The 72089-nt window shown below is 42.7% G+C and overlaps 2 protein-coding genes across 3 annotated transcripts in view; both read left to right on the top strand.

Annotated features, from left to right (window-relative positions):
• Positions 1 to 8058: 8058 nt before the first annotated feature.
• LOC111160909 (cell growth regulator with ring finger domain 1) lies at positions 8059 to 36337 on the top strand. The gene is made up of 6 exons (XM_022524298.1): positions 8059 to 8194; positions 19518 to 19657; positions 26532 to 26709; positions 26862 to 27009; positions 34487 to 34594; positions 34992 to 36337. The coding sequence occupies exons 1-6, from the start codon at positions 8091 to 8093 to the stop codon at positions 35310 to 35312; spliced, it is 999 nt and encodes a 332-aa protein (XP_022380006.1). The 5' UTR covers positions 8059 to 8090; the 3' UTR covers positions 35313 to 36337.
• A 24022-nt stretch (positions 36338 to 60359) lies between these two features.
• The window catches only part of LOC111160275 (sterile alpha motif domain containing 4A), a 203288-nt gene continuing 191558 nt past the window's right edge, over positions 60360 to 72089 (top strand). For both annotated transcript variants that reach the window (XM_022523215.1, XM_022523223.1), the window contains exon 1: positions 60360 to 60787. In XM_022523215.1, coding sequence (XP_022378923.1) covers positions 60592 to 60787 — 196 coding nt within the window. In that variant the 5' untranslated portion in view covers positions 60360 to 60591. The remainder of the gene's footprint in view (positions 60788 to 72089) is intronic.

Consider the following 72089-nt stretch of genomic DNA (forward strand, 5'->3'; position numbering starts at 1 on the left):
TTTAAGAAGATCCTTTTCTGCTGTTTTATTAGACTGTAGGGACAGAGGGACTTCCAGAGCCAGCAAGATGGAGTAACCAAGCTACAATCCCTTTTTTTCACTGATTATAACTAAAATCTCTGGACAGAGTAAAAACACAACTACCTGAGGACTCTGAAGAGTAAATAATAACAAACTAGCCAGTGAATTGAAGAAGGAAATGTTTTGATGGTCTCCTCTTCTTGCTGTTTGTGAAGGAGCGTTCCTGCCCCGGGGTTATAGAGATAGCCCAACACATAACCCTCAACACTAGGCAGATGAGACTGACAGCAGTTTCCTCGTCAAATATACTCAGTCTGGGGGAGGGAGACACCAAATGCCATGCAGGGCCAGGGAGTTGCCCATGGGAACACAGTGAACAAAAAACTAGACTGTGTGAGACAGGCTTAAAGAGGGTGTGGTGCCCAGGCGGGTTGCGGGAAGCCTGTCGCTGAAGAATAAGCCGGCACTGTGCATGGTCCCCATGATGAGGGTTGTCTGGGTAGAGGACCTTAACTACGCGAGCAGAGTAGGGAGTAGAGCTTGAACTTAGGTCATACCCAATGTTACCAAATGTCGTGATGGCACATAACAGAAGACCTTAATTTAGGTCTTCCACCACAAGAAGGTAGAACCTGAAGCATAACCAGTAGGGTGTCAGTGAATTTTCTTGTTCTTTTTTCTGTAATGGCCTATTTAGCCAGAGCAGCTCCATCCTGACCCTGCCCCCCACCCCTTCAGTGAACTTACTTAAAAACAAGTCCTGGAAACCAGTCCCAGGTAACAAAGCCCAAATATAAGGGTGGGTCAGGCCAGGTGGAGGTATCCGATCGGTGGGGGGCGCATACTGTTTCCCAGCTACCAAGGTGTATGGGCCCGCGCTTTGGGTGCCAATTCTGACCAAGGTGATAGGCTAGTTCAAATATCTATTATAGGGTAAATTGTAATTCAATTGCTCACTTATGTGTGACCTAGCAGGACTGTGCAGCTCTCTCTGTGTTACAATCTCATTGGTCACCTGTGCATGGCCAGGCCCAACCACATGGCCTTTGCCCTTAAAAGCTAGTCTGTAAAGAAGAGAGAGGTCGCCTCTTTGCAAGAGACGGCCCTGGCCTGTCAGTTTGATTCTCGATGCTTGGCGTGAAATAAAGCTTTGCTTGACCTTCGCTTTGTATCAGTCTCACTCCTTTGACCATGGACCCAACATTTTCCTCCTCCACTGCCTGACAGGAGAGCAGGCTGGATCAGGGAAGACTGTGGAACAGGAGAAATGTGGAAGGAATTCTTCCCCCTTCCCCTTTTTCCCTCTCGTTGCCCTGCCCTGAGAACAACACCAACTGCCAAAATCATTAGCTTTGTCTCAGCAGGGCAGGAACACTGGCACCTAAAACCTGAGAGAAAATCCATCTTTCTGTGAGGAATTTGGAAAGGGGTCCTGTTGTGCGTAGTGAAGAAGGTGTGCCGGTTATTTTTTTTTCTTCTTTTTCTCTTGCCATTTCATCTGCAGGACAAGCTCAGTCACATAGAACTGTGCAACAGTGTAAAATGGAGAGCCCCATCTTTCAGACCAGAAAAGGATAAGGGAGCCCAAGTATGTAAGGGAAGTCCTGAAGAGCAGGGTTTGAAACAGACAACAGGCACACACCCCCAGGTCCATGTGTGCAGAACACACCTACAGAAGCACAGCGAAGACTAGACAACTTACCTACAATATAAGCCATTGCCAAGACTCAGATTAACCCCAGAGTGGCTCCTGGGAGAGACAGACCCAAAGAGCATAATAAAGACCTGGAAAATTGAGCTGCCATTCTGTACCTTGATGGTGCTAATGTTGACCTAATGGTGCTAATAATGACCTCTAGGCATTTGTTAGAACTCACAGAACTGTACATGAGATGTAATGAATTTTACTGTATGTACATGACCAATTAAATTTTAAAAAAGTAAAACAAATCTAAAAAGAATAGACTATGGGAGATAGAGAAGCAAGAAAATCATTTAGGAGGCGACTGTGGTAATCCAGGAAAGACATAGCCTGAACCAATATGGAAACAGTGATTTATTTGGTGAGAAGTGCCCAGAACAAAAAGAATTTTCTGTCTCAGAGTTTCTCAACTTAGCAATACTGACATGTGGAGGTAAATAATTCTTTGTTGTGGGGTGCAATGTGGTGTGCATTGTAGGGTGTTTAGCAGAATATCAAATACCATGCAGGGCTTGGGGGAGTGGGGGTTGCACTGGAGGCCAGGAGCACCTCCCCCCACTGGGAACCAAAATGTGTCCAGACGTTGCCAAATGTTGCCAGGGCAGAGAGGTGGAAAAGCAACCCCAGTCAAGAACCACTGTCCTAGATGAATGTCCTAAGCTTTGGTCCACAGACCACGTACCACATAAATCATCAGTGTCAGCTCAGTTGGAATGAGTTTCAGGTAGCCTCCCGTCACATAGTATATACATAGATGATGAAGCCCAACCACTAAGACCATGAGAAGTTTTTACTAGAGGGACTTGGAAGTTCAATGGACTACTAGGAGTCAGGTTATGCTGAGGTACTACATACAAGATTTTTCACAATTCCTGTCTATGGATTATACCCAACTGCACATTCTTTCAATTCTTTTGGGCAATAGTCTCAAAGTTTGAAACTCAGAGTTATGATGATTATTATGTGCCTACTGGTGTCTTCACATAGACATAAATTTCCCCTTCCAAGAAATAATGTAGGCTATAGAGAGACCATAGAAAATGAAAGGATTAGCAGCTCCAAGAAAATTATATAATGCCGATAATAATTTTAAAAAACATGTTAATCTCTACTTGCATTTCTCTTATGAGACTTCCTCCTTGGTCAGTCAGAAGCATGCATAAGCCTCAAAGGATAAACAGAACTGTGATGCTGGGAATGCAGAAGAAAGCAAACAGCTTTTGGCTACCAAAACGGGATTTTTGAATCCCCAGAAACACAGTAATCTAGAAAAAGCCAGAAACTACTGAGAAATTTTAAAGCTCCACTAACAATTCAAAATCCAGACCATGGCAAAATTCAAAGTGGCATTCAGTCTGTGCCATGTGGTAGAGGAAACTGAGGCCAGGACAGAAGGCCTGTATTTGCAGAGTGTTAAGGAGGGGAAGGCTTTCCCTTCCAATGTGCTGGAGCATGGCAAGAAAGTGGGGCTTGACTAAGTACAGCAGGCCATACTGTACTGATGTAGGCTTCCCCTCCAGGCTGCAGTCTCAGAATGGGAAGGGGGTGGTACTGGAGGGGGTTGGAGTAAAGCCATCCAAATAGGTATGGTACTGGAGAAGCTGAAGAGACTGAAATTGGCAGTCCACTTTCTCTTTAAGAAAGAAGGAAAGGAGGGGCGCCTGGGGGCCCAGTCAGTTAAGCATCCAATTCTTGATTTAGGCTACGGTCATGATCTAAGGGTTGTGAGATGGAGCCCCTCATCATTGTTCAGCTCCTCGATGGGGCATGGAGCCTGCTTAAGATTCTCCCTCTCCCTCTGCCCCTCCTAGGATTTGCATTTGGCTCTGTACCACCTTGAACAGAAGCAATAGCGTTCAACAGTAGAGGGGGCTGCCCTGAACGGAGACTGTATTTTCCAACCTTCCTTCCAGTTAAAGGTGGGCATGAGGCTGAGCTGTGGCCAATGGAATAAGTGGTGCCTCCTTAGAGTTTCCTTAAACAGAAGTACTCTCCTTCTCCCTCTCTTACCTCTTTGCTGGTAGCAAGAGTATGGAAATGATGGCTGGAGCTACAACATGCATCTTGAACCATAAGGTGAGCTTGGGAATGGGGGCTTCGCACAGTGGAGGAAAACAGAAGCCTGGGTCTCTTGTACTGTGCACCATATCAGTCCTGCCTTGACCCACCTCCAGACTTTCACCTGAAAGAGAAATACATCTCTATCTCAAGTGAATTACTGTTTTGTTTCAAGTTTTGTCACTTACAAATGCAATAATTTCTAAATAATAATCCACTTCACTGCAAGTCCCCGTCCCTATCCTAGTTAGAGTTAACAATACTTTTGCCTGGACTTTTTATTTTATTTTATTTTATTTATTTATTTTAAAGATTTTATTTATTTATTAGACACAGAGAGAGATCACAAGGAGGCAGAAAGGCAGGCAGAGAGAGGGAGCAGGAAGCAGGTTCCCCACTGAGCAGAGAGCCCGATGTGGGGCTTGATCCCAGGATCCTGAGATCATGACCTGAGCCAAAATTGCCTGGACTTTTTAAAGAATCTGTTAATTGATATCCCCATATTCAATTATATCCATCCTAACCTCCTTCCAATAAGTTTTCTACACAATATCCAAAATGACTGAAAATGCAAACAGAATGTCACTCCCTGTATTAGTCTGCCTGGCTACCATAACTGGACACCACAGACCGAGTGGCTAAAACAAAAGAATTTCATTTTCTCACAGTCCTTGAGGTGAGAAGTCAAAGATCAAGGTGCCAGCAGGTTTTCTGGAGAGAACACTCTCTTTGGTTTGCAAACAGCTGCCTTCTCACTGTGTCCCACATGGACTTTTCTCTGTATACACTTGCACACAGAGAGCAATCTCTGGTTTCTCTCTCTCTCTCTCTCTCTCTTTTTTTTTTTTTTTAATAAGGGTACTAGTCCTATTGAATTAGCATCCTACCCTTATGATCCCACTTAACTTTAATTACTTCCTTAAAGGCTCCATCTACAAATACAGTTACACTGGGGTCTAGAACTTCAGAATATGAATTTTAGGGGGATATAATTCAGTCCGTAACATGCCCCTTCTTCAATCATGTCAGTAGATTTTCATTGCTCTAAGGGTACAGTTGAGTAGTTAAAATAGGAAGACTCACATATGGTCTGGGCCCTACTTATCTCTCCTTTTCATACCCCACATGCTCCTCCTCACTCCATGCTTTAGTCACATCGGCTTTTCATTTTCTCAGGTGTGCTATGATTTCTCCCACCTTAGGACCTTTGCACATGCTAGAGCTCTGTCCTAAATTCTTTCTCCCCTCCTGTTCCTTTCCTCCCCTCTTGTTCCTCTCTCCATCAGCTCTCAGCTCAATCATCTGTTTTTCAGGGAAGGTTTTCCAAATTTTCCTTATGTTTCACTATTCTCCCATTATATGCCTTCATAGCTCATGTATCTCTTTTTAATAGCACTTATTATAATTGTGCCTTTATATTTTGTTCAAGGTTCTTTGATTTTTTAAAAATTATTATTTATTTATTTGACAGACAGAGATCACAAGTAGGCAGAGAGGCAGACAGAGAGAGAGAGGAGGAGGAAGCAGGCTCCCCGCTGAGCAGAGAGCCCAATGTGGGGCTCAATCCCAGGACCCCAGGGATCACAACCTGAGCCGAAGGCAGAGGCTTTAACCCACTGAGCCTCCGAGTCGCCCCCAAGGTTCTATGATTAATGTTTGTCTTTTCCATTAGATGATAAACTCCATTAGAATAGAGATATGTCATTTTGGCTTATTATTGTATCCTAATACCTTCTACAGTGTCTGGCACATACCTGACACTCAATAAACATTTTGTGAGTGAGTAAGTAAGAGGTAAGTGGGTGGTATGTCAAACAAGGAACTCAATACTTCATCTTCAAGGATATATAGCATGGAAATCAAGGATTTGAGATGGTGGAATAAAATAATGTTTTAAAATGAAGATACATGTTAAAAAAATTTTTTGCCAGCACTGTGTATTGTGTATTATATGTTAGAAAGAATCAATGTTGGAAGTAAAGTGACAAGTTTGAATAGTTGTAGCAGATATCCAAATGGATATCCAAATAGATACCCAGATATCCAAAGCAGATATCCAAATTTGTGTTAGTTCCTGTTCCTTTTGAGAATTCTTCAGTGTAAATCAAGTTGAGTCGGTTTTAAGTTGAGTCTGGTTAGTGAATAATCCTTGTTCAGCTGTTTTCTATCTTCCAGTATGTGCTGCTGTTATTTTATTTCCTGTTCTTGTTTTTGTTGATTTATTTTTTACATCCCTTTACTGTAGTTTTAGTAGAGTTTGGGGAGAGAGCAAAATTATAGGCATATGTTTAATATGCCACTTTAACTTGGAATTCCCTGTTTTCATTATGAAAACTCTTTATCGATAGTTTATTGCAATAAAATTGCCTTTCCCACTGGCCAAGTTTTTAAAGTGACAATATCAAATGATCGCAAAACTGAGGATGAAAGTGTGGAAGCATACATCAGCACAATATTTCTGGGGAGTATTGCTTCCCTAAAGGTTTAAAATGTACAAACTTTTTGAACTAAAAGTTCCACCTCTAGGAATTCACCTAAGGAAATGATTTAGCTTTAAGAATGTTCATTGCAGGGGTGCCTGGGTGGCTCAGTGGGTTGGGCATCTTCCTTCCACTCAGGTCATGATCTCTGAGTCCTGAGATCAGCCCCCTGTCTGGCTCCCTGCTCAGCGGGGAGCCTGCTTCTCCCTCTCCCTTTGCCTCTTCCCCTGCTTGTGCTCTCTCTCTCTCTAATAAATAAGTAAAATCTTTTTAAAAAAATGTTCATTGCAGTGTTGTTTATGATAAAAAAATTGTCCAGTGATAAACTATATACTATCATATATGTAGTTGTTAAAAATTATGTTGTTGGGGGCGCCTGGGTGGCTCAGTGGGTTAAAGCCTCTGCCTTTGGCTCGGGTCATGATCCCAGGGTCCTGGAATCAAGCCCCATATGGGGCTCTCTGCTCGGTGGGGAGCCTGCTTCCTCCTCTCTCTGCCTGCCTCTCTGTCTACTTGTGATCTCTGTCTGTCAAATAAATAAAATCTTAAAAAAAAAGTATGTTGTTGAACCAAGTTGTTACACAGCGTCACTCCCTATATATACTACTACTACATACATATACAACAACATATACACTACTCCATACAATACAGGATCATTTGCCAAAAGACCTGTGAAGCCATACAACAAATTTATCTCATCTTTCTCCAACATTGATTTTACTAGTGATTTGGGAGTGTGGAGGGGGTACTACTTATCTACCCCATGGTCCTCTGTCCCTTTCTTCCTTGATAACAAAACCCTAATTTGTAGCAAGGGGTGTTGCTGCTCAGAATAAAAGACTACGTTCCCCTGTCTCTGTGGTAACTGGGTGTGGCCAAGAGCTAAACGCAAACCGCTGAGCTCTCAGGGGAGGTGTGAGAGACTTCCCGGGAGGCTACCTTGATGGAGCTGGCTGAACCGAGAGGAGGAGAAGGAATAAGCATTTCGCTCCTTTATTTAAAGGCTTCTTCTAGCTAAAAAATACATACATACATACATACATACATACATACATATTTTAAATTATTGTTAAAGTAAAAATGAATAGAAAAAATTCAAATATCTAATTCTAATTTGAGGGTGGGGGGGGGGAGGAGAAAAGGAAGGGGAGTGGGCGGACAGTTGGTGTACTTCTATGAGAATCCCGATACGCAACGCTAGTTTTCGTCTATCACTAAATCCAACTTGAGAAGGCCGACAAGGCTCGTATAAACTGTTTGTGAGACTCCTTCTGGTCTTTCCTAGTCTCTAATAGTAACTTTTCTAGATCAAACAAGAGCAGGTGCGGGACTACTTCGCTTTGTAGAACCCAAGATGCCGGCTCTTCTCCTCTCAAATTTGCCGCGGATCCAATATGCGGGATTTAGACTCTGTGACGTGGATTTCGGACCGTGCCTCCTCTCTGTGTCATCAGAAAAACCTTACCTGAGCCTTGGACAGCTTTGGCCGCGATGCGTGTTTAGAATTTGCCGCAGAAAAGCCTTCACCGCTAGGACAGACGGAAGCTCTCCGAGTACCAATCCCGTGAATCAGTCCGGGCACCGCCCCTCTGCGAAGCCAATAGCTCGGGACGGGAGCTGGAGGGGCGGGGCGAGCCCTGCAGGCGGCGTCGTGATTGGCACTCCGGTTCCCGCAGCCGGCGAGGTTGCCCCGACTTCTAGCCCTAGAACCCCGGGCGAGTGCGTATCCACAAAGTTTGTCAGCTCCGAGGCGCCGTAGTGGTTTTTACCCCGGCCGGGTGGGCCGGGCTGGGCGGCTGAAGCTCGGCTCAGTGTAGGACATCCTGATGGCTGCGGTCTTTCTGGTAACGCTTTATGAGTATTCGCCGCTTTTCTACATCGCAGTGGTCTTTACTTGCTTCATCGTGACCACCGGCCTGGTATTGGGATGGTAAGTGCCCCATGATTAGAAACAAGGGACGTAGGGGCGGACAGCTGGGGTAGTGGTGGTCGCGGAGGGCAGCGGAGGAGGGGTGCATCGGCGCCGGGGGATCCAGCGGGGCTGGGGCGCCCGGCGCTGTGGGGAAGCTGGTGTCGCGAACTCCGACTGGCTCCGGGAGCACAACGAGGTGCGGTGTGCACCTGCATCACTGCTCTGCATCGCTGTGTCGTCCCCGTCGCTGCGGGTATCTGGGGGTGGTGCGGGGTCGAGGTATTTTACCCAGCTTTGTTTCTAAGAGATAAAGCGGTCTGTCAGGGCCTGGTCTCGGTGTTGGGATAGAGTGCTTGACCAGCAGGCTTCTGTCCCGGATTGGGGCCTACGGTGTGCCCGGAGTGAATCGGTCACCTGCGGTACAGTGCACAGACGTGGACAGTAAGCACAGCTGATTGTTGTTCTCACCAGAATTGAGGACTTGGCCTCAGATCTTTGAGCCTAACTTATAACTGAACTCCGTTACCGTTTGAGAATTTAATGGTTTCTAGATACATTCCACGCCTTTTGAAGTAATATTTAGTCGGTGGAACTGTGAAGTCATAATTTTAGAGCTGGAAAAGACCTTTGAGATAAGTTACATTAACGGGTAGGGGCAGTTTACGCATTGGAGACAGGGAGAATAGACTGTTAGATAATCCTTGAGCAATTGTTCTAGCTCAGAGATTCTAAAATTTCTCTTTTGAGGAGATGCCATTGTATCATGTTTAGAGAAGCCTTATAAATACAGCTAGTTGAAACCATTTTACTAATTCATCCATTGCGGAGGGAAACATGAGCTCAATTTTGAAGAATCAGTGTTCTGAGAAATAAATGAAGTTAAGTCTGTATGGTAGAGAATAGAAGACATCTCAGGGGTACAGCATGATCAGAGAGACAGAGGAAGCGTGTTAGTGAATAGATCTGCCTGTGTAAAACGAATCTTAAAATACCTTTTGATCACATATATAGGATTACTTTACAGAAAGGAAACAAGCCCTTGTTAATTTCTGAAACTATATGCCTTCTTGAGAAACTAAGCCCAGTCTTAATATTTCCATACTGCCTCTCACCCTGCCAGCTGTTGAACACAAAATTCCTTGTTTGTGGGTGGGAGAAGACTAAAACCAGTCTTACACAATTTGTTATTCTTGACTCACCAAATTTCACTGCTATTTAATGTTCATTTCAATAAAGTTTGTAATTGGAATTTGCAACTTGGTTGCCTAAGTCAGTAAAGCAGTCTTAACACAGGATTTCTTAATGACTATAATGTCAGTGTTTTTCTCTTAAAGAAATGTGATATTCCTCCATTAAGAAAAATTGGTAACTAGTTGACCATTGCATTTTATCCTTAAATTTTAATTTTCTGGGGATGCCTGGGTGGCTCGGTGGGTTAAGCGGCTGCCTTCAGCTCAGGTCATGATCCCAGGGTCCTGGGATCGAGCCCCGCATCGGGCTCCATGCTTGGCGGGGAACCTACTTCTCTCTCTTCCTCTGCCTGCCCCTCTGCCAGCTTGTGCTGTCAAATAAATAAATAAAATCTTAAAAAAAAATAATTTTCTGTAGGCCAGATAATTAGATATCTTAGGTATAGTACTGGGAAGAGGAAAATGAGTGAGGGCCACATGGCTAATGATGTATCTGTGGGTAAGGGTAGTCAGGAACCTCATGACCTCATGTTTGTACTGGTTAAGAGACAGACTTTGGAGTCAGACAGACCTAGATGCAAATTCTGGCTCTGCCAAGTTTAGGACTTGTTTTGAAAACGTAATGACTGCCTAACCACTCCATTTGGGTATAACTTTGAAGGGTGGCAGGCCAGATAACTAGAATTTTTGGAAGTCTGGGCTAAGTATTGCTGAAACGGTGTAAGTCCCAATCACTTTCTATCTAGTTATCTTGAACCTAACTCAACCATTCCCTTTAGCTGGGTTACCTTTGTCTATATAGGTAAACTTTTTACTAGTGTTTATTTGCTAACATAAGCCAAGGCAACGGGTACATCGAATAGCAACAAAGAAAACCATGTAGATCTCATAAAAGCAACTTTCTGATAGTACCCCAGCCAGAAGGTAAACCCATGAATCCACTATGCTTTTCACCTGTGTCATGTTTTTTTAACCTCCCAAAATATAATCCCTATTGGTTTTGTGTCTTCGCCATTATCTCAGTACTGCTCTGATTTTCTTTTCCACTGCTTCTTTCTCCTGTTCTTGTCTGCTTGCACTGTGTGGGAGTGGAGAAAGAACAGGAACATCTGAATCCCAATAGCAAAGAATCGTGCCACTGAAGTATGGTATTTCTCTTTAACTCTTGGTGGTTTTGTGAGCTCTAATAGTTCACATTTATTAAGTTCTTGCTATTTGCCAGGTGCTGTGCAGAAAGGAGACCAAAAAGGCCATATATCCTTTAACAGTTTCATATAATCGGGGACCCTAACTCTGCAGCTGCCCCCTGCTTCCTCTTGACTACAGGTTATTAAGCTATTGTCCCTCAGCTTCGTAGCACCCCTTTAGATTCTGTTTTGTGAATCTGGGGAGCACCTCTAAACCACATTTCTTCTTTGCTAGCTGGCTGCCTAGCAGGCTTTGCCAGCAGGGGAGGGTGAGTGGAAGGGTAGAGGACAAAAGGGCTTGCTGCTTCCTGTGTGATTCTTTTCTTGTCTGTCTCACCACAGTGATAGTGCCTCACTCTGGCATTAACAGTTGGCCCCAGTTTTTCCAATTTGTAGTTTTCCACTCTCTTAGAACCAGCCCATCACACCTCTTCAAAGATATCAATACCCTTTCCTCAGATCTGAGTCCCAGCTCCATGGCAGTTCTTGCTCCAAATTTCTCAGCTGTAGTAATTCTCTTTATTCCTGTTTTGGAGTGATAGCTGCTTCCTACTGGTACTACTTCTATGATGCTCACTGTCCCCTTTTAGCGTTTTCAGTTCTTCAGCATATGGTTAACAATTAACCATATTAAATTCCCTCTGTTAAAATAGCTTTTGTGGTTTTGGTCTCCTGGTTGGACTTACAAAAGGTATTAATAAAGAAATTGTTACTACAATTGGAAACCCCCCGGGGGGGGGGGGGGAGAAGCTTTCAAAGATGGGCTTCAGCAATTGCTTTGGTTACATCTTTGGCTCCTTGCCAACATGATATAAGGTCCTAGTAATCCATGGCAATTATTTGCATAGTGATTCATCAGATTACTACCTTTGATTGATTGTGATAAAATGATTTCTGAAGTGTTTAATGTGGCTAAAGCACTTTTTGACTATAAGGACTGAGGGATGGATGGGATGGTTGCTTCTCAGATCACTGGAGCCCTTACAGAAAGAAAATGAGAAGCTAACGTCTTAAAACACTCAGGGCAACCCTTAGAGAATCAGAGAGGTTCTGGGTTCTAAAGCACTTTATTTCATGTAGCCACAGAACTAAACATTGAACACAGTTTTAATTGTGCTGCTAATAGAATTATACAGCTTTGTCGATGTCTCATTGAGGACACTGAGTGGAAAGAACCAGACCCCTGAGACTTGGAATGGGAACATCTGAATTGGCTTGGATAAAACTGAAAGTCTTGAAACCCTGGTCATTCTGACTCTCCTTTATAACCTTTCCTAGAGTAATTGCTTTGCAAAGGATGTCTATACTCAAGACCTATCTTTATAACCTTTTGCTGTGAGGCCCAGATCTCTTCATGTTCCAAAGGACAGGAACAAAATCCAACTTGGTTGGAAAGAGCTTAGCCTCTAAAAGATGTGCAAAATTTTGCTAATTTGTGCCATTGCGAACAATTGATTGTAAATAGATTAGGCCAGGAAGGATAGAATGTAACAGTAAATCAGATAAAGTGAATTTATTTATTTTCTTTTCTTTCTTTATTTTTCAGTAGGCTCCACTTCAGTGTGGGGCCCAAGGCAGGACTTGAACTTAGGACCCTGAGATCAAGACCTGAGCTGGGACCAAGAGTTAGATGCTTAACCAACTGAGCAAGCTGGGTGCTGGAGATAAAATTTATTGATCTGGGTGTCTTCTCAAGAAATTCTGAATCTAGCCCCGCATCGGGCTCTCTGCTCAGCGAGGAGCCTGCTTCCTCCTCTCTCTCTGCCTACTTGTAATCTCTGTCTGTCAAATAAATAAATAAATTAAAAAAAAAAAAAGAAATTCTGAATCTAAGGTATTAACTCAGATGTGGTTGACTGAAACTTGGACTCAGTGGTGGCCTATATGTAATAAGGTTAAGGTGTTAGAACTTTCCTAGCATAACGAGGAAAGAATCTAACGATTTAGAAAGATAAGAATATTGGACTGGATTTATTATGTGCAACCTGCACACCCATCCCCCTACTGCATCCTTTAAGACTTCACAGAAGACACATTTTTCATGAGGGCACTGAGAAATAAATTGCCGAGAGGAGACTTGTATCCTTGAAAATCTCTGTTCTCTCTAGGCTGTTTGTGATGGTGGGAGCTCCTGACCTGAGGTCCAGTGGCACCTCACCGGAGTCGAGGTGGACATATGTTCCATAATGGGCAGTGGAGGACAAAGCAGAGAATGTTTTGGCTCACAAGGATTTTTGGCGGTGGCTAATGGATTAGAGTGTCTCTAGGAATAAAATAGATGGGCAGCCTACTAAATGCTACATGAACTACATAGAAGGAGAAACTCCATGTCTGGAGCCAGAAACCTGACTTGAGTGGTCACAACGGCGAGTTACCACCTTTCACCCAGTTTATAGATATAAGCCAATCCATAGACCTGGAATGTCTGATTAAGGGGAGGTTGGGTCCCCTAGAGAAAGGACCCTGTACCCTTCTGTGCTGCCACAGGACATACTCTAAATCGTCCTCCAGATCTTTCTCAAAAGCTGTTGTCTCTCAGAAGCAAACATGCTCTTCTGTACTCTGCGTGGTAATACTGGGACGGGGACTTTGTATGTTCCTCTTATCGTTTGCTCCCTATTAGAATCTGCCAGTAGACGATGCTAGAAAGAAACAGGAAGGCTGGAGGAGGAAGAAGGGACTTCCTCTTAACAGTTTGCTTCCTTTTCCTAGTCTGCATTCCTGTGGCACTGCCCTTTGCCCTGGCACTGGCAGTTGACCTGAGTAGCAGCAGTTTATTTTAGTTGACAGTTTTTCCTAGAACTAGCCTCATCACACTCCTTCAGCGGTATCAGTGCCAGCTGGCAGCACTCCTACCACAAAAGTCTGCATGCCAGCTCTGGGAGATCCCTTATCTAAGCTTCTAAATTGTAATAATCCCCACTCTGTGGGGCACCTGGGTGGCTCAGATGTTAAGTGTCTGCCTCCGGCTCTGGTCATGATCCCAGGGTCCCGGGATCGAGCCCCACATCGGGCTCCCTGCTTGGCAGGGAGCCTTCTTCTCCCTCTTCCACTCCCCCTGCTTGTGTTCCCTCTCTCACTGTGTCTCTCTCTGTCAAATAAAGAAATAAAATCTTAAATAGTCATCATCATCATCATCATCATCCCCACTCTTCCCTTTGTTTTTCCCTACCCTAGGAGTGATAACTGCTTCGTGCTAGGATACCTCAGTGTCTCCTTCTTGCATTTTCAGTCTTTAGTACTTGATTAACAATTCTTTGTATATTAGATTCTTTACATTAAAATAATAGATGTGGCTTCTGTCTCCTGCCAACCCTACCTGATAGACTGACCTTGACTATTTCTCATCTTACTTGTTGAATGCAGTAGGATGTCTGTGTATGATGAGGTTGGTGATGAGGTACAGATTCTTCCTTAGGAAAAGAACATGACTGGTTTGTATTTGTTTAGAGTGCACAATATTCCACCCTTGCATTGGCAAGATTTTTTTTAGAGGAATCTAGAAGAAAACACGAAGCTGTTAGAAACAACATTTCAAGCCTTCGGAGGGCCTTAAGGTCACTTATTTTAAATCCTCATTTTACAAGTAAAGGCACGGAGTATTCAAGACTGGGTCATTGTCCCAAAGTCCTATCATTAGCACAGCAGTTCCCTCAGAGACAATCCTCTGAGTTTACCCACAAATGGCTTTTATATCCTGATCCAGTGTCAGTATCGAGCTACTGCATGAGACCATCTTTGGGAGATCACCGTGGAGAGAAGGCCCCCCAAATTAACAATTGCATGTCTGTTTTCTGATTGGCTTGAGGACTCAGAGCTGAAGGGGTAATAAAAATTGTTTACTGCTGAACCTAAAATTTTATCTTCAAAGTAACCTTTATTCATGAGGAGCTCTATGAGATTCCAGACACAAGGAAAGGAGGTCTGGTCTACCAATTCAGCCTCTGATTAAAAGCTTTGGAAGTGTATGCTATATAAGACATTATATAAGCAATAAGAAAAAATGTGGTCAGAATTGGAGGTCCGGGGCTCCTGGGTGGCTCAGTGGGTTAAAGCCTCTGCCTTCGCCTCGGGTCATGATCCCACACTCCTGGGATGGAGCCCCACATGGGGCTCTCTGCTCAGCGGGGAGCCTGCTTCCTCCTCTCTCTCTCTCTCTCTCTGCCTACCTCTCTGCCTACTTGTGATCTCTGTCTGTCAAATAAATAAAAAAAAAAAAATCTTAAAAAAAAAAGAGTAGAACGAGGAGGCAAGTTATAGCATATTGATTGTACAGTAGAATATTACATAGCTACAAAGATGTGCTAGGTATAGCTACATGGATAAATCTGCAAGCATAACATTATAAAATAGGAAGTAGAAGTGTACACAGCATCCTTCCACTTACATAACAATTCAGAAACAGGTACACTAAATTACAGCAATTGAAGTCAAGATAGTGGAGAGGGAAGGGATAGTGCCTGGGAGGGGACACCAGAGACTTTCTGAGAATATTGTTCGGGTTCTTCACCCGAATACCAATTACTTTCTAATTCATTGAACTATGTTTTGTGTACTTTTCTGTATGTTATCCTTCACAGTAAAAAGGTTATGTGTGATACAAAGGCCAAGGGTTTAGCATGATTCATAACACCAATTTTAAAAGATATATCCGACTCAAATCGAGGACCTTAGGCCGTTAAAAAATGCAGACCCAAGACAAAGCATGAGGCGGAGAAATAAAAAATCAAGGGAGATGAATTTCTTCTAATAATAGGTGTGGTTTGGGGGCGCCTGGGTGGCTCAGTGGGTTAAGCCTCTGCCTTCGGCTCAGGTCATGATCCCAGGGTCCTGAGATGGAGCCCACATCAAGCTCCCTGCTCAGCGGGGGGACTGCTTCCCTCTCCCCCTCTGCCTTCCTCTCTGCCTATTTGTGATCTCTCTCTCTCTCTCTGTCAAATAATAAAATCTTTAAAAAAAAAGAAAAGAAAAGAAAATGTTAGGTACAATTTGATAAAATATCTGAAATATAATGGTTGAACCTACAGTAGAACTGAACAAAATGAGCTCTGAATTCCAGTATTTACTGCTGGTAGTGTGGGTGTAAGGAGCCAGGCAGTGGGGGTAAAGAAAAAAAAAGGGGGGGGCAGGTGGACGGTAGGAAGAATTAAAATGATGAAGGGGCCAGGAAATAGAATGAGTATATATACCATAGAATGGTGTTTTCTCCCCTTGTTTTTTTCACTCCAAGGGATGAAGGAAAGAAGAGGGAGGTGTTATCTTATGGCTCTCTTGGGAAGATTATATCTTGTGTCCTACCATTTCACATTCCTGACTTAACCGCTAAAAGGCACTAGGGCAGTGTTGGGCAGTGGACAGAGTGGCTGCGGGGTAACTGATTCTGAGGTTCAAAAAGGAGAAATTACTGGATTTGTTCTTTCCCTCTAGCTCTTCTGCCAACCCCTGTGTCTACTCCATCATCGGCATTATCATCACTAGCACTTACTTAGTGCCACACTCTGTTACAAGGGTTTCCAGATGGGAAACCAATTACACAAAGGTTGAGCGATTGCCTAAGGACACATAGCTATTAAGTGTCTTGTTCCTGATTTTAGGAGGAAAGCAGTTTTTCATTAAGTACGATGTTAGCTCTACATATTTATTGCTGCCCTTTACCAGGTTAAGTTCCTTTACATTCCTGGTTTGCTGACAGTTTTTATCAGGATGAGACATTGGATTTGAACAAGTGCTTTTTCTGCATGTATTGAGATGATCATATAGTTTTTCTTTTTCAGTCTGTTAATATGGTGAATTATGTTAAATTTTTAATGTTATGTTAAGCCATCATTAGGTCACGACATATTAGCCTTTAACGTATTGTTGGATTCCATTTGTTAACATTTTGTTAAGTTTTGCGTCAAGGCGCCTGGGTGGCTCAGTGGGTTAAAGCCTCTGCCTTCAGCTCAGGTCATGATCCCGGGGTCCTGGGATCAAGCTCCACACTGGGGCTCTCTGCTCGGCAGGGAGCCTGCTTCCTTCTCTCTCTGCCTACTTGTGATCTGTCTGTCAAACAAATTTAAAAAAAAATCTTGAGAAAAAAAAAAGTTTTGCATCTATTTTCCTGAGTGATACACGTCTGTAGTTTTCTTGTGCATCTCTGCCCTTTCTCTGCAAACTGCATGAAGTTGTCCTTCAGCTCGTGATGTTTTGGGTGATTTGGGGTTGTTTTTTTTTTTTTTGTCTAGCCTTTTTTTTCCTCTCTCTGTTTCATATTGGATCCTTTCTGTTGATAAGTCTTCAAATATACTAATCTTTTGTTCTATAATGGTAAGTCAGCTATTAATTTCATCCAGTGTATTTTTCATCTCAAATATTGTATTTTTTCATCTTCAGAAATGGATTTGGGTCTTTTTAAATATTTTCCACATCTCCATGTAGTGTGCTCAATCTTTACTTACTTTTTTGAAAATATGGAGTATAGTTATAACAATTATTTCAATGTTCTTGTCTACTAGTTCTAGTATATCTGTCATTTATAGGGTCTATTTCTTTTTGATTATTTTCTCTCCTCATTATGAGTTGAGTCATACTTTCTGTTTGCATGGCTGTTATTTTTTTTTTTTAAGATTTTATTTATTTATTTGACAGACAGAGATCACAAGTAGGTAGAGAGGCAGGCAGAGAGAGGGGGAAGCAGAATCCCTGCTAAGCAGAGAGCGCAGATGCGGGGCTCGATCCCAGGCCGCTGGGATCATGACCCGGGCCGAAGGCAGAGGCTTAACCCACTGAGCCACCCAGGCGCCCCTAGAGTGTAACTTTATAGTGTGTGTTACTTTTATTGGTCTTCTCTTGGCATTAGATTTATTGAAGTGGTTTGAAATTTTGTTTTGCAAACTTAATTTTTATAGTTTTCTTCCCTACCCTTTGTTATCACCCTTGCTGCTTAACCATTTTACGATTGTCTCCAACCCAATTCCTAGATGCCTCCTAGTTAAGGACAGGTATTATAATGACATTTCTTCGTCTTCTTCTTCTTTTTTTTTTTTTTAAGATTTTATTTATTTATTTGACAGAGAGAAAGAGATCACAAATAGACAGAGGCAGGCAGAGGCGGAGGGGGAAAGCAAGCCCTGCTGAGCAGAGAGCCTGATGCAGAGCTTGATCCCAGGATCCTGAGATCATGACCTGAGCCGAAGGCAGAGGCTTAACCCACTGAGCCACCCAGACACCTCTTATAATGACATCCATATTGATATTGTCCTAACCCAGCGCCTGGATTCAAATTATGAACCTCGGTCTGGCTCTTGTTTTGAATGGACAACCTATAAAGTCCTCTTACTATGGGAAGGCTTACTTGCCACTGCCTGCTGCCAGACTTGGGACCTATCAAACCCTGGCATCAGCCTTACTCATTCCTTTATATTTATTTCCCTTTTTTAGAACCGTAAAGATTGTCTTTGAACCCGCTTTGTCTCTTTTTCTCCTACCATTTTATTATTAAAATTTTTAAACATACAGAAAACTTGAAAAAATTATACCATGAATATATATATATGCCCATCACTTAGGTTCTACAATCAGTATTTTAGTATAGAGTCTTTATTTCATATTTGTCCATCTTATTTCTTGATCACTTCAGAGTAAATTGTTACTCTTCCCATAAACACTAAAGCATTGCATATTATTAGCTGGAGCTCAACGTCTGGGTGTTTTGTTTTGTTTTGTTTTGTTTGGGGGGAGGGAGTAGGAAAGGGAGAGAGGGGCAGAGGGAAAGGGAAAGAGAGCCCGATGTGGAGCTCGATCTCACGACCCTGAGATCATGACCTGAGCCAAAACCAAGAGTCAGATGCTTAACCGACTGAACCACCTAGGTGTCCCTCAACATTTTTGTTTATAGTTCCTTTTTTTTCTTTCGAAGTAATATTTATACACAATGAAATATACAAGTCTTCAGTGTTATTAAATGCATCATCTATACTCAAACCTCTTCGCAAGGTATGCAACATGACCATCACCAGAGAAAGTTTCCTCATGCCATTTCCTGGTCAGTCCATACCCCTTCCCCCCGCCTCAGATGCAACCATTGCTCTGTTTTTTATTTCTACTATGAATTAGTTTTGCCTGCTCTCAAATTCTATATTACAGAATCATAGAGCGTGTACTCCTTTGTGTAAGACTTCTTTTGCTCAGGATGTTGTTTTTGAGATTTGTCCATGTGGCTCTAGCAATAATTTATTCCTTTTCATTGCTGAGTACTACTGTTCCTTTGTTTCAACACACCATGGTTTGTTTGCTCATTTCAGTGGGGTCTTTTTGATTTCTATGTTTATTTTTTATCCACCACTGCTAAGTGTCTGGAGAGAAGAGAGTGCATCAGAGTATGAATGCCATCCTATTAATTTTAAATTACTTTTTTCTTAATTGAGTGAACTAAGCTGCTTTCTGACTTGATAACGAATTGAGTTGGGTCCGTTTCATTTTCCTTTTCATCTGTTCAGTGTGCATTTTCATAGCTTTACCTGAAATTTAAAAGTAGAAAACATGTTATGTAAATGAAGTGCTATATTTGGTGTTCAAATAAAAATTCTCCTGGCCCATAAATAATATCAGATAGTCTACATGTTAAATATGAATTTGCTTTTATATCATGTAAAAAGTTCACTAACTCTTATCATGTTTTTGCTGTCATATTAAGTATAATTAATCTCTAATGACTGTACTACTTTGTTATCACCAACAATATTAAAATAGAACTCTTTGTTTCAGGAGTATGTCAGTTCAGCCAGCTGAACAATATATTGTATGGGGCCTCTCATCTGTCACTTCTAGATTAATTCTGTAATATAATGTAAACTGAATAAGTTAATCTCTTTTTGTGGTACTTGTGTTAAAAGGAATAATTAATGAAGCCCAACATACTTCACATATAACAAAGTTTCAACATTTGCTAGAATTATGTATTATTTTATTTTTATTTTTCTTCAGGTTTGGTTGGGATGTTCCAGTAATTTTGAGAAATTCAGAAGAGACCCAGTTCAACACAAGAGTTTTCAAAAAGCAAATGAGACAAGTCAAGAATCCTTTTGGCTTAGAGATCACCAATCCATCTACAGCTTCAATTACAAGTTGGTGGCTATTTTCCAAAGATCTTTTTCTTTCTATGCCCCTTTCTTAGCATTTTTCTTTCTACATTGCTTTTTCTTCATTAGACTCAACAAGTATTTATTGAGCACCTATTTTATTCTGGGCACTGTACAACATAGTACTTTGTACTATAGTTACAAAGATTAATAATTCACCGAACTTGCTCCTCGGGAACTTAATCAACTAGCAAACAGAGGCATTCGTGTGAGAAGAATCAAGTATCTTAACTGTTAATGAGAATAGTTTGTTAGGACACTGCCATTTTCATGGTCTTGAGTGCAGTGAAAAAGGTATGGATTATATAGCATAAACAGTTACTGTAAGGGTGCTAACCTCCAGAACAAGTGTTTTTAATCTGAAATTGTGGTATTTTGGGTCTAAGTTATTTTAGTATAAGATGTTATTCTGGGAGATGGTAATAATAGATGACAATTGTTTGTTTCTGTGCTTACTTGGGAAAATAAATTGTCTGCAAGACTATCTAGGAACCATTGGAGTGAGGGAAAGAAAGGGAGGGAAGAGGGAAGGAAGGAAGGGAGGGAGGGAAGGAAGAAATGATTAAGTTCGGACATATTCAGGAAAAGCCTCATTAAAGAATGTGCTGATTCTGTCTTATTTATTTATTTATTTATTTATTTTTGAGTAGAGTCTTGAAAGATAAGTAAGTGTTTATCACATGGGGTTGGAAGAAATTCTAGCTAAAGAGAGAAGCATGAACAAAGCACCAGTACAGAAATAGAATAAGACAGTAGAGAAATAATAAGTAGTTTGTTATGGATGAAACACAAGGTGGAGCAGGTAAGAGAGAAGAGTAGGGGAAGACAGGTTCTTCACAGGGGCCCTCCATAGACAGATCCTATTACCAGGATAAAAAATACAGGAGGAGCAGCAGGTTTTGGAAGAAAGGTAATGACTGCAGTTTTGAACTTCTGGACTTAGAAATGCTCTTGTAGCAGGTAAGTAGAGACACAGAGTAGGAAGTTCTAGGTACAGTTCTGTGGCTCTACAAAGATTCTTGGGCTGAGACCGTATCACCCTTTATACTTGGTCAGATTTCTGGAATCTTAAAAACACCCCAAACTTTCTCAGCGTTTTATCATATTGTACCTACTGCCTTCTTCCTCTTCCCTTCACAGTCAAGCTTCTCTAAAGCAGGTTGCATTTGCCTTCTTCCCTTAGCCTGCTTTACTTTCACTCCTCACATCAGTGCAGTCTGGTTTTTGCCTATGAATCTCTGCTGAACTGGCTTTCCCTGAGATCACCGATCCCCACTTCTGTCCCCCTACCCTGACCCTCAGGCATTGTAGGCCCGAGTTAACACTATTTCTGCAGAGTTTAATAGAGTTGACCAACCCTTCCTTCTTGACAGCCTGCTCCCCTGGCTTCTGTGACTCTTCTTGTTTAGTCATCTTTCTGTCTCTAACTTCCAGAATCACATCAAAAATCAGTGTATTGGGTGACTCAGTTGGTTAAGCATCTGACTCTTGATTTTGGCTCAGGTCATGATCTCAGGGTTGTGAGGTCGATCCCTGAGTCACTCCATGCTCAGCTGGGAGTCTGCTAGAGAGTCTTTCCTTCTCTCTTTCCCTCTGCCCTCCCCCGCTCACGTGCGCTCTATAAATACATACATACACACATGCATACATAAAGTCTTTAAAAACATCAGTGTGCTTACTCAATAGGACTTATCAATCTTAATACTGATTCATAATGAAGTAGTACAAAATTTCTTATTCTTCTTTAGCTATAAATACTATATTATTACCCTATGAATTGAAGAGAACTAAGGACCTCTTTTTTTCCCCTCTAATGATAGATAAGGGGTTTGTTCTGACATTTTTCACTCGGGAAGACCAAATTTCAAGATCTGACGAGAAAATTATCCTATTTAGAAAACATGCCTAATTAAAATGTAGAGAACAGTGGTAGTTTGGTGACCTCTGACCTCTGTGGTCAGGCTCTTGCACCTGCTGCCATGTCACACTGGGCTCTTGAATAGGACTGCCCATACAAAAAGTTGCCAATACAAAGCTGTCCTTTCTGCTACATAGTTCCACAAGCTGGGAAATGCTGAAAAAGTAAGAACTGATAAATTATAAGCCAACAAACACAGGATACTTGTGAGGTAGAAATTGGGAGGAAATCTGCCAATCTTCTTTTCAGGCAGAAATAGTATCAAAAAGAACCTCCCCTGCCCCTCTATAAATGGTAGAAACAAATGAAAAGATATCTAGTCAGTAGAAGACCTCTCTCAGCTGTACACAAAATTTTTTTTTATTTATCTTTATTTTTTTTTTAAAGATTTTATTTATTCATTTGACAGAGAGAGATCACAAGTAGGCAGAGAGAGAGAGAGAGATGGAAGCAGGCTCCCCGCTGAGCAGAGAGCCTGATGCGGGACTCAATCCCGGGACCCTGAGATCATGACCTGAGCCGAAGGCAGCGGCTTAACCCACTGAGCCACCCAGGCGCCCACAAAAATTTTTTTTAAATGTGTGGATTTATAGCATGCTTATTGAAGTATTTTAATTTTTAAAATACTGGTGCTGGGGTGCCTTGGGTGGCTCAGTCAGTTAGGCATCTGCTTTCAGTTCAGGTCATGATCTCGAGGTCACGGGATCAAGCCCCGTTTTGGGCTCCCTGCTCAGCGGCGAGTCTACTCCCTCTCCCACTGCCCTCCCCCCCAACCTTGTGTTCTCTCTCTCTCTCTCTCAAATAAATAAAATCTTTTAAAAAATAAAATGACCAGTGCCTATCATTAATTATATGTCTTCTTTGGGTAAATAAGGAGAAGGAATTTGTTGGGAATTATGTTTCGCAGGATAAAATTCATTTGTTTAAACTGTGGAACAGAGGATATCATTAAAGATGTCTAACCAGGCCATTAAAATAATGTTCTGAGCAATAGTTGTGACATTTTAAAAGGTTATTTCATTTGGTGTGCAGATAGTTTAAAAATCCAGGTCTTTTTTCACCACTGTTCCCAAGGTGCTTGGTATGTAGGGAGGGAAGGGGAATATCTGGAGATCTGATTTACTTGAAAATGAACAAGAGAATCAGTTTTAATCTTAGTCCTCTGGTTCTTTTTAGCATGGGTGCTTGTTGGGATTTCTTTTGTTGTTATGTGATGATACTGGATTTGGATTTATGGTATTTCCATGTCCCCAGTGTAAGAAGCTCTAATGAAATTGAAAGGAGGTATTCAGGGTTTGCTAGCTGAGTTTAATTCTTTTGGGTCAGAAATTCTCTTGTCCCTTTGTGACAGCTTCCTCATATTTTGGCTCATTCACCCTGGTGAGACCTAACAAAGGTGAAAGGGTTAGACAAAATGACACACATAACATTTTCAGAGGAGTTTGTGAACCTCTATTCTCTACGACGTAAAACTTTCATCTCCCAATACTCCAGATTTATTATCCTCATGCATGATCACCTGTACTCTAGTTCTTTCTCAGGGATTCTCCTCCAGAAAGTCTGTGGCTTTTCTGCTCTGTTGTTTCTTCTTTTTTTAATGCCTCAACTCATTGACTCTCGTCCTTGTTTTTTGCAGTTTTTTGCAAGGTTGTCTCATATGCAGGGCTCCATTTGCCCGTTCCAACTAGGCATGTAAGGGCAGGTTGAGGGAAATCATCCCCGTGCTGCTTCAGTTAGCTTCGATTCTGACTTTTCTGGTTTAAGGCTGTGTTCCAAGTCTGCTGTTGCTGTCGATCTGAGACGGCATTGTGTTTGCACTGAATCTTAGAAGACTGAGAAAATGTAGGAATGAGAACTGTCCGCAGAAGAAGTGGGAAAAACAAAAGGGAGAACAGTTTTGCCTGGGGGATTTGAACTGTCATCAGTTAGTGTTAATCAGTACATTCTCTTTTCAGTCTATGTCATGGACAAGTGTAGGAGAGATTGTGGAGAGCAGAATTTACAGATTGTATTCTCCCTTCTCATTAACTTCTTAATTTCAGAGGCATACATGTTGAAGTCTGATTAGTATCCAGTTGTCAGTAGTCTCTGGCGCTCTCCCCACTTTAGTCACACATATGCAGTCTGTAAATAAGCCTTTTATGCAGCTCTGAATCTCTAGAACTCTGATGCTTATTACAGAGCAAATAAACTGGGTAGTTTTACATGTTTTAGGCCTTATCCTTCCATGGTTGTTTTTTAGTGTAAACAATCACATAGATATGGATATCCCCTCCTATGAGATAAACAGAAATATGCTATGTACTTGCCTCCATCTTGCTTTTTTCATTTGTGTTTATTCTGAAGATCATCCCACTGTAGTATATGCAGGTATTTTACCATGCCTCAGTTCTTTTTTAAGAGCTCCATAATGCTTCATTATAGAATGTTCTACATTTTATTCATTTAATCCCCTATCATTGGACACTTGGGTGCATCCTGGCATTTTGATATAACTAGAGCTCCATGCATAACATCTTCTCACATTTACACATTTCTGCCAAAAATATTAAGAAATCATTTTCTGGGTTCCTTTCTTTCTTTTTCCACTTCTTTACTTTTCTTTTTTTTTAAGACTTTATTTATTTATTTGACAGAGACAGGGAGATCACAAGTAGGCAGAGAGGCAGATAGAGAGGGGGAAGCAGGTTCCCCGCTGAGCAGAGAGCCCGATGTGGGGCTTGATCCCAGGACCCCGTGATCATGACCCGAGCTGAAGGCAGAGGCTCAACCCACTGAGCCACCTGGGCACCCCTCCACTTTCTTTTCTATGCTTTTTCTATTTCTCCCTTTCATATCTACTTCAGCTTTTTTTCCTTCCCTCATGTTGCATGGTTCTGTGGTGACATAGAGAAAAGGTATGATTTTTATATGTATATATATGTATGATTTTTAATATGTATACTAATTTTAAATATATGAGCACAGTTATGTAGCATAATATAAATAGTATATATGAACATGACATTAATGTGTTTTGATATTTAATGAATAAATTAATGTAATTATATATTAAATATATATAAATATATTTAAATTTGTGTTGATGGGGTGTTTTTCTTTGGCTATTTAATAGCTAATTAACAAATAATAGCTAATTACATTTCCCATTCTTGAATAATACCTGATGATTAGAGTCATATAAAACTTTGAAATCAAATTCTGTTCCAATTACCTGTGCAGTGTTCCTGCCAGTTAAAAGTTTTGCTTAACTATGATTGGAAATTATCCTATGTCGCTGCTGCTACACATACTCCAGATGTGAAAGTCTACGTGTGTACTAGCAACTACGGGGAAGAAAAATAAAAACTGAATTTTTGGTGTCCTGTAGAGCATCTGCTTGTATTTGTGTGTATCCTTCTAAAACATACTCTTGATCACCTTTTTATTTTATTTTCTTAAGGGATGATTTATATATATATTTTAAAAGATTTATTTATTTATTTTACAGAGAGAGAGTGAGCGCAGGGGGTAGTGGCAGAGGGAGGAAGAGAGAGAGAATCACAAGGTGACTCCCCACTGAGTGCAGAGCCCAATTCAGGGCTCCATCCCACAACCCTGAGATCATGACCTGAGCCGAAATCAATAGTCAGACACCCAACTGATTGAACTACCCAGCCACCCCACTGATCACCTTTTTAAAAGTACACAGTGGATCCATCAGAATTCCTATTAGTAAGTAAAAAAAATGACTCCAGTCAAAGGATACTGGGTAGCTTACAGAATTGCTGTTAGGTTTGGAGACCCAGGATCAGAGACTAAGGCTGTTCAGCAAGGAACAATCCCCAGACCACATACTTTTGGTCTTGCAAGTCCGCTGCTGCCACTGAGCACCAGATGCTACAGTTTCCACTGCCAACGGTATAGGATCCTAGATATTGCTGCCCTTGAACTTGATATTGCTGCAACTGCCATGAGCAAGGGGAAAAAAATCATATGGGTGGTAATAGTAAGTCCTATGTGAGTGTTTAATAAATAGGTAAAATAGTCTAATTTGTATGCCCACTTATAATTTATTTTTCCACTTAATCAAGTTTATTCAAATTATAATATGTTTTATTATGCTGAAAGCAAATAAATGAACGAGGACATTGCTACTAAGCCCTACATGTTTTGGAATCCCTACTCTTTCCTTAGGATGTTTGCATATCATGTGGGACATTAACTATGTGACAAGAGTATAAATGTTGTTGGGGCACCTGGGTGGCTCCGTTGGGCGACTTCCTTCGGCTCAGGTCATGATCCTGGGGTCCTGGGATCGAGTCCCGCATCGGGCTCCCTCTCATGCTCTCTCTCACTCTCTCTCTCAAGTAAATAAAATTTTAAAAAGAAAAAGTATAAATGTTGTCAGTGTGCATATTAATATTAGTAAGGCTTGATTTCTTTTTCATATTTTTTCTACTCCAGTGATCATCTGAGGACCCCATGAGTTATGTGTATCCACTTTGAGAGACAGTCCTGCTCTGTTTCTTACAGTTACAAGGTTGTATATTTCCACGTTTGGAGACAGTGCTCCTATTTCTTGTAATTAGGATTATATATGCTGTTAGAATGGTAGGTTATCAATGGTGAACTATATTTCAGTTTTTAAACACTATGTGGGAGAAGGCTCTGAGTCCCAGCCAAAAAATTAACTTCATGATTTCCACGTGTAAATGTACAAATAAGAGTTTACTGATCGTGCTTCAGAATTGTGTATAGATGTTGAGGTTTTTTTGTTACTTGTTTAGGGACCACTTCCTTCATTTACAGGCACGTGCCCTTTAATGAGTTCCTTGAACTGCCATCAGCCGGGCCAGCCATCAAAAGGAAGCTTTTGTCATTTGCTGTGTATAACTGTATGAAAAACTATATTCGGTAATTTTCTTCTCTTTGTCTTCTTTTCTTCTTTGTTTTTGACAGCCGGCATAACTTTGACAACAGACTGCCTTGAAGATAGCCTCTTGACATGCTACTGGGGGTGCAGTGTCCAAAAACTCTATGAAGCTCTGCAGAAGCACTTTTATTGCTTCCGAATAAGCACCCCCCGAGCCCTGGAAGATGCTCTGTATAGTGAATATCTCTATCAAGAGCAGTATTTGTATCCTTTTATCTGATACATCCATTAACCAGTGAAAATCTCAGACATAAGACTTTTTAATGGAGAAAGTATTTGCTGTTATTATTGATCACTTTTTGTGTATTATTGTATTTTGGGTTACAGTGGCAATTTACCTTTACATTTTCAAAAAGTATTAAGAAGGACAGCAAAGAAGAAATATATTGCCAGTTACCAAGAGATACTAAAATTGAAGACTTTGGTACAGTGCCCAGATCTCGCTATCCGTTGGTAGCACTGTTGACCCTAGCTGATGAGGAAGACCGAGAAATTTATGACATTGTAAGTAACTTTAAAATTCTGGAAGCATTCCTTTAAGTGATTTGGATGATGGGTCATAATTATTTGGTGAATAGAAAAAGTTTTATTTTAATTTCTGAGGCTATATGTTTGGCCCAGACACATTTTTCTTGAAGAAGGAATACCTGGGAAGTACAGGTATATGATTTTTATACATGTAACAGCTCCTTCAGAGTATGACTTTGTTAGACATATTATTTATATATATATATATGTTGCAAGAATAGGATATTACTTAGAAAATAAAAGGCACATTATAGTTGAATTAAGTTAATTTTATCATTCTGTATTCTATCATGTTTGCTAGATAGAAAAAAGTCTCTTGGGAAGCATGTTTATTCTTAGCATTTTTAGCACCGAATGAGTAAGCCTTGTAATCATCTGAAGTGCTCAGTTTTAAGACCATCTTCCCTCATTTCTCTACATGGTTGCAAGTCACCTTGTTTCCGTCATCGCCCCTGCTGCACCTACATCTTCTATGTACTCGATCCTTTGTATTTTCAGTAATTATAGTGATCTCCTTTTCTCATTATGTGCTCGTTACTTCTTTAGTCTAGTAGTTTGTCCCTATTAGTAAGATAAAGGCATCTTAGGGATCTAAGAGGACCTGAGCCCTGACATTCCTCTGAGTATGGTAGAAGCTTGTACATGAAATAAACTTTTGGTAAAACCATTTCATGGTAGGAATGCCATCATACCCAATTTACTACTTTTCTGAAATGCATGGTATTGATATGCTCATTAATAAAGATACGGTAACATTTTATGATACTTTTAACATATACAGTACACTGGCTAGCATTAGCTTATTTATTTCTTCCAACAACCTTGTGTGTTAGGGCAAATCCTCTTCTTATAAAGACTGAAATGGGAGTCCGAAGAGAACTCTCAGTCATTCAGGAAGAGATAGGACCAGTAAGCCTCTGCAACCCTGTACCAGTACTTTCAGGAAAAAAAAAAAAAAAAAAAAAAAAAATTTAAAGGAATATCTCCTCAAAACAAATGTACATTTTCTTGCATTTGGAAAGTGCAGACCCTTACTGAGAAATCCGGACCCTGCTTATACACAGTTTGGGGTTTTAATCTTACCAAATTGAAGTTCCAGTGAACTGAAGTCAATTTGGTTTTTCTAAGTAAGTCATACCAAAAGCAGTATATTTCCAGAACCTAACACAGTGCCTGGAACACAGAAGGTGGTCAATAAATGTGATAAGTGAAAACAACAACAACGACAAAAAACAACCCAAAGTCATACCAAGCAATGTTAGTGAGCCTCATAGAGCTTGACAGCAAGTCAGTTACTTGTGCGTGAGGAGCCCATATGAGAGATCTGGTTTCCTTCCCCTCCTCCCCTCTTCCCCTTCACCCTGTTCAGTTGAAGATAGATAAGAACTGTTAGGTTGGTGTTTCATATTTCCAGCTTCTGTTCATTACCCAGCCTACCCCAGCAAGGTAACCCTTCTGTCACCACCATGTCACCCGTGTCTTCTAAGCTCCTTTCTTCCTCTCATTCAAAACAGAAAGGGTCAGATCTGTCACCTTCCTCCCAGCTTCTCCTCTTAGCTTCTTTCCCCCTCATTGAGGGTGATCGCTATCTCTTTGAGGTACTCAGAGTCTTCTTCGTTTTCTAACTTTCTTCCTCAGTCTAAACAGCAGAGTGTGTGTTAAAATATATATAACATAAAATTTACCATTTTAACCACTTTCCAGTGTATAAGTCAATGGCATTACAAACAGGGAAAGATTTGCTTTCAGCCCCCCATCCAACTGGAAAGAAGACGGTGTGGCCTGGCTGAACCTGTGGGAGGCGTAATCCCACAGGGGAGCTGAGGCGGTGGGCCCTCGAGGTTAATAGGCATTTTCTCTTTTCCTTTTGGAGTCTCCTTCTCTGGGTCTTTTCTTCTCATTGGCACATGCCCTCCCTTTTTTCCTGTTAATCTTGCTTTTCCATCTCTTATCACTCAGATTGGGCCTAATATTGGAACTATAACATATTTGTTGGCATAGTTTGTATTAATGTTCTCCTTCTTAATTTTAAAAGCAAACTGAGCATTTGGTTTTTCACTATTTTATCTGGGGATCAGAGTCTAAATCTAAAGAAAAAAAAATTAAGCTCTACCATTCCCGTTGTAGCAGTAAAAATTATGTTTTGATAGTGTAGTCAGTTTTTTATTTTAGGTAGAAGCAGAGGTTATTATTGCAATATTTTGATTTTGACTTTTTTTTTCATTTTTACTCAATTATATTTTCTCTATTACTCAAATAATAATATGTTTGTGGCAGGAAATAGAATTAGAAAATCTGGATAAGCCAAAAGGAAAAAAGCATAATCACCTCTATTCTTTCATCCAAAGTTAACCACTGTCAATATTTGCATCTTTACAGACCTTTATAATATGTAAGTTTTTAAACAAAAACAGGGTAAAGTATATGTACTATTTTGTGACCTGTTTTCATTTAGTGTATTTTGAGCATCTTTTCCATATCAAATATGAATACCTGGGAAGTACAGGTGTATGATTTTTATACATGTAACAGCTCCTTCAGGGTACGACTTTGTTAGACATACTATTTATATATATATAAATATACACATATTTATATATATATGTTGAGATATATACAGCTACATATATATTTATAACTAGCATGATAGTAGCTTCTGAAGCTTTTAATAGTAAATCGAATGGCAGGATTGTTTGTGTGAGGTGATGATATTACTGTCTTCTACCAGTCCTGTCATTTTGGTTCAACATTTACAACTTCTGAAGCCATTGCCAAATTATTAAATCTTTATAAAGCTGTAAAGAATATTATATGTTTACAACCATAGTAGGATTCTTTCTTTAAACTTTTCATTTGGACATAATTTTAGGAACTTGCAAAAATAGAAAACTGGAAGAACACCCCTATACCTTTTACCCCAATCTCCTGTTGTTCATTGTTGACATTTTCCAGATTGGCACTATTATTTGCCCATATGTGTGTGTGTATTTTTTTAAATGAATCAAGAATAAGTTGTATGCCTGATTCTTGATCCCTAAATACCTTAGTTTGTATTTCCTAATAATAGGAAATGTTCTCTTATATAAACACAATATAGTTATCAACTTTATAAATCTAACATTGATAAAATATTTTATCCAATCTATGACCTGTATTCCAATATGTCAGTGAATGTATCAGTGTTCTTTACAGCATGTTTCCTCCTCCAGTACAGGTTCTAGTCTAGAGTCAGATAGTCTATTTGTCATGTATCTTTAGCCTCCTTTAATCTAGAACATTTTCACAGCCTGTTTGTCTTTTACGATATTAGCATTTTTTAAGAATACAAGTCATGTACACCCTTTTTATAAAATAGGACAGTTCCCATTTTGTTTGTCTGATATTTCATCATGATCGGATCAGAGTTGTGTGTTTTTAGCCAGTCTACTTAGCATGGGTGATGATGCGGGCTTTTCAGGGCACCACCTTTGGAGGCATGTGCAGTTCTTTCCTCTCATTGGTGATGTTAATTTTTATCTCTCTGCAAGGGGTTGTCTCATTTCTCCTCTGCTGTATTTTTCCCCCTCCCTTGCAGATGATAAGCAGTTCGGAGAGGACACGTTTAAGACCACACAAAATCCCAGTCTTTATGAAAATTTCCCCCCTGGATTTAATATCCTTTGATAATTCTTTTTTTTTAAAGATCTTATGTATTTATTTGACAGAGAGAGCAAGTAGGCAGAGAGGCAGGCAGAGGGGGAGAGAGAAGCAGGCTCCCCAGTAAGCAGAGAGCCCGATGCTGCTCTTGAGCCCAGGACCCCAAGATCCGGACCTGAGCCAAAGGCAGAGACTTAACCCACTGAGCCACCCAGGTGCCCCTATCCATTGATAATTCTTAACAGATTTTATCTTTACCATGATGGTTGCAAAATGATCATTTTCCAATTCCAGCTCTCCATTTAGCCCTCAGTATTGTACTATAAGCAAGTACAAGTATTGTACTATAAGCAGTATTGTACTATACTATAGTACAGTATCATAGTATAACCATTTATTTATTTATTGTCCATATGTCCTCATGAATTTCTTTTTTCCCCCAGTGATTTATAACTCGTAACTGAATTTAATTATTTTGATGCTCAACTGCCCTCTCCTTTATTTTCTGCCCAAGGATTTATAATCAAATTCTGTGTCCATAAATTACTTAGATTAGTTCTCCTGTAAGTGAAAAAACCATATAAAGAGGAAATGTACTCAGATGTTGCTCTCATCCCTTCCCACAATGCCTTCTTTTTTTTTTTTTTTTTAAACACTTTTACCTTTAAATAATCTCCACACCAACAAGGGGGTCAAGCTCACAACCCTGAGATCAAGAGTTGCATCTCTACCCAGGCCAGGTGCTCCCCATTCTTATATATCCCAATTCTTGTAGATAACCAAGTTCATTGTTTTCTGGTTTATTCTTCCTGTTTCTTATTGTAATGATGAGAAAATACAGATATGTATATTTTTTATTTTCTTTCTTACTCAAAAGATATCACACTTTTTATACTATACATGTTCTGGGGTTGTTGTTGTTGTTTTTTTTTCCACTTCATAATATCTCTGGAAATCAGTTCAGATGAGTTCATAGAGCTCTTCCCCACATTGTTTTCCCGTGGCTGCGTAGCACTCAATGGTATGTAGACTGTATCGATAGGTACCATAGCTATTTAGCCAATCTCCTGCAGCTGGACATTCAGGTAATTTCCAGTATTCTGCAGTAACAAATAATTTTACACTGAATAACCTGTGCATATGTATTTTTATATTGTTGAAGTTGCATGGTTGAAGGGCAAAGGTATGTCATTTTGATACATATTACCAAATTCCCCTCCATTCGGTTTATATCCTTGGAGTTGTACCTTTTTTTCTTTTTTTATACATTTCCACCAGAAATGTAAGAAAGTGACTATTTCCCCATAGATTATATTGATAAACATTTGCAATCTATTAATCCAATGAGTGGGAAATAATAGCTCAGTGAAGTTGTAATTTGCATTTATCATATTATGAGTGAAATTGAACACCTTTTAATATGGCTGAGGATTGTGTTTATAATTTTGTGTGAATTGTCTGTTCATGTCTTTTGCCCATTTTAATTAATTAATTTATTTTTGAACTCTGTTAGACCAAGAACTCAAGAACTAACTGCTATTTGAAAGTTTAAATATTCAGACTGTGGGATACTTCCATTTCCAATCATAATTCAGTCATAAAGGCTGGATTTACTCTTTTTTTTTTCTTTAAAGATTTTATTTATTTATTTGACAGACAGAGATCACTAGTAGGCAGAGAGGCAGGCAGAGAGAGAGGGGGAAGCAGGCTCCCCGCTGAGCAGGGATCCCAATGTGGGGCTCGATCCCAGGACCCTGGGATCATGACCTGAGCCAAAGACAGAGGTTTTAACCCACTGAGCCACCCAGGCGCCTCTTTGCCCATTTTTAAATAGGATTTTTGGTTACTTTTTTTCAATATTTAAAAGTTTTTCATAAATTATGGATATTGTGAATATTTTATTCCATTTCATCAAATGTCTTTTGACTTTCCCTATGGGGCTTTTTGTCATACAAGCTTTAAATTTTGACACAGTCAAATAAATGCATCTGCCTCTGGATTTCAGTCATTGTTAGAAAGTCTTTCCCTGGGGGCGTCTTGGTGGCTCAGTTGGTTAAAGCTTCTACCTTCGGCTCAGGTCATGGTCCCAGGGTCCTGGGATAGAGCCCCATATCAGGCTCTCTGCTCAAGGGGAAGCCTGCTTCCCTTCCTCTCTCTTTGCCTGCCTCTCTGCCTACTTGTGATCTCTGTCAAATAAATAAATAAAATCTTAAAAAAAAAAAAAAAAACACAAAACAACAACCAAAAAAAAAAAAAAAAAGAAAAGAAAATCTTTCCCTGGGGTGCCTGGGTGGTTAGTGGGTTGGGCCTCTGCCTTTGGCTCAGGTCATGATCTCATGGTCCTGGGATCGACCCTCGCATCAGGCTCTCTGCTCAGGGGGGAGCCTGCTTCTCCTCTCTCTCTGCCTACCTCTCTGCCTACTTGTGATCTCTCTCTCTCTCTCTGTCAAATAAATAAATAAAATCTTAAAAAAAAAAAAAGTCTTTCCCTACACTGAGAGTAAAAAGGAATTCACATGTTTTCTTCTAGTGCTTGCATAGTTTTATTTTTTATAATTAGGCTTCTTAAGCTTTTGGAGTTTATTCTTCCATATGATCTGAGGAATGCATCTAATTTTATATTTTTCCAAATAGCTATCCAGTCCCAGTACTTTTTATAAAAAGACTGTTTGCCCAGTGATTTTAGATGGCAACTTTGTCATATTTGTATAGATAGTTGGGTCTGTTTCTGGACTGTTTGTTCTGGTCTAGCCACCTGTCTGTTCATGTGCCTGTACTATTTTAATTTTAGAGGCTTTGTACTATGTCTTAATATCTGACTGGGCTTGATCTTCCCCACAGCTTTGTTCCAGTATTTGCCTAGCTAATCTTATGTGTTCTTTTTCCTCATGAGAATCTTAGAGTCAACTCATATAACTCTATGAAAAAACTCATTGTTATTTTTGTTGGGATTGCATTAAATTTGTAACTTTGAGTATAATTTAAAATAACTCTGGCAAAAATGTGTTCCATAACTGGTTCCACTTTAGTGACTATTATTTAAATCAATTATTGTGGGGCGCCTGGGTGGCTCAATGGGTTAAAGCCTCTGCCTTCAGCTCAGGTCATGATCTCAGGGTCCTGGGATCGAGCCCTGCATCGGACTCTCTGCTCAGCCGGGAGCCTGCTTCCTCCTCTCTCTCCCTCTGCCTGCTTCTCTGCCTACTTGTGATCTCTGTCAAATAAATAAATTAAATCTTTAAAAAAAATAAAATAAAATCTTTTTTTTTAATTAATTTATTTATTTGACAGAGAGAGATCACAAGTGGGCAGAAAGGCAGGCGGGGGGGGGGGGGGAAGCAGGCTCACCGCTGAGCAGAGAGCCCAATGTGGGGCTCGATCCCAGGACCCTGGGATCATGGCCTGAGCTAAAGGCAGAGGCCTTAATCCACTGAGCCACCCAGGTGCCCCAAAATAAAATCTTTTTTTAAAAAAAAATCAATTATTGTAAGTTTTCTAATTTATCAACCTTTTACTTTTTAAAAATTTTTGTTAAATTTTAACTTTTTTAAAGATTTTATTTATTTATTTGACAGATAGAGATCACAAATAGGCAGAGAGGCAGGCAGAGAGAGAGAGAGGAGGAAGCAGGCTTCTAGCTAAGCAGAGAGCCCGATGCAGTGCTCGATCCCAGGACCCTGGGATCAGGACCTGAGCCGAAGGCAGAGGCTTTAACCCATTGAGCCACCCAGGCGCCCCATCTTTTACTTTTCTTTTACATACCTGTGAAATAATGTAAGGAGGTTAAGTACTGACTAGTGTTTAATTTTTATTTTAGATTTCCATGGTGTCAGTAATTCATATTCCTGATAAAACGTATAAACTTTCGTGTAGAATATTGTATCAATATTTACTCCTGGCTCAAGGTCAATTTCATGATCTTAAGGTAAGTACCCTGTTATCTTATCTCTGTCCCTTTTATCTGGAGAGTTTCAAACAATGACCAGTATAAAGAGATAAAATTTTTCAGTTATCACAGAAACTAGCTGTTATTTGCTATTGGGTTTGCTAGCTCACAAATTTTTAGCAGTTTTTATGACTCCCAGATTTAAAGAGTAATTGTTTAGGTGCCTGGGTGGCTTAGTCATTTGGGCGTCTGACTGTTGATTTCTGCTCAGATGGTGATCTTGGGGTCATGGGATCAGTCCACATCAGGCTCTGCGCTCAGTACAGAGTCTGCTTCCCTCCCCTCTTTCAAATAAGTAAATCAAATCTTTAAAAAAAAAAAAAAAGGAGTAATTGTCATTTGTGATTATCCTTAACCTTGTGTTTTTGATTTTCAGCAACTCTTCATGTCTGCAAATAATAATTCCACTCCCTCCAGCAATTCATCTCCAGAAGAAAAAAGCAGAGAGCGCAGTTTGCTGGAAAAGGCCGGGCTGTCCGAGAGCGAGGCGGAGCCTCCAGAGGAGAACATCAAGGACTGTGTGGTTTGCCAGAATGGAACTGTGAACTGGGTGCTGCTGCCCTGTCGGCACGCGTGTTTGTGTGACGGCTGTGTTCGCTATTTCCAGCAGTGCCCCATGTGCAGGCAGTTCGTTCAGGAGTCTTTTACACTTTGTAGTCAAAAGGAGCCAGAGAAAGACAAACTGAAAGCTCTTTGAGAGTGTTGTTACGACTGAAAAGTATACTTTCCACTGAAGATGGAGAAATTTGTGTTTTGGAATTGATCATAACATGGAATCTACAGCGTTGACCATCAGTGAAAATTCTATTTTAACTTCACCTTTGTATGGTACATGGATGATGACATGAATTCCTTCCTGTCCCATATGCTAAATACTGGAATACCATCTGTGTTAATACATAAAAAATGCATTCAGCTCTTGGGAAGAATGTAAATGTTTGGCCTTTTATCAGCTAGCGGAGTTCACATGATGCTGATTAGGAAAAATCCTGAAAAGCAGTCCATCTAAAATCTGAGGAGGTAAAAGTCAAGATCTCTGGATGTTTTTGCCTTTGACATCATCTGGATTGCAATTGGGAAAAAACTGAATTCTCCCTAAAGGAATTGTATGTTCCCCAGTTTCTAAAGGAGTTGGAAAGTGCTTCTAACTCTAAATCTTTTCCTAAAATAACAGTTTTTATAAAGATCCATCTAATTTTCCTTATAGTCACATAAAAACAAGTCTTAATTTTAATATAGCATCTTAAATCATAAATGTGAGACGCAATTCTTGTCTGTTCTCAGTGTACCATAGATTAAAATGATACTCATCTATAGGAAGCAGATATATAAAACTTGGATAATAAAATGTCTTGGATAATTAAATTTATTGTCAAGTATGATTAGCTTAGCAGAATGTGACCTATCAGGGAAGAACTGTGAAACTTGTAATGCCTTACTTTAGATTTCCTCCTGTGTAGCAAATCCTTCTAAAACCAAAAAAGTTTTAGAGCCAGAAAAGCTGTTAAGAGAAACAACTATTTTTTTCTACTCTATTTTTATTCCAAATAAACCCATATCCTCCAGAGTAGTAACCTGATAGGCAAAAAGCCCCATCCCTCCTGCTTTCTAAGATGACAAAGAAGAAAAAGGTAAATCAGAGCTTTTCTGTGTCTTCAGGGGAAATTACCTTCCATTGACCAAGAAATTAGATCATGGCAAATAAACTGAACTTCAGGGAAATTTTCAAGACTTCTTTGTCCTGTTTGTATTAAGAGTAATGCCTTATCTTTGTATCAGTGTTTCTACGTAGTGTCATTTTATTCTAATCAAATATAACACTGAAAAAGACATTACCTATTTTCCATTTTATAAACCAAATCAAACTTTCATCTCTGCTCAATAGCTATGTATTAAATACCTCCTAGGGGTCAGATCCCTTTTGGCAATCTGGGCTACAGAGAATCGGGCAAGACTTCTGGCCTCAAAGGAGCACCAGCAGCATTTTAGAAACATGTCCCCACCTTGGAAGTCCCAGGGCCTCTGCTCCAACCCTGCCACTGGAAGCAGGGGTCGGGGAAAGCTACAGTTAGCTCATACCAGCTCATCTGGGAAACTCACTCTGTGCTGTAAATTGGGGGAATCCTCAAAGATCACTTTGTCCATCTCAGCCATCCTGCTTCTCTTTACGGATCCGTTCGTACTGAAACGGTCTGAGCCATGTGGTTGCTTTCTCATCTGGGATAGATTTCCACCTGCAATCTTCCTCCATTCTTCATAACTGTTTAATTGTAGTAAGATATACATACCAGAAAACTTACCATTTTAACTATTTTTTAAGTGTACAGTTCAGGAACATTACATACGTTCACATGGTTGTGTGCCTATCATCAGTAACCATCTTCAGAATGTTTTATCACCCTAAACTGAAACTATATCCATTTAAACGCTGACTCCCCATTCTCCCTCTTTTCAGCTCCTGGTAACCACCCTTCTACTTTCTGTCTTTATTAATTTGACTATTCTAGGTATTTCATATACCTGGAATCACGTAATATTAGTCCTTTGGGGTCTGACTTATTTCACTGGGTACAATGTCTTCAAGGTTCATCCGTGCTGTGGCAGGAGTCAGAATTCCTTCACTTTAAAAGCTAATATTCGGGCGCCTGGGTGGCTCAGTGGGTTGAGCCGCTGCCTTCGGCTCAGGTCATGATCTCAGGGTCCTGGGATCGAGTCCTGCGTCGGGTTCTCTGCTTGGCAGAGATCCTGCTTCCCTCTCTCTCTCTCTGCCTGCCTCTCCATCTACTTGTGATCTCTCTCTGTCAAATAAATAAATAAAATCTTTAAAAAAATAAATAATTAAAATAAAAGCTAATATTCCATGGTATGGAATTTGTTTCTCTATTCGCCCATCATTTTTTATAACTCTTAAAGATGATTTGCCGTTAGCCTCTCTTACTATGACTAAAGTAATTGATCTTCCTGCCCTTTCTGGTAATACATACGAGGAATTTGGTAGGTAATCAAGTAGAAACAAGTACACTGACTCCTAGAGGCTTATGTCAGAATCTTCCAATAGCAGTGAACAAGTGATGTTTTGTGAGAACATCTACAAAAGCATTTTATTTGAATGGGTTATTAGAGAAAATATTTGGTTGATACAGATTAGTTGCTACTTTCCAAAAATCCCACCCAGGGCTACATTAAGCAGACCTGACAGGTGATTGGCCACCTTCTCCTTCAGTGACCCTTTCTTCCCAACTTAGTGCCTATGAGGGCTTTTACTGTCCAAACCAGTTCTAGAGGAGGAACCTAAAAACTCAAGGACTCAACACAAGTCATTGAATGATCTCCCATGGGGCTATTGTATTTTTTAAGGCTTCCCATTTTTGTAGTCTGAAGAGCCTTGTCTTGGTTTGTGGCCATTTGAAGCATCAACATAGATAGTCTGGGTTTATGAAGGGTAGGAGGAGATGATTTCAACCTCCTGTTCTGCCTCAGATGGGCCCTATTGCTGGATAATTCCCTAACGCCATTTCCCAGATTTTGAAATTGCCTCTCTGTATTATATTCCTCCTGAATCTTCATCCTTGTCAGCATGACCTCTAGTTCCCAGGTACCTGAGTTTATTTTAATAATTCATTAACTCGCTCCTGGGTTCCCTGCTCACTATTTCAAATGTGTTTTTTTTTTCTTTTCAAATTTTTATTTAAATTCTAGTTAGTTAACATATTGTGTAATATTGATTTCAGGAGTAGAATTTAGTGGTTCATTACTTACGTACAACATCCAGTGCTCATCATAGCAAGTGCCCTTCCTAATACTCATCCCCCATATAGCCCATCCCCCTCCCCACTTCCTCCATCAACCCTCAGTTTTCTATTGTTAAGAGCCTCTTATGGTTTGCTTCCTTCTCTTTTTTTTTTCCCCCTTCCCATATGCTCATCTGTCTCATTTCTTAAACTCCACATGTGAGTGAAATCATAGGGTATTTGTCTTTCTCGGACTGACATATCTCACTTAGCATAATGCACTCTAGCTCCATCCACGTCCTTGCAAATGGCAGGAGTTCATTCTTTTTGATGGCTGAGTACTAGTCATATCACCCATATTACATATATATATATATGCCACATCAGTCTATGGGCATTTGGGCTCTTTCCATAGTTTGGCTATTGTTGATAATGTGCTGTAAACATCGATGTGTGTGCCCCTTTGAATCTGTTATTTTTTTATTTTTGGGTAAGCAAATTGTGTTTTTATCTTAGCTTGCTTTCTTGATCTCTCTGCTCTACCTGCCCCATCAACCCACAAACTTGGCTGAACTCACTGTGTTTCTTTACTGCTGTTACCACAGAAGGTCAAGTGAACTAAGCAATTAATGGAGTTTACCACAGAGCCATGTTGTTTAGTTGTGTTCAGGCCTTCAGTGCCGCTCAACAATCCTTTCATTTTTTTTCCTCTTGGACCCCCTATAATTCCCAATAGCTATTGCAAACCTCCTCCACTTTTCTCACGTTCTGTATCCCACCAGTCCTGTATCACTTCCAGCAAAGAAACTTCAAGATGTAGTGTGGTGTGGAGGTTAAGGTGGTAGAGCCTGAAGTCCTATATCTTGGGTTTTTATCCCAGCTCTGCCACTTGGCCCTTGGCCAAGTTACTTACTCACTCCACCTCAGTTTCCTTGTCTGTAGAAATGGTGATAATAGAACCTACCTGTAGCCTCTTGAAAGGATTAGCCCAGTTAATATGTGTAAAGTGCTTAGACCTGGGCAGAGCACAGAGGAAGCCCTATGTGTGCTGCGTACTACTATTACTGCTTTGTTTAGATGTTCATAGCCAGTGGACTTTCTTTTCTCTCTTCCTTAAAAGAGGAGGTGTCTTTTATCTACTTTTGAGACCAGCACTCTACCTGTGTTCTTGATCACATATCTGCTCCCTGAACTCATTTGATTCTTCTTTCAATAATTAAGTAATTACTGAGTTCCAGACATCACACGTTGTTTGGGCATGAGAATACAGCAGTGAAAATAATAGGCAAGACACTTACCTTTGTGGCACTTACATTCTAGTGGAGAGAGAGAGAGAGGCAAATTAGTAAAAGATGTAGCAGTTCAGGTGGAGGGAAGGGCTATGGGAAAATCAAAGCTCAGTTGGGCACACAGGGAATGTGAAGGATGGAAATGGGGTTACTATTTCAAATAGTAGTAATAGAAAGGCCTCACCAGGGGTTTTAGTAGAGACTTGAAGAAGGCCAGGAAGTGAACCACGTGAATGTCTACGCAAAGAGACCTTAACAATTACAAGAATGAAATGGAGCCACTTGGAAAAAGAGCAGGTTTGGAGGAAAAGAGCAATTTTTTTTTTTTTTTTTTTGGTTCGGTTTTGTTTTACTAGTTGGAAACCAAGGAAGAATATCCAATAATCAGGCAAAGATAGTACTCTGAAGTTCAGGGGAGAGGTCCAGCTAAAAATATAAATTTGGAGGTCATCAATGTGGTATGTAAAGCCATGGATCTATGTGAAGTGGCTGAAGGAGTACACCCAGGAACAGAAGTCCACATACTGAGAAGATAATCTAACATTCAGAGAGATTGGAGAGGAACCCGTAGACTAGTAGACAGTGAGGTAGGAAGAAAGCCAGAAGAGTGGTATTTACAAACCATCCCAAAGCAGAGTCGAATAAAGCAAGCACTATCTTATTATGCTCCTAGATTCTGTGGTCAGGTATTGGGGCAGAATATGGTAGGCATGAGCCTGCCTGGGAGTTAGGTTGGGAAAACTCAAGTGTTTGGGAGTGTGACTCAAAGGCCAGAGGGCTAAAATCATCTGACGTCGTCTTTGTTCACATATTTGGTGCCTTAGTTGTGATGACTTGAAAGCGGGGCTGATCTAGGACATGTGGCCTCTCCTTGGGCTTGGGCTTTGTCACAGCCTGGTGGTCTCACGGTAGTCAGATTTCTTTAAAGGGGGCTCAGGATTCCAAGAGCAACTGTTCCTAGTGAACAAGGTAAAAGCTGCATGGCCTTTTTTGTTTTGTCTTTTTCTTTTTTAACAGCTTAATGGAGATAATTTACATGCCTACAGTTTCCCTATTCAAAGTGTGCCGTTCAATAGTTGTAGTATAGTGACTAGTTTTAGTATACTATGGAGTTTTCCAACCACCACTACAATCAATTTCAGAACATTTTCATTACTCCCAAAAAGAAATTTTGTGCACATTAGCATTCATCCTCAATCCCTGCCATCTTGTTCCGACTCTAGGCAACCACTGATTTCCTTCCTGTCTCTATAGATTTGCCTATTCTGGACAGTTCATGGAATGGAATCACATGTAGAATCTCAAGTAGAATTATATAATATGTGACATCACTTGACATAATGTTTTTAAGGTTTATCCATGTTATTGCATGAATGAGCATTTTATTCTTTTTTATTACCAAATAATATTTCATTATATGGATATACTGCATTGTGTTTATCCATTTATCAGTTGGTGGACATTTGGATTTTTCTACTTTTTCGCTATTATGGGTAATGCTGCTGTGAACATTGGTTACAAGTTTTTGTGTGGACATATGTTTTAATTCTTCTTGGGTATACAACAACAAGTGGAAGTCCTATCATCCTATTTTGAACATTTTAAGGAATTTCCCAAATGTTTTTCAAAGTAGTTGCACCATTTTACATCCTTACCAGCAATGCAAAGAGGTTCCAATCGCTCTACATTCTCAGCAACACTCATTATCTTTTTGATTATTGCCATCCTAGTGGATAGAAGTGATATAACTGTGTTTTGTTTTGTTTTTTAAGATATTTATTTATTTGAGAGAGAGAGAGAGCGAGAGAGGGAACACAAGCAGAGGGAGTGGGAGAGGGAGCAGTAGGCTTCCTTCCGAGCAGGGAGCCTGAGGCAGGGCTGGATCCCAAGATCCTGGGATCATGACCCAAGGCAAGGCAGATGCCTAATGACTGAGCCACCCAGAAGTCCCTAACTGTGGGTTTTTTGGTTTTTTTTTTAAGATTTTATTTATTTATTTGACAGAGATCACAAGTAAACAGAGAGGCAGCAGAGTCAGGGTCGGTGGGGGGTGGAGGGGAAGCAGGCTCCCGAGAGCAGAGAGCCCGATGCGGGGCTCAATCCCAGGACCCTGGGATCATGACCTGAGCCGAAGGCAGAGGTCTTAACCCACTGAGCCACTCAGGCACCCCTAATTATGGGATTTTTTTTTTTTAAAGATTTATTTATTTATTTGACAGACAGAGATCACAAGTAGGCAGAGAGGCAGGCACAGAGAGAGGGGGAAGCAGGCTCCCTGCTGAGCAGAGAGCCCAATATGGGGCTTGATCCCAGGACCCTGGGATCATGACCCGAGCAGAAGGCAGAGGCTTTAACCCACTGAGCCACCCAGGCGACCCTAATTATGGGATTTTAAAAATAATTTAAACTTTCAAAATTGTGGTTAAAATATATACAATATTACATTTATCAACCTAACCATTTTTAAATGTAGAGTTTGGTAGTGTTAAGTATATTTACATTCTTGTGCACCAAATCTCCAGAACTTTTTTATTTTGCTAAACCGAAACTCTATACTCAATAAACTCTACCTGCCTCACTCCAGCCCCAGGCAACCACCATACACAGTATTATTGTGGTTTTGATTTGCATTTTCCTAATGGCTCAGTGATGTTGGGCATCTTTTCATGTGTTTATTAGTCATTTGTATACCTATTCAGATCTTTTGCCCATTGGGTTGACTTTTTATTTTTGGCTTGTAGGAGCTTATATTCTAGATATAAGTCTTTTATCAGAAATATGATTTGTAAATATTTTCCCATCCTTTGGTTTGTCTTTTTACTTTTTTAATGGTGTCCTTTAAAGTACAGAAGTTTTTAACTTTAATGAGGTCCAGCGTATCTATTTGTTCCTCTTATTGCTTGTGCTTTTGGTGTCATATCTAAGAAGACTTGGCCTAAGTCATGATTGCAGTATTTTCTTCCAAGGGTTTTATCATTTAGGTCGATGAATAATTTTGAGTGAAATTTTTGTTATGCCCGAGTTTTTGTGTCTGAGAGACCACCAAGGAGCCAAGCACCAGTGCAATCACACGAGGGTTTATTCAACAAGCTTAAGCTTGGGCCCAAGTATACCCGGCACAGCAGAGTAGGGACTTGGACCCCGAGCTTAGTTAAGGCAGGGGTATTTATGGGTTCCTGTTACTAAAGCAGGGTGGGGGTTTCTGGAACCAAAGCAGGGTGGGGCTTTCTGTTACTAAAGCAGGGTGGGGGTCTCTGGAACTAAAGTAAAGTAGGGGAAAGTTCAGCCCTTGGGCACAGAGGTCTGAGATGGCTGTACTTATGCTAAGGCTAAACCTGAGGTGGGATAGCCTTAATTTTTCTCGGCCTCCACAATTTTATATCTGTTTTGAGGAAGAGGTTTCAACTACATTCTTTCTCATGTAGAAATCCTCAAAACATACTAGCAAACTAAATTCAACAACACATAAAACAATCATCCACCATGATTAAATGAAATTTATTCAAGGGATGTAAGGATGTTTAAACATGCAAATCAATGATTGTAATACACCACATTAACACAATGAGGGATAAAAACCATAAGATCCTCTTAATACATACAGAAAAAGCTTCACAAAATGTTGAGCAGAAGTGACAAGAGTGGGTATCACTGGATAAACTAAGGCAAGATCAGGAAGGGGTTGGTAAGAGTTAAGCTTTATCACAAAATAAAGAGGAGTCATTGAAGGGTTTTAATCAGAAGTAATTTGATTTGTTTTATTAAAAAAAACAACAATGGGAAAACACTGGAGAGTTAAAGCACGGAGGTGACCTTATCTGAGCTGCTCTTTATTAAAAAAAATAAAATAAAAAAGCTAGCTGGCTGAATGTGGAGAATGAACTGTTGTGTTGTTGGGAAGGAAGAGGTCAAGATAGAAGCCCCATAGACTGATAGGAGACTAGTCATCTGGTAGTGGTCCTGGTGGTGGTGGGAAGTCTGACACTTGGACGGAAGAAATGAAAAGTACGTTGGCTCAAAGTGAAAAAGAGCTTGGGTGTTAGAGGAACGGAGAGAAGGTTTGTGTGACCAGCACTGAATAAACGAGGAGGAGCCACGTAGATGGGGTTGGAAAGAGGACAGGCCTTATCAGCCACGGCAAGATCTAGGACTGTCTTCTGTGCAGTGGGAAGATAATAGAGTCAAATAGGGAGGTGACCTCATTCAAATAGCACTTTTAAAAGACGAAGTGGGAACGCGTTTGGGGAAGGGGCTGTGCAAAACCGAGAGTTCCATTTTAGCCATTTTAAGTTTCAGATGCAACATTACGCCTGCCTTGTTTGTTTCATGTAATTGGTTGAACCTCTAGCATTTAATCTCTTCTGTTTTTATCATAGCCACGTCCTACAGAAATTCTGCAAATTTGTCCCAGGTACAGCACTGAGTCAACTAGTCAGATTAGGAGGAGGAGAAAGAGCTGTCATCTAGTTTCCATGATCTAATCACTTTGTGTTTGTGTGGGGGAGGGGGGGAATGAAGCTTTTGCCTCTAAGCTCCAGACCCACCCTTCCCTTCTATTCTCTGCTTTGTGATGCTGGGGTAAAGCTCTGTGGACCACATTCATGCTTCCCCAGTGGGCTGCCTATAGAGCTTTGCAAACCAGACCAACAGAGGGAGACTGGCAGATAAGAGGAAGAAAAGTTTTGCTCCTTGCTGTCTCTTTCCTGTGGGCTTCCTATTCCTGGGAGCATTACCTCAGTCTACCTGGCAGGGGTGGTTGGTTCTGGGAGAAGCCGCTGAACCCCACTGGCTGTTCTTCCGACATTTGCCGAACCTGCTTCCTCGCCTCCCGACTCAGGACACCAGCCCCAGCCCAGCGGCACCCCGTCCTCAGTGGTCTGAGAAGTTCAGCTCTGGGAGCCACCCCCCTGCCCAACCTCCAAATGCCCCAGGTTTTATAATTCTACCTTATTTGCTTTGTTTCTCCAGCCCTGGGGAAGAGAGCTGCTCTCTGCTGTTGCTACCTCTGAAATACCTTCATGTTTTCCTTTCGACTTTTCAGTTAACGACTCTTTATTATTAATAATCTCTGATAAAATGATTGTTGTGGTTTTTGTCTCCTGGGTGTACTCTAATTGACACAATTAGATATTATCTCCCGTAATCCTGGCTCAATTTACTGAGGTAGACAGGAAACTGAGACCCACAGGCTAAATAGCCCCCATTACACAGCTACTTGATGGTAGAGTGGGGATTTGAATCCAGTTTTGCTGTCTCTTATTTTGCTTGAAGCTTGTACTCTCAGTCACTAGTCGCCTTCCTACATCGTCTGAAAAACTCATGGTTTTCCATTACTGAACTGTAGATACAATTTAAAAATTCTTTCATCACTTTTATTGCTTTTCTCGAGCCTATTATCAGAGCCATGCATTTCCTAAAACATAGTCCAGGCAATACTATACGACAAGACTATGCTATGAAGAATGGGTTGCGGGCTCAAGTAGATTTAGGGCCTGCCCTACCTAGACTATACTCTCCAGAAGAGGCTTAATGAACATTAGCTTAATAAAGGCTTTGAAAAATCTTGCAAGAAAATTTAAATATGTAACCAGGCCATTTCTCGTAGCTTTTCTGACTGGGAACATTCTGAGGGTGTGGAAAATGTGGGATTCATCAATATTTAACCTAACATATCTTGTGCAACAGTGCTTGTTGATGCCAGCAACGGTGGGATCTTCTCATCCTACAGAGGTTGCTGCAAAAAGTACTAGGGGAAAGTATAACAAATTACAAATATAACAAAGCTGACTAATACCACAAGTATCACAAAAATCTATAAACAAACATAATATTAAATAAATTTTAAAAAGAATATTGGGGAAGGGAGAGCCTGATCTTTGATTAGATTATAGAAATATGATCCAAGGGGCGCCTTGGTGGCTCAGTTGGTTAAGCGCCTGACTCCCAGTTTCCACTCAGGTCATAATCTGAGGGTCGTGAGATGAAGCCTTGCATGGATATCCCCACTCAGCAGGAGTGGGCTCAAGATTTTCTCTCCCTGACCCTCCCCCCACCTGCCAAAATAAATAAATCTTTTTTTTTTTTTTTAAGATTTTATTTGTTTGACACAGAGAGACACAGGGAGAGAGGGAACAGAAGCAGGGGGAGTGGGAGAGGGAGAAGCAGGCTTCCCACTGAGTAGGGAGCCCAATGCGGGGCTTGATCCCAGGATCCCGGGATCATGACCAGAGCCAAAGGCAGATGCTTAATGACTGAGCCACCCAGGCGCCCCTGATTTTTACTGTCTTATGCCAATCTGGGACAAGTAATCCCTCCAAAATGTCTGAGGTCCCATTTTTGTAATTCTGACCTATATAAATCCTGTAAATGGGAGTAATTTTGTAACGCTTACATTTAACCTTCTGACTATATTTATTTGAAAATTTACGTATGACACCTTGTGAGATGTTTTACTTTAAAAAAACTATAATTAATACTTCACACACTTGTCTATTTTTAAAAAAAGGTGTGACTCCATCTGCGTTTGTGTTTGAAACTGTGGTTCATTTGCTAGTATTTATATTTTATTTAAATAACTGTACTAGTTAATTGGTTTGAATTATATTGTTTGGAAATCAGTAAAAAATGTAGTGTTCCTGACTAAGTTCTAAAAACCAGAGTTAACCCCCTCTTATCTAACTCCATCTTAGAGAAAGCTGTTTCAAAAGCTTTCTTCATAGACTCTTTCTTCAGTCTTTTTTTTTTAATATTTTTATTTATTTATTTGACAGACAGATCACAAGTAGACAGAGAGAGAGGAGGAAGGAAGCAAGCTCCCCGCTGAGTGGAGAGCCCGATGCAGGGCTCGATCCCAGGACCCTGAGATCATGACCTGAGCCAAAGGCAGAGGCTTTAACCCACTGAGCCCCCCAGGCGCCCCTCTTTCTTCAGTCTTAAGGAGGAATGAAATTCTGATACGTACCACAATATGGATGAGTTTTGAGAGCATCACACTAAGTTGAAATTCTGATACGTACCACAATATGGATGAGTTTTGAGAGCATCACACTAAGTGAGAGAACACAGACATAAAAGGACAACATTGTATGTTGCCACCTCTATGAGGTCCCTAGAAATAAATTGTAGACACAGAGAATAGATACTGGTTAGTAAGGACTGAGGGAACTGGGAGGGAATGGGGCAGGGGAGGGGGGCAGTGGCAGTTGTTTTTTTGATGGGTACAGGATTTCAGTTTGGGAGGATGAAGAGTTCTGGAAATAGTGGTGATTTGCTGTACAGCGTGAATGTGCTTAAGGCCACTGAGTTATACACTTCAGAATTGTTGACAAAAAGGGTAAATTTAATGTTTTGTTTATATATTTTACCACAATTAAAAAAAAAGCCATTTTCTTCCTGGATTCAACATACTTGTCCAGTTCACATTCCAGTTGGACTCCTGAACAATAACTAATCATAACTACTTGTCAGGAGCTTTGGATAGTGGCATTCTATTTACCTAAAACTGGATTTAAGAAGTCTTTTTGAGGGGGGGAGAAGTCTTTATTTTTTAATTTTTTTTTAAGATTTTATTTATTTATTTGACAGAGAGAGAGATCACAAGTAGGCAGAGAGGCAGGCAGAGAGAGAGGGGGAAGCAGGCTCCCCACTGAGCAGAGAGCCCAATGCGGGGCTTGATCTCAGGACCCAGAGATCATGACCTGGGCTAAAGGCAGAGGCTTAACTCACTGAGCCACCCAGGCGCCCCAGGAAGAAGTCTTTAAATGCAGGAACTGAACAAAATTTGAAAATGATCCTGAGAGAATTAAGAACCCTAATGAAAAGCAAAACCTGATTTCTCAAGAGTCTGCCTGCGTTCCCCAAGGCCCGCACGGCCCAGTTGAGATGTGGGAAGCTGGTCCAGGCAATCACCACTCAGCCCTGGGCTCACAGAACTCGGGCTTTCTATCCGCATGTGTGCCCCTGCCAACGCAGATGTTTCGGAGCATTCTTCTGATGAGAGCTGAACTCAAGTGTAGTCTCCCAGGCCATGGCTCCTGGGCCTTCCCTGGCTTGCCTGTCATTGTTGCTATCTTAGCAAACCTGACTCCTGATTTAGCCTTCCCACATTCCATCTGTCACCAGTTCTGCGGTTCCTTCCTCCACATCTCTCTCTTTATCCCCTCCAATCCTGACTCAAGCCCTGGCAATCCTGTCCTAGGCTTCATAACATGGATTTTGAGAGAGCATGTCTTAGAAGAGTGAACCAAGCATGTCTCTGTGTGAGGCAGCCCCAAGATGTAAAGTAGCCAAACAAACACACTCTAACCTGGGCACAGAAATAAGGAAAATTACTATTTATCAAGTACTTCCTAATGGATCAGTTATGTTTAGACCTCCTAATGAACTTCTGAGAGCCAGCATTGCTATTGTGTGTAAATAATATATTTTTTTTAAGTAAGCTCTCTGCTCGATGTGGGACTTGACCTCAGCACCCTTGAGACCAAGAGTCGCATGCTTCCACGGACTGAGCTAGTCAGGCGCCCCTAAATAGTATTTTTCATGCAGAAGCTACTTTACCAGAGCTGTGTCTGCTTTCCAGGAAGCACCCTGGACCCCAGTGGGAAATGCAGAACACTGTCTGATGCAGACACGTTAAATCAGAATTAAATCAGAATCAGTCCTGGCCCGAGTCCAGTCTTTCATCGTCCATTTCTTCTCTGCATCTCCACCCAAACAGTCTACTCTCACCAGCATGCCTATCAGTGCTTCTGCTCCTTTCCTGAGGGCAGTGGACAGAGAAGCACCTGCACTGGTCTCCTTCCACCAGGAAACGGTTCCGCCACCTGCCAGCAACATTTCTAGCTCAGCTAAACCCCATTCCACCCAGACGACTGCCTGAACATCTGGTCTTTGGAAGCTGGAATTTGCACTCGAGCTCATTTTACATGTGATCATCTGATACTACACACTGATTACCCTACGAGACCTTCATTTAGGTTCTTTAAAATGTACAACTTTCAAAGAATCTACACTTTGGTTCACTTTTCCCTTGAACCTGTGAAACACTTCTTCGTAGATCAGAACAGCGCTTGAACAAGCATTTACATATCCTCAGGGAGAGGGAGAGTGGGGGACAGGCCATTGCCATTACTGACAGGCACTGGGAGGCACTGCACGTGTAATTCACTCACGTCTCACAACAGCCCTGTATTTTCTCCATTTTATAGAGGGTGAAATAAGATTGTCACCTATCCCTGGTTGCACAGCTGGTCCCTTGTGTGATTCCCAGGGTCACTTTAAGCCAGTGGATAGGCTGTCTGTTAGGAAGGTCCTTCAAGAAGACAACATTAGATGTGTAAGCCGTTTACTGGGGGGAAATGCTCCTGAAGGTTCCATTGGGAGGGAGCAGGACTGGACAGGGAGAGCCTTCAGACGAGGATGAGGGAGGAAGGAGTGAGAGGAAGGGCCTCAGACCACAGTACACTTCTGAGAAAGTCCCTACAAAGTGGACAGTGTGTCCCCGAGCAAAGAGGTGGCAGCTGGGGTCGGCCACACCATCCTGGGGCAGACCCTTGGGGGGAGAGCTGACCAGTGCCTGTCCGTGGCTGCCACATGTGCAAGTCACAGAGACACGAACCGAGGACTTGAAGAAAGCACATAATAATCATCCATGCCAGCGGCCACCCCAGGTCATGGAAACAGCCACTTGGAGGGAGTGATGTGACCTCTGACTTGCAGACTTCTGAATTTCATGGGCCAGAAAAACCAGCAGACCAACTAAAGTCCCCCCCATTTTTTAAAATCTCTCCACTTAAGACATTAGTAGTGAAATACTCCTTACTACCACCATCATTTAATATAAGATACTTTAATACCCCCCAATGCACGAAGAACACAATCTCAGAGTGAAGCCCTTTGAGTTGAATACATTTAGAACAGTGAAAAAACGTTGTTCTTGCTACTCTTGTTTTGCCGCAGTTTAGGTAAAAACATGCTCGTGGGCTGGATCTCGAAACGTGGTTCAAGGGTATGTATGTACAGGATAGGGCACCGAGACTCATTCATTCCACTCACAAATATTGACTGTGCACTTCTGTGGGATGGGTCCCGGAAAATAGTGAGTGTCCTGAGCCGGTCCCTGAGCTTGTGTGGTTTACAATCCGGTGAGTGGAGAGAGAGAAAGAAGCAGTAAACCAGTAACTGAGCACTACAGTCTCCCTTGTGGTGCCTGCTCCAGGAAGGAAAGGAAAGGGCCACGACTTCAGATTGCATGGTCTGAAAAGGCCTCTCTAAGAAGGTGACATTTGAGCAAAGGGAGGAGCCAGGCATTTGAAGTGCTGGAAGAGAAGCCAGAAAGACATAGTTCTCCAGGAATAGTAAGTGCAAAGTCCTCCAGAAGAGAATGAGCTTGGCCCATTTGAGGAAGTGAACTCAGGCGGGGTGGGGGGGGCAGGGGGAGGCTGGGACATGAAATGGGTAAAGTGGGGCAGCCTGCGAGATCCGGCAGGACGTATTTCCAGGGTGTCTGGCTGAGAGTCTGGTCTAGGGCTCTAACAACCTTATTTCAGTGACAAATATTCCTCTTTGTCTAAATACTCTGAAGTTCACGGGAAAGCAGAGTATGAAGTTGGCTTGAAGAGTGATGCCTGGGTATTTCCCCAGAAACATTCAAAGGGACAGACTTACCTTACAAATTCATCAGGGCTTTCCTTTTTACAGGATAAAGAAAAAAAAAATTGTTCCATCTTTCAGGGGTTGACATATATTTAGCACATTTGTGAGATTTTTGCATACATCTAGTATGACCGGGTATTAATTTACAGTGAGATCTTTGACTTCCAAGGGCATCAAAAATCTGCATGCACACTCCCAGTGCACGTTTTCATCTGTAAGTACTCCGTGTGGGAAGACAAGCTCTAATCAGATTCTTGGCACTGGAATGTGGCAACTAGAATGCTTAGAGATGTACCTGAATGACCAAGAAGAGAAAGGGGCTATCTTTCTAAAAAAAATTAAAAAATAAATTAAAAAAATCTTTTTTTAAGATTTTATTTCTTTATTTGATAGAGAGAGGGAACACAAGCAGGGGGAGCAGCAGAGGGAGAGAGAGAAGCAGGCTCTCCACTGAGCAAGGAGCTTAATGTGGGACTTGATCCCAGAACCCTGAGATCATGACCCAAGCCATAGTCAGACTCTTAACCAACTGAGCCACTCAGGGACCCTGGGCGCTGTCTTTCTTCTAGAGAGTGTTTTCATGGGCCCTCTTCTCTCACTGCTTCTGTGGCTGACCTCGTTATTTCAATGGGCCATTCTTTCCCAGATGGTTTTGCACACCTGTGTGTTGATACCCTCTCCCGCCCCGTCCCCCCCAACTTGTCTGGTCTCAAGAATCAACAGACGCGGGGCGTCTGGATGGCTCAGTGGTTAAGCATCTGCCTTTGGCTCTTGTCATGATCCTGGGGTCCTAGGATCAAGCCCTGCATCAGGCTCCCTGCTCAGTGGGAAGCCTGCTTCTCCCTCTCCCACTCCCCCTGCTTGTGTTCCCTCTCTCGCTTACTCTCTCTCTCTGTCAAATAAATAAATAAAATCTTAAAAAAAAAAAAAAAAAAAGGAATCAACAGCGGCTTTTGATTGAAAATACGGACTTCTAGGACCACTGCAGAAGATTCTGTTCAGGAGGTTTCGATGAGAGCTCCGATATGCATGCTTTTTTGCAGCAGCAGCCCAGGTGATTCTTACCAAGTATGTTTAGGAAACTCTATTGTGAGGCTGTTCAGAATTTTCTGACTCCGTGTTTTCCAAACTAATCCAATCGCAGGATAACATAGAGCATTTTCCAAATATACAGATTCTCAAGTCCCCAGCCCAAATCAATCAGAATTATCAGGCAAGGGGCCTGGGAATCTTGTTATGTTACTAAATAGTCCAGATTCATCTTGCGACAGCAGAAGCTTAGTGAGCACTGTAATTGAGACTCACATAGAAACTTGAAGTTTTAAGATTCTGATTCATGACATCTGCGGGGAAACTCAGAGATCTGCATTTTAAAATATGCTCCCAGGTGATTCTGATGCATGAGGTTCCTGGACCCCCACTTTGAGAAATACTGCAGTCAGTCTGACCTTTTTACAACTCATGCCTTTGTTCGTGACACCAAAGCACTGATAGCATTTACTATGAGCTTGCACATCTCCTGGCCTTTGCAAATGCTGTTCATAAATCCCACCTCTGTGTTTTAAAACCCTTCAACTTAACTTTGTTTCCCAATTTTTTATTAAGAAAAATTTCAAACAGGGGGCACCTGGGTGGCTTAGTCAGTTAAGCGTCAGACTCTTGATTTCGGCTCAGGTCATGATCTTGAGGTTGTGGGATCAAGTCCTGCCTCTTGCTCTGTGCTCAGCGGGGAGTCTGCTTGAGGTTCTCTCTCTCCCTCCCTCTGCCCCTCCCCCACTAAAATAAATAAGTTTTTTTTTTTTTTTAAGTAGGCTCCATGCCCATCTTGGAGCCCAAAATGGGGCTTGAACTACAACCCTGAGATCAAGACCTGAGCTGAGATTCTTAACCCACTGAGTCACCTGGACACCCCTCCTTGCTGAATGATTTCAAAGTAACCTGCAGACATCTTGACCCCTTGACCTCCTCACCCAAACACCTCAGCATGAATATCCTTAAAACAGAACAAAAAAGTATCTTTTTCATAACCACGTAATAGTCACATCTAACAAAACTAATAACAATTACCTTATCATCAGCTAATTCTAAGCCTATGCTCAAAATTTCCCCAATTGTCCCCCAAATTTAATAGGCTCTATAGCTCTTTTTTTCAAACCTGGAGGTAACCAAGGATAACACATTGCATATGGTTGTTATGTGCCTTATGTCTCTTTTAATCTAGAATAGTCCTTCTACCACCTTTTCCAGACCAGTTGTCTTGGGGAATGTTCCTCTTTCTGGATTTGTCTGATTGTTCCCTCATGGGGTTCTACCAAACATACAAACAAACAAACATTCCCATACAAATATGTGTATATTTGTATTTATAGCATTTTTTTTCCTTAAAGAGTTTATTTATTTATTTGACAGACAGAGATCTCAAGTAGGCGGGGCTGGGGGGGGCAGGCTCCCCGCTGAGCAGAGAGCCCGATGCGGGGCTGATCCCAGGACCCTGAGTTCATGACCTGAGCCAAAGGCAGAGGCTTTAACCCACTGAGCCACCCAGGCAACCCATATTTATAGCATATTTATAGAGACAAAGATTTGTTCACTCTCTCCCATCCCACATAACCTCTTTTCCCTCTCATTTCCCCTCTCAATCATATTTAATAAGAACATTATCGAACACTTGCTATATGCCTGCACTGTCTTAGAGAAGCTTAAACGTATTAACTGATTTACTCATAACAATAATGAGGTAGATCTGTTACCAGAGAAACTAAGCACAGAGTGGGAAGTGACTAGTAAAAGGTCAAATGGCTAGGAAGTGTTGGGCTGTGTTCCAAGACCCAAGACTCTTGCTCTAGAGGTGGGATTCTTAACCACAAAAACAGAATCATAACATAGACATTATTCCACACTTTTAAAAAGCTTATTTCTAGGCCAATACATGAAATTTGAATTATCATTTTGATTCCCAACAATTTGTTATAAACATGAACATACAAAAAAGTTGGAAGAATTGAATGTTAAACACCTATACATTCTAGATTCTACAATTAACATTTTCTCATATTTATCACGTTACTTTACCTATGTATCCCTCTATTTATCCATCAATCCATCCTATTTCTTTCTTTATTTTTTTTAAGATTTCATTTATTTATTTGACAAAGAGATAAATCACAAGTAGGCAGAGAGGCAGGCAGAGAAAGAGCAGGAAGCGAGCAGAGAGCCCGATGCAGGGCTCAATCCCAGAACCCTGAGATCATGACCTAAGCTGAAGGCAGAAGCTTAACCCACTGAGCCACCCACGTGCCCCAATCCATCCTGTCTCTGATAGATTTTTTCCAACTGTAACTCGTTTTAAAAAATAGCTGTGAAAGATTTATAGTATGGAGTTTTGATAATTTAGTCACACATTCCTCTACAGACGAGCGGTCTATTGTTTTGTTTCATAAACGATGCTAAAATTCACATTCTTGTATTAACATTCTTGTATCTTTTTGTATTCCTTGTAGTAATAATGCTTTAGCTTCAGTAGGATAGATTCTTAAGAATGAGATTGTTGGGTGGTGAGGGATATGCCTAATTAAGCAGATACTGTTGGATCCCTTTCCACAAGTACAGTGCCACTAACAGTCTGGAAAGGTCTGCATTTCTTCTCCTTGTTTAATCTTACTGCTGCTAGAAGAAATGTGGACTAAAAGTATAGAAACATGGAGTTCTCATGACACTTTACTAGTACAAGGCATCTATACATCCTTGCTCCCACCAGATGCTGTCAGCGTTTAAAATTGTACCCATCTCTGTTCAAACTACTCATCCAATGAGCACCAACTCAAAAAGCACCAGCTGAACGGTGTTTTTCTGAATTTTTTGGAAAAATTTCTACCTCCACGGTCTCATTCAACACTGTGTGAGGCCTTCGCCTATACCTACTGCATATCATACCTTGTAATGAAGTGTGTGCGTGCACGTAATTTGTGTCCTTCACTAGAGGTTGAAGAGAGCGTGCCTTCCTCCCACCTTTGTATCCTCTATTTGCCCAGCACAGCGATTTATACTCAATAAACACTTCTTGTTGAATGAATCAGTGAATGAAATTTGGGAGTCAAGTCCAGAGCAGCAGAAAATAGCCAAATGCTGGAGTCTTTGTATTTCAGGCCAAAGAGCCTGGAACATATTCAATGTTGATTCAGAAACCACAGGAAGTGTCTGAACTGGACCTGGAAAGACTAGAGTTGAAGCCCAGAGATTTAGTAATGAGACTGGAACAGGACCCCGGGAGGAAGCAAACAGACCCTTAAACAATTACTGGGAGTTGAAGACTCAATTTTTATAGTGGGTTTTTTTTTTTAAGATTTTATTTATTTATTTGACAGACAGAGATCACAAGTAGGCAGAGAGGCAGAGAGGCAGGGAGAGAGAGAGAGGAAGGGAAGCAGGCTCCCTGCTGAGCAGAGAGCCTCATGCAGCCTCCATCCCAGGACCTTGAGATCATGACGTGAGCGGAAGACAGAGGCTTTAACCCACTGAGCCATCCAGGCACCCCTACAGTGTGTTTTTTTTAAAAAGATACTTGCTGAATTTAAGTTTGGTCAGTGGTCCTGAGCTTATGCAGAGTTTCGTTTTGTTGCAATTTTATTACATACGGTAGAAAAATTAGAAAATATAGAGAAACAAGGTAATAATTCTCAGTAATTCTACCATCCAGGGAAAATGACGAGTAGGTACAATTTTGGTGGAAATCTTTTTAACACCTTTTCCTATGCATAAATGCAATAAAATATATTTTAATATATAGAGGATGTATGAAATTTTATTTCTTTCAGCATTTTTAATTCTTATTTATTTTATTATTATTACTATTTATTTGTTATTACATTTCCTTATAAATTAAGTATACTATATTTATATATTAAATACGAATATTTTATATATATATATACACATATTATGCACACACACATATATAGTCTTTTATGTTAGATAGAAAACAGCATCTATCTTCAATATTGTATCTTGAGGACCTGATACAGAATAAATACTCAATACACATCTATTAAATGACTGAATGATAACTCTTCGTTGTCCTTTGCCTTTATGTGGAGATTTTAATAGTTTTGCTAATTCATAGAGCAAATAAAGATGACTTGTTCTAATGTCTCTATAACTAATGCACTTCTTTTTCTTGTTTTATCTTATTACTACTAGAAGAAATGTGAATTTAGAATATATAAACTTGGGTTTCTGGAGATACCTTATTGATACAAACAATACCTAGACATCTTTTTTTCCAAAGATTTGTTTTATATTTGATAGAGAAAGAGAGAGAGAGCACAAGCAAGGGGAGCTGCAGAGGGAGAGGAAGGACCCTAGGATCATGTCCTGAGCTGAAGGCAGATGCAAAACCAACAGAGTTGCCCGGACACCCCAATACCTAGACATTTTCTTAAGCAGTGATTTATTAATCTTTGAAATATGAACATGAATTATTTGATCAAAAGTATTATTCACTGAACAAACACCAATTTCTTCCCTTCCCAGATTCTAGGAAGGAGAAAAGCAAAAGAGTGTTCAAAGAATGTTAATTTACAGAGACTCTCTTGGTTGGAACATCATTATAGACTTAGTACTTGTGCTCTGTTTACTCACTGCCTAATGCAGTGCCTGAAACAAAGTAGGTGAACAATAGGTATGAATAAATAGAAAAATAGTGAACACAGACATATTAATAATCTCTCTTATCCCATATTTTCATTCCTTTTCTAAGTGGTATGGATTTTTAGTACTTGTTAGCCACTTTTTTCCCCCAAGATTTTATTTATTTGTCAGAGAAAGAGAGAGCGAGAGAGCACAAGCAGGGGAATGGCAGGCAGAGAAAGAAGCAAGCTCCCCACTGAGCAAGAAGCCCAACATAGGGCTCCATTCCTGGACCCTAGAATCACAACCCGAGTCAAAGACAGACACTTGACTGAGCCACCCAGGCGTCCCAAGCCACTGCATCATTATCCATAAAGGCTGGATACAGGTTCATATGAGAAAATTCCACATTTAATACAAAAACATATATTTAACTGTTAGTATTACTTTCCTTCCTTCAGTCTTGACTTCACTCCTTAGAATAATGAAGCAGCATCACTGGGTTTTATCTATACTCCCTTTCTCGTCAGAGAAAAAGGACAAGAGGCAAGGGAAATCACAAGGATTGTGAACCCACAAAAACAAGGGGGACTAGCAACTCAGTTATGCTTATCTTTGTATTTCTCAAAAATAGCTAAAAAATTAGCTCAATCAAGATCTTTTTTAAGGTTAAAGCTTGGTGTAATGACGACATATTTCCAGTAGGTGGCAGTGTTTTCTTTCTTCAGCGTAAGTAGAATTCTTAAACATTTGCCTCAAGGTTTGTTGGTTTTGTTTTTGTTTTTTTAATTTTACTATTCCTTCAGGAACCTGCAGGTGACAATAAATAAGTTAGTGAAACTGAGGTTTCTTTCACTTTTTTCTTTTCTTTTTCTTTCACTTAAAAAAAAAAAAATGACCCTTGTTGATTTCAAAAGCCCCAGATGCCCAACTTGAACTTCTGCTGCCACTGATAGCAAGGTATAGGTACACCAGGGTAGATGGCTCTAATCCTCCTCCCCATTTCCTGACCCAGGTTATTACTAAGGACTAGCTAATAGAGGGTAATGTCTCGGAGCAAATGCCGACAAGATTTTCTGCCTAAGCACAAAACAAAACAAAAATAAAACACCAACTTTTGAATTCTCGATTTTAGGGAAAAGATTCATTAAATTATGCAGATGTCTTTCCTGGTTGGTTAATAATGAACTTGAAAAATTATTCGCATACCCTATTTTAATGGTAACACCTAAACTTTGGTAGTTCCACAAGACCTCTGAATACTTCCAACAGATACGTGTTGTCCCATGTCTGACACGAAGTAAACGGTTCAGAAACTAGGTTTTAAGAAGGAAAGCAGGACTGAAATTCCAGTGACATATGCTGGAGTTGAAAAACGGAAATGTGAATTAGTGGGATAATATCTCGAATACTTTATCTACAAAAATATTGTGTTAGCGAGAGTAGGGAAGCGCGCCTTTCACCGATTTCTCAGAAGTATTCTTTTATAAACAAAGCTTCAAGTAACAGGAGAAAATGTTCAAGGGCTCAGTGTTTCACCGAAAACACGGAGAGAGCTGGATTAGGCCATCAAGTCCCTCCCGCCCCCCGTGAATATTCACCTGATAATAGAAGGTTTTTTAGGGTTTAGGGGGTTTTTAAGCCATCCTCTACTTTCCAGACAATCCGGCAGCACTCGTGCAGCCCACCTGGTGCCTCTCTGACCCCCGCCGCGCCCCCCTATTCTCTCCCGCACGCGTGGACCTCTGACCCAGGCCCGGCGTCGGCCTGGCGCACTGTCCAGGTCCAGGTAAACTGCCCAGCCACGGTACTCAGACGCGCTGACAGGTGGCCTCGCTCGCCTTCCTGCCGCCCAGGGCGGCGCTCTTCTTCACTCCAGGCCCGCGGCCACAGCCCGCGCCCCAGGCACAGCTCCCAAGCTGGCTCCAGAAGTCGGGCGGCTTCCCCAGGGAGAGCGAGGCCCGAGAGGGGCGCCGGGTCTCCCGCGAGGCCGCCGACAAGAGCAAAGGGCAGCCAAGGCCAGAGCCCGGTGAACGGTGATCAGGCCGGGCACTTCTCGCGCCGCTGGGACCAGGGCCACAAGGAGCCCGACACCACGCACGTCCAGCTCCGCGTACCGCCCCTCGGTTCCCTTGGTTTGCTCCGCGACCCTCGGAACCCGCCCACGCCCCCTTCACGCCCACCCCCCCACCCCCACCCCCCCAGCGGCAGTGACCCCAGCTCTCCACCGCCCGCCGGCCAAACCGATCTGCTACCCCCGGGCCCCAATGGGACCCAGGGGTCACTCGAGTCGGCGAACCACATTCCCAAGGACGAGCAGCCGGTGGCAGCACCGCCCCCTCTCAAGTGCCCTTCGGGTCCTCTATGGCCAGCACGCCCGCGGCTCTAGGGCCCTGACCTCTCCAGAACCCGCTGGCGGCCAGGGGAGGAATTCACTCGGACCCCTCCCCTTCCCCAAACTTCTTCCCTCCGCGGGGCGGTTCTTCCAACCCGACCCCTCTGCGCCATCCGGCTCCTCCCTCTCTGCTCCCCTCCCCTTTTCTGGTCCCCACTTAGGAATCCACCCCCCCACCCCAGTCGCTGGCCGGGTCCGGGGATCCTCCCCCCGACTCCCCCCCGCGTGCCGCCGCCGCCGCCGCCGCCTGGGTTCCTCTCCCCCCTCTCGGGCGCTCCCTGCCAAGCCCATGATGTAATGGTGTATGTTAATCAGTAGCATGTGGGGAGCTCCGGCTCCGGCAGCTCAGTCCTCCGCGAGCCGACACTGGAGGCAGCAGCAGCGGCGGCCCGGACCCGCAGCGCCGCACTCTCTCAGCGCCGCCCGCCCCGACGGCATGGCCCGCGGCCCGCGCTCCGGGCGCCCGCAACCTCTCTGAGAGCCGCCGCGGCCCCCGACCCACGAGTGGGGTCCCGAGCCGCCGGGATGAACCGCGCCGAGGTGAGCGCCCCCACCCTTCCGACCCCGGGAGGGGATCTGCCGGCCACTGGGTCCCCTTCCCGAGAGACCTTCCCCTCTGCTTGAGAACTTCTGGGAGGCGGGAAGAGGGATGCTGGCCCCTCGAGGGCTGAGCCGCTGGGCTCCTCTCTCCGCCGGTGGCGGCCACCCGGACAGGGATAAGAGTGGGAGAGCCCCCCGAAGCTGAACTTTCTTCTTTGCGGTCGTTGGGGGGCGTGTGCGGGCGGCGTGGAGCCGCAGTCTCCGCGGAGCCGCCCAGCCCGCCGGGGGAAACAGTGTTTCGGACTCAAGCGATCTCCGCGCTTAGTGCGCGCCCGGGGCCGTGCAGTCTTCGGCCTGGGAAGCGCGGGCGAGGCGCTGGACCGGCGGGACCCGCCCGTAGGCGGTGGCAGTCAGGGCTGAATGCCTAAAGCGCACAGGCTCGTACACACAAACGCACACGCACGCACACATCTGATCGCTCTGGGCAAAGCAGGCCCTCGGAGACCTCCCGGATGGGCTGGAGCGGCGCGGCGCGGGGGAGCCGGGGCTCCGGCTGCGCCTCCGCCCGCTGGGCTCCGAGCTTTGGGTGGGGAGTTTATTTTTGTCTCGAGCTGCTGCCGCGGCTGCTCACGGCCTAAATCCAGAGGGGCGCCTGGCGGTGGAGATGCTGGCTGTTGCTGTAGATGGAGCTGCAGCGGCTCGGCTGCTTCTCCGGGAGGTGGAGGAGGAGGAGGAGAAGAGGAGGAGGAGGTGGTAGAGGAGGAGGTAGAGAAGAAGGAGGAGGAGGAGGTAGAGAAAGAGGAGGGGGAGGTAGAGGAGGAGGAGGGGGAGGTACAGGAGGAAGAGGAGGAGGTAGAGAAGGAGAAGGAGGAGGTAGAGGAGGTAGAGGAGGAGGAGGAGGAGGAAGGAACTCGGGCTGCTGCTCCCTCCGCCTCTGTTTTGCATTAGCCCCCACCCCCACCCCCGCGCCCCTTCGCAGCCGCATTGCAAGTTTTCCGCGCGAGGATCTGTTGCTGGTGCTGGCGTTTGCAGGCTCAGCCCTCGAGGCCACCCCGGGTGGGGTGTGTGGGGAGCACCAGCCGTTGGCGGCGGCAGCAACAGGAAGCCGTGGGGTCTCCTCACGCACCTGGGAAGGAGCCTTCTGGCCATTCCCAGAACGGGAAGAGCTCCTCTGGCGCATCCGGGTGCGGAGGGGGGCTGCCGGAATTTGGGGGGACCAGCCCCCCGCGGGGCGCCCCCCCGCCCCTTCTAATGCACTCGTTTCCCGGGCGCGCTCTCTCCCTGGCCGAGGTCTCACTGCAGCCTTTCTCTCCTTCCAGTGGTGATCGCCGCTCGGGAATGCGGGTGTGAAGGGTCCGAGCTGCCGCCCAGCGGGGAAGAGACCCCGGGACGCCGGAAATCACCATCCCGAAGCTGCGAGAAGGGGGGGAAAGAGAGCATTCTTTCAGTTTGTGTGCCTTGTGGGGAATTTTTTTAATCGTTATTTTTTTAAAAAGAAACATTTCCGTGCAACTGTCTGTCATCATCTCTGGGGAAATCAGCCAGAACCACCGGAACGTAACCAAAACCAGACGACAGAGGCAGGAGCCGAGGCCGTACCTGCAGCGTCCGGACACCAGAGCCACCTTGGAACCGGAACGCGTCTCCGGCGGCCACGGGGCTGCGGCTCCGCCAAACTTTGGGGCGGGCGGGGCGGGCTGGGGCGCCGAGGGGGCTTCGTAGACCGAGGGCCGCCCCCTAACCATGATGTTTCGCGACCAGGTCGGGGTGCTGGCGGGCTGGTTTAAGGGCTGGAACGAGTGCGAGCAGACTGTTGCGCTGCTGTCGCTGCTTAAGCGCGTGAGCCAGACCCAGGCCCGCTTCCTTCAGCTCTGCCTGGAGCACTCGCTGGCCGACTGCGCCGAACTGCACGTCCTCGAAGGGGAGGCCAACAGCCCCGGTAAGTGAGCGGCCACTGCTGTCCCGCCTGTTACCCCCCCCCCTTCCTCCTTCCCCCACCCCCTCCTGCTTCCCAGCCTCCGGCCAGGGCCCGGTCCCCGCCCGCCTCCCAGCGGGTACACGGAGGGCGCGAGCCGGGGCCCTTGGCATCTCAGCACCCCCCCGCCCCCACCCCGTCCCTGCCGCCCACTTACCTCCGCTGGCCGCTTTGGTTTTTTGCCCACTGTCAACTCCTTCAGCCCATTCCGTGTGGTAGCCACGGTAGCATGAATGATTGATTTTTCTCTCATGCAGTTTCCTGGGAAATAAGTAAGTCAGGTCACGTAGAGTCTGGATTTTCTGGGCTTTTTTTTTTTCCCCCTTCTTCTTCTCCTTCTGGGCAACGTGGCTCTCTGTATTTCAGCAACACATGAAGAAGCCGGACTGCCCTTCAGAGAGCCGAGCTTTGATTAGGCTGTATGAGGAATACAAGGAAATTCAATTTTATCATTCGTTTCCCCCCATGGATATTCCAGTTTTAGAGCTCTGTCTTCCGACTCAGACGCAGGTGACGCTACAGACTAAAATGATATTTGCAGGTTGTATTCTATGGGGTTATACTGACCAATCACGACCTTATCGTGTTGATTATGGATCTTGTAAGAAGGGATCTTATGTAAAGGGTCTCCGCGGAGAGAAGGCGTGAATCAGGGTCTGTCATGCTCTTTGTCGGAAAACTTTGCTGAATATAACAATTGTTTCACACTTGGCTAGTATTTACAGACATCTCAACTAGTATAGAAAGTGAATATACTGGGAACGTGCTGCAGTTTTCTATTTGCTAGTATGGGTGGTGACGGACTGAAATTATATCTTGGGGTGGGGAAGTGGGGGTAAGGATGGGGGATGGGGGAATGGTCTGTTTGTCGTATAATTTTGGATAGGGGAAATTCTTTAGTTCATGCTGCAGCAGGAGGGTGAACAGAGTCCCCAGTGTTTACGCAGAGGAAAGAATGCAAGGTCCTCTTCCAGCTGTTCCATGTTAAAGCCGCCAGTCTGCAAGACTCAGCAGAGGTCTGGGCTGCCTTTGGATGACAAGGTCCAGTCCAGGGCAGCAGGGCCTGGGAGACACCAGAGTGAGTGAGTGTGCTGTCTGGGCAGCAAAAGGAGAGCTGGCCTCCTCCTCACTCCTCCTCCCTGGTGTGGTGCTCATGAGGCTGAAAACCCTTGGATGGGATGTTTCCATATATAGAATCATAGGCTGGAAGTGAGCCGGGAAATCCTCACAGCCCTTTTCTTAACCAGACAGGACTGGACCCAGAGGTCCCTGTGCTGCCAGGTGTGGAAGGCCACATGAGAGAGATCACACAGGCCCCATTGGGATTTAGCCAGAGCCCAGACAGCCCACCCCCTTACAGGGGTGGCAGTGGGGGGGGGACCCTTTCTGTTCAGTTCCACATTTATAAATAGCTGAAGGGCCAGCCTCCTTCATAAGGGTGTGGAAGCATAACTAGGAAAACCGATGATCTACTCTCTTGACTTCTGTCCTTGATATGACAGGGTGGCCTGGTTCAGCAGCTCAATTTTGTTTTCTCAGGTTTGACAAACAAGGTTATGTAAACTTTCGGGTGTTAGAGAATGCAGGGGATTTCAGTATAGCCATTGATGTCCAATGCTTGACTTCACGGCTTGTAGGGACTATTTCAAAGAATGGTAATGAATCTTTAGGTGACTCAAATGTTAGAGCAACATTTTTACCCTTTGAGTTAAAGGAGACTTTTTTCCCCCACGTAGCAGCAGTTCAGTAAGTGAAAACATTCAATGTGTGGTGCAAAAAGAAGTTGCTCTCTTTAAAAACCTTGCCATTGAATAAACCAAGAGAAAAATGAATTTCTCTGAGTTTTTAAAAGTCACTTGGTAATTCCCCCCCCCCGCCCCGCCCCAAATTTTATTTCACTACACTTAACTTGTGTAAGCCTACCTGTTCATGTTGCCAAATGCCGTAGGGATACCAAATCTAGAGCCATTATGTAAGACAGGGACCCTTTTCCAGTTTCTGAATTAATCATTCCACCTGATTTTGCTTCCTTGGAAAACTTCACACTTGCTTTGTTGTATGGCCAGGACAGAAATTCATTAGTAAGGGTGTGTGTTGAGTCGATTTACTTCTCTAGGAGGATCATAAAGAACATCAAGCTTTGTCGTTATCCATCCATGTCTGGAGTCTGACTCTCTCACGTACCTGGAACCTAGCCAAGAGCCAGGAAAGGGACAAAAATTCCCACACGGCAATCATAATAGAGGGCAGAAATTATGGGAGAATATTTCAAACCCTTTCTCAGAACATACTTACTCTTGTTTTAGACAACAATCCTAACAATTTTTTTAATGTGAAAAATTAATCCATGGTCTATTAGGGGTAGCACCTTTAGAATGGGATGAGGGGCTGCTGTCACCAGCAGTGCGAGGTGACCCTAGACAGGTTGGCCACCGGGAAAGTGATAGAAGCATTCTTACTTTCGACACAAGAATTGGGAGCAGAAGCCCTCAGGTTTGGATATGTGAGGATAGAAATGCTCAATTGCTATTTAGCATGAATGAGCGTGAACTACCAAAAAGGGTACGCTTTCAAGTGCAGTCTTTGAGAAGAGAGGGAGATATGCCATAAACTTTGAAAATATTGACACTCAAGATAATTAACCTCCAAGGCGGTTTTGGTGTGTAAAGCTCTTACCCATTCAGAAAACTAGGCTGTGTAGAATGACTCATTCATTGGCTGGCTGGGGTTTCATATACCAAAATCATCATGTATCACTTACTGTACTTTGTGATCATCAATTTAAAAGCACATATTTCTTTTGGATTTGAGAGATTTTAAACCTTGCTGAATGGGAACCAAATTCCTATCTAAGGCATGATCTCAGTATAATAAAAAAATTAATTAGTCATAGTATGAACTTGGCTCTGTTTTCTCCAGGACTGACTTTAAATAGAGAGAAAAAATTTTTCACGTTAAGCATGGCTTGTTTGAGATCTGTGGGATGTATTTTGATACTAACTTTTTAGTCTCTTAAATTTAGCACTTATTGAGAATTTAGGGGTTCACTGGTTTATCCTTTGCCTTGGATTCATGGTCATGTGAGATCCAAAAAATGGTTGAATCCATCCCTGTGGGCACGTGTGTGTGTGTGTGTGTGTGTGTGTGTGTGTGTGTTTCCCCTCTAGATTTACCAATGGGTATTGCTAATGGTCACCTTCCTAAGTAGAGGCTGGATTCCAGAACCCTGAAATTGTAGATTTTAGTGCACTTTGATCACCAACCCAGATTAACCATGAGACTTCCGGCCAGCCTCAGTTTGTGGGTGAGTGTTTCTGGGGCTAACAATTCCTTTGATGCATTAAAATGGCAAAAATGGAACCCACTGACTTTATTTGCAGTTTCCTAAAGAAAAATAGGTTGTATGGCATTGTTTATTCATGACTTTTGTCATTTGGACTTGAAATATGTTTTGCGGTGGAAACAGTGTAACAAATGGAGGTTCACAAGTGAATCCATGAAGACTTCCAAAACAGTGCATACTCTGGGGCAATTGCATATGTTTGTGGTAAATAAATGGCAAAAAGATTGTTGCTTTACTTATAATTAATACAAGAGAAAAGATTATCTGAAATGGCAGTGCTTGAGACAAAACCAGTTGTGGAAATTGTACAAGGACCTATGTGCCCATTTACTTTCATTAGAGGATGAAGATGTTGACTCTGTGATTTTTATGGTGTTTGGTTTCCATAGTGTGGGTATGCCATACCCCAAGGTGCTTGTTTTTAGATCACAAATGGAGTCAAAGGAAAGCAGAAGAATGGAGATTTTCCTGATGATCCTGGAGGAGACCTTGTGTGTAGTTCTTCCTTTCACTTATTCATCAACATTCATTTTCTGACTGCCTACTGCTTTCCTGCTCCTGTGTTATGCAGTGGGAGGCACAGAGGTGCCTTGCTATATTTCAGAGCCTGGTCCATAGATGCCCAGTGTCGAGTAAATGACTAATACGATATCATAGGTGCTGAAGCACAATTATGGGAATAAAGAGGGTGAAGGAAGGGCTTCTGGGAGCATTGTGAACCTAGCAGCTAATTAATTGTCTGGGGGAGTCCGAGAACATTTTACTGGAAAGGAGATATGTTTGAGTTGAATTTTGAAGGGTGACTAGAAGTTGGTTCAATGTGTCCAAAGGATTGGAGAGAGTAGGCGTGAAGGCATTTTTCAAGCAGAAGGGATAGCTTTGATAAGAATGTTGCCTCTTGAAGGGGCTTGTGCTGGAAATAGTGAGTTCAGGGTGACTAGAGGAGAGCAGAATGTTGACCATGAGGAAGCTAAAGTTAATACAAAAGCTGTGGGTGTGTGGGATTTGCCAGCTAGGATGTTTGGATTCAATCCTGAAGAGTTGTTAGAAAGCCCAAGAAGGATTTTAGGAAAGGAGGTAGAAGATGGAAGGTGTGTGTGTGTGTGTGTGTGTGTGTGTGTGTGTGTATTTGTACACTTTTGGGAAGGAGATTCTAGTATTTGCATGATCCTCTGAGAGGCACAAAGGGAGAAGTGAGGTAAAGTTTGGTTTATTTCCATTTCCATTTTCGTCACCTGGTGGCATCATCAGCTCTGGACAGCTTTGTTGCTCTCAGCATTGATCTGTGGGGGAGAAGGAAGGATGGACGTGGAGAGGAAAAGAAGATATTGTCCAGGTGGGCATTTATTTATATCCATGGGAGGGCATCTGTTGTAAGGGATTCTTAGAGTATGGATTTTGAAATCAGAGTGGGCTAATCAATTAATTTCTGAGGCTCAGTTTTCTCATCTGTAAAATGGAGCTCATAAAACCTTGTTATTGTCCAGAAGTGACTTGTTAATAATCCACTGAGGACCTCTTCTATGCTGCATGGCTTCAGTTTGCCTCTAACTTATGCGGGATTGCCTCCAGTGGATGTGGAATGTGGAATATGAATTGGAGATGAGAGGAACTCTTTTTCTTGAAAGGATTATCAAGAAGAGAGTGACGATGACTAGGCCCCCTGAAAAGATACAAGTCTATCTCCCTCCACCTTCTGCATGTCAGCTTTCTTCTATTCTTTATCATGTTGGGTCCTAAAAAAAATTCGACCCTGGCCCACTGTTCCTACATAACTTGTCGATGCTTTTATTTCCCTTCCAGTTGGTGAATGTGAAAAGCAGAAGTCATTTTGTTGAACAAAGTGTGTAAGGACTTTATATCTGAAGCACTTTCCACCGAAGGTGTCGTTTTCTATGGGTCGGTCTAGCATGGCAGGTAGCCGGTCACGCACGTTCTTTTGTGAAGAACGTGGATTTGGTCGTTCAGCTTCCGGGCTCAAGGGCTTCAAGCAGCAGCGTATGTGTCATAGCAGGTCCCGTGAAAGCAAATGAGAGGCAGACAAACTTAACAGCAGTGCCATCGGTGTGTTTCAATAAACAACGTTTATTACGTTATTACGTTTCAATAAACAAAGCAGGGTGAGATGAGGGTCACAGGGGCTCGAGAAGTAGCCGGAAACTTCCCAGTATATCCTGCACAGGTGCGATTCTAAAGAGAGCCGTGACAACGCCAGAGAAGACAAAATACCCCTCTTCCTTGATCTGAGGAGAGATTCAGAGGTTTGCATCTCTGAGTGAAGTGCTCTGTGGAACTCATCTGCCAGGAAAGGTGTGGTTTTTTGTTTTTGTTTTTGTTTTCTTTTTAAAAGAGAACTGTTGCTTTGAGGTTTTAGCCAGTTCCTTCTTTTCCCTTCCTCCCAATCATTCTTTCTAAGGCCTTCCTGACTTTTACCAGTTCACGTAGATTAAGATGCCGAATCAGATGTCTCCTCTGAGCTATTTTTTTGCTTCTGTGGAAGCTGCCTGAGGCAGGGATCTCCCAAAGAAAGCAGAACTTTCAGAATGAGAGGTGAGCTTTCCCACTTGTTGAGCTAGTCCAAGGCCAAGGCCTTGCTCTGAAGCCTGTACCCCAAAGGCCAGCACGGGGTTTGGGATGAAAACGCCTGCTTTTATGTAGGAGCACATCACTTTGGGGGACTCATAAGCTAGTTGTAGGGATTTGTTCCCACTCCACATAGCAACATTGTAATAGAGTTTTCCTTGCTTGATTCACTAGGGGAAAGAAAAAATCAAGCAAATAATTTGGTGGTTTCTTTTACACAGTAAATGATACCATCCGCTGGTACCTGGCAAGGACTAATGGGTAAGAAACTGTGGTACCAAGTTCCTCATGACCTATTCATTCCCCAAATACCAGAGCAGAGAGCGAGGTCCACATCAAAACGTGAAGTAGGTGTAATGATTCTTTTTTTTTTTTTAAAGATTTTATTTATTTATTTGAAAGACAGAGATCACAAGTAGGCAGAGAGGCAGGCAGAGAGAGGAGGAAGCAGGCTCCCTGCTGAGCAGAAAGCCCGATGTGGGGTTTTATCCCAGGACCCTGGGATCGTGACCTGAGCTGAAGGCAGAGGCTTTAACCCACTGAGCCACCCAGGCGCCCCAGGTGTAATGATTCTTCTCAAGGAACTTACACTTGAGTTGTGAAGGTAAAACAAACGTCAATATATGTAATGGTTAGACCATAAACAGTTACTACATGCTGGGGTTCCCACGAGAGAACGAATATGGAGTTGAATGGAAGGAAGAGAACAGGGTGGGCTGGGTAGTCCAAGAAATAATGAGCAGAAGGAATAAACCTGAACATGTCATTTGAAACGAAGTGCTTTAAGACTCACGCACTTCTTGCCTTTGTAGTATCCATAATGCAAGTTTTATAAAGGAAACCACACATATAGGGGGATTCTGTGTGTGAGCCATGAAAGGGGCAGACTTCCTGGGCCTTTGAAGGATGAATATGAGTACGTTAGAGATAGGGGAGCATGATGTCTGTTGTTCATCAGGAATGAATTCCTGCATAGCAGGAGTAATCCAAACACTTCTGTGATCTCTAACATTTAATTTTTTAATTTTATTTTTTGTGATCTCTAGCACTTATTTATTTTTTTAAAAGATTTTATTTATTTATTTGACAGAGACAGGGAGATCACAAGTAGGCAAAGAGGCAGATAGAGAGGGGGAAGCAGGCTCCCCGCTGAGCGGAGAGCCTGATGTGGGGCTCGATCCCAGGACCCTGAGATCATGACCTGAGCCGAAGGCAGAGGCTTAACCCACTGAGCCACCGAGGCGACCATGTGATCTCTAACATTTAAATGAAATATCTGCTCCCCTAATATTTTTATCTCTAAAATTAGCCATAAAATTATGAGACTTAGTCATAGTTCTCTCGGCTCCTCCCAGCAGAGTACTTTTAGATGTTATCTTGATTAGAACTCGTGTTGAGTAGAAACTCTTTGAACATGTGTAGGAAAAGGCATAAGTGGCTTAGACTAGTTCTCAAAATACAATGTGCTCATAAACCATTTGGGGATCTTGTTAGACTGAAGACTCTGATTGAGGAGGTCTGTATTTCTTTCTTTTGTTTGTTTTAAAATTTTATTTATTTACTTGACAGAGGGAGATCACAAGTAGGCAGCAAGGCAGGCAGAGAGAGGGCGGGGGGGAGCTGAGCAGAGAGCCCCATGTGGGACTCGATCCCAGGACCCTGAGATCTTGACCTGAGCCGAAGGCAAAGGCTTAACCCACTGAGCCACCCAGGCGCCCCAAGGTCTGTATTTCTAATAAGGCCCCAGGTGATGCTGCTGCAGGTCTGTAGACCACTCTTTTTTTTTTTTTTTTAAAGATTTTATTTATTTATTTGACAGAGAGAGATCACAAGTAGACGGAGAGGCAGGCAGAGAGAGAGAGAGAGAGAGAGAGAGAGAAGCAGGCTCCCCGCTGAGCAGAGAGCCTGATGCGGGACTCGATCCCAGGACCCCGAGATCATGACCTGAGCCAAAGGCAGCGGCTTAACCCACTGAGCCACCCAGGCGCCCTGTAGACCACTCTTTGAGTGGAAAGATCATAGACTGATTAGAGATGAAAAGTTATTTAGAGGTAATTGGTGCACTGGCTTTCAAGTCTTATGGATGCCTTGAATCAGAAGAGTTTTGTTTGCTGCAAATGAAACTTTACATGAAGGCTTATGGGAAGTGGATGCCCCTCCCCTCCCCCACCCTAACTCTGAGGAGAATAGTTTGAAAATCATCTCTGTCCAAGGCACTGTGATTTCTTCCTCTGGCTCAGAGGCTTTCGAACCGTCTCTTCCCCAGCCCGAAATGAGTCTGGATTGGAGGAAAGCAGTGCCAGGCTCTGTGGTGGCATTTCCCTGAGCTTTTTCGAGGTACCCCTGCTGGAATTTAGGCATTCTAATGATCAGTGTCCCATGGAAAATGAGGCTCCAGGAGAGATTCGTTTTTTGCTGATGCTGTGGGCTGTAAAGTTGAGCTGGAAAGAGTAGGAATGTTAATTCCAGAGACCGGATGGGAGAGATCTCTTCCCACTTCCCCAGCGCACTCCCATACAGCACAATCATCGGAATTTCTGAGGCAGCTCGCCCTGGTCTGTCAGTAGAATTCAAGTGTTTGTGTGTGCAGCATAAATGCATATAGAACATTGGCTTTTCATTGTATACGTTTCTGTCAGTGTGAATATGTGCACGAAATACATGATGGAAATGTGTGACTAAAATGGCAATGTGGAACCACTTGTGAATTTCTGAAGAGTGGTCAAGGAATAAGGCAATCATGAGAACCTTGAGAAATAACCTTGTCTCAGTTTGTAAAAGAAGAGCAGGAGAAAGTAGGTTCTGTGCAGGGACCTATGAAGTTAACGCTAATCTTGTGTCAGAAACCGGAAGAGTAATTGAAATTTGATTTGCGAGTGTTTGGATGAGGAAGTAGGAAGTGGCCTGGCTTTCATAAGAAGGGGAAGAATGGGTTGTGGAAAACTAATGTCATTTCCTTTTTGATGGGAGATGGGGAAAGGAAGGGAGATAACATACGGGAGACTTCTGTATTCCGGGCAGATTACAGGAATTGGTAGCCAGCCCCTATCTGAATTTTAGCACAGCCTTTGACAAATCCCCTTGTTTCCTGCTGAATCAAAAGGAGATGTGGAGGCTGGGTCAGAGTCTAGTTATGTGGCCTCAGAGTGGCATCAGGAACTGACAGGCCGGCCTGGCTCAGGCGCTGTCAGCCTTAAGGGAGGACTTTGGTGCCATTCCTCAGAGCTCACGTGTTCTGTCTACCATCATTATTCGTGTTGACATGTGACTTAGCCTAGGGTCCCCAAGAAAGCAGAGCCCTAGGCAGGGGCTGTTGTTCAGGTAGCTTATTTAGGGCACCGATCCCAGAGACAGGAGAGGGCACTCTGGAGAGAAACAGAAGGAGGGAAAGCCAACACAGGATTATGTCATCCAGCTTCACTGCTGCTGCCCGTGCCTCAGAAGGAAGAGACAAGGTGGCACTGGTCCATGGCTCCTTTCTCCCCTTGGTCAAGGGCTGCCCTGGGGTACCAAGTCTCTGCATTATTCAGTTTGCACATCGTGAGTGCTGAGTCTTTCCCAGGGTCCCATGCTGGGGTGACAGAGAAGCCAGAAGGCAGAAAGCTGGAGAGAAGTGGTACAACTGAGGCGTGGCGCTGTCAGGTCACACCCGCCCAAGGCTGGCGGCTATGACAAGGACTACAGCGTAAGCCCAGGTGTAGTTATCAAATCCACGGATGAACCTAGAGGGACAGTCAGGCACCTGGTGACTGATTCGTGAGCCAAAGTACTTGAATGTAACAGGATCACTCTGAAATCCCTGTAGGCAGAGCCCCTACATTTGTATCCCCCAGACCCCAGCCCGAAGAGGGATGACCCCGCAGTAGCGTGCAGGAAAAGGACTTCTGGCTTTCAGTAGACTTTGAGTTGAGAATGAATAATGGCATGATGCGGTTGCCCCAAAGCCACTGAACCTTTACTAATACATTGTATGTTTAATATAGTGTATAATAATATTGTCTTTAGAAACAGGTCTTCTCTGCCGGCCAGACTGTCCCTTGAGTCCGGGGAGCAGTTCTGATGCACATGCTGAGGGAGATGGACAGGTGAGGTTGTAGCCAGAGGAAAAAGGATGGGGGACACTTGAAGAACCAGGGGAGCAATTAGGCTGGAGAAGAAGGTGGGCAGAGAACATGACAACTGTCATTGGTCCCTTGGAAGTCTAGCTTGGAGCTGAGGGCTTTAATTCAGTATCCGTGTAGAGGATAATATATAGAAACAGAAGTTTAGCTCAAAGTAAAACTTTCTGATGGTTAGAGCTCCCGGACAGTGGCTTTAGTTGCTCTAGGAGGTGGAGGCTGGCTTTTCACTGGGGGTGGGTGAGCATTCAGGACAGTGCCGGACACCGAGTAATGCTTCTGCATGAGACCTGCTCCTTGTTACGGAGTGCGTGCTCTGCGCCAGGCACGATCCTGAATTCTTTGCATCCATTATCCTGGGCACGCATCCCAACAACCCTATGAAATGAGGTAGGAACTCTCATTATTCCCTTGGTCAGGGAGGAAACAAGCAGTCTCACTTCCAGACAATCCCACGTGCTTCTCCACTGTAGGGACCCCATGTTTTTTGTTTTTTTGTTTTTTTAAGATTTTATTTATTTATTTGACAGACAGAGATCACAAGGAGGCAGAGAGACAGGCAGAGAAGAGGAAGCAGGCTCCCCACTGAGCAGAGAGCCAAATGCGGGGCTCTATCCCAGGACCCTGGGATCATGACCTGAGCTGAAAGCAGAGGCTTAATAACTGAGCCACCCAGGCGCACCCCCACTCCATGGGTTTCTTTAAAAAAAGAAACTATGACCTCTTTGATGACCTCCAGAGTCCCTTCTAACCTGAAGATTCTATGGCTTAGGCGAATCAGGAATAAAGATACGAATAACAAAGCTGTTGGGAGCAGAGGAGAAAGAGAGAGAGACTGTACGAGTGGTCTTACGGGCCTTCTTCAGGTTGCTTCCGGTGGATTCCTTCCGTACTTCCTGGCCTGTTGGTGTCCCCGATTTGTGGCTTTTGTTTAAGGAATATGTAGGGTGATTTTCTTTTCTTTTTTGAAGTAGGCAATGAGGTGAGGCTAGATCACTATGATGAATCGGGCCATCCTGTTTAAGAGAAGATGTGATGAGCTGAATTGGATCTTGTTTCTTTTGGGTCCCACCAGAGCAGTGATAAAGCCCTGCAAGCGTCAGTCACTTATTAGCAGAGTTAACTCATAATTGCAATCTCTATCTCTAAATCTTTTTTGTTTTCTCCACGGAGTTCTACAAGTGACCATATGTAGGGTAACAGCTATCTTTTCTTTCTTTTT

The sequence above is a fragment of the Enhydra lutris genome, unplaced genomic scaffold, assembly GCF_002288905.1.
Source record: "Enhydra lutris kenyoni isolate GAN:26980312 unplaced genomic scaffold, ASM228890v2 scaffoldscaffold4, whole genome shotgun sequence".
NCBI classification, from domain to species: Eukaryota; Metazoa; Chordata; class Mammalia; order Carnivora; family Mustelidae; genus Enhydra; species Enhydra lutris.

Coding starts and splice junctions, on each gene's coding strand:
- LOC111160909 (XM_022524298.1), top strand. CDS start 8,091: ATGGCTGCGGTCTTTCTGGTAACGCTTTATGAGTATTCGCCGCTTTTC. Junction 19,658..26,531: donor ATCTACAGCTTCAATTACAA/GTTGGTGGCTAT, acceptor TGTTTTTGACAG/CCGGCATAACTTTGACAACA. Junction 26,710..26,861: donor CTCTATCAAGAGCAGTATTT/GTATCCTTTTAT, acceptor ATTTTCAAAAAG/TATTAAGAAGGACAGCAAAG.